Here is a 56254-nt window from a genome sequence, read left to right as displayed (position 1 = left end):
TCCGGCTTCCTTCGTCATCCGGAAAAATAGGATTTTTGGTAAAACTCCCTTCCACGAGTTGATCTTCCGAAATATTGCATTCTCGACGGTGCTTTTTCCAGCAGTAATCCCGGCTCCGTGCTTGATCCCCAAATAATCATGAAACATGCAAAATAGATGAAATAACATAAGTATTGTGTCCCAATATGAAATATATCAATGAATAACAGCAAATTATGATATAAAATAGTGATGCAAATTGGACGTATCAACGCGCATCACTGTCTTGCAGTGAACTAGTCCAGGAGGTCAGGACGCCGGAGGTAGCTGAAGCGTTGGCTCTCCGCCACGCAGTTTCCCTAGCCGGAGATGAAGGTTTTGATAATGTGGTAATCGCTTCTGATTGCCTGTCTTTGGTGCAGCGTATCAACTCCTCTACTGTTGATCGCAGTCAGGTTGGCGTACTGGTGCAGGATATCAAGGCAAGGAGCTCTTCCTTCGCGGCGGTTTCCTTTATTCATGTGTATCGTAATTGTAATGAGGCAGCTCATACTTTAGCTCGCTCTGCGGAGCGCTTTGTTTCTGTTATTTTTCGTAATTGCACCCCGAAATGTATCCGGCAGACAATCTGTAATGGTTTTTCGTGATCAATAAAGAGCTGTGTTCCCTCAAAAAAAACTGAAAGAGAGAAGTAACCGACTGCAATCAAGTTTCCTTTTTCTGCCGGAAACAAGTTAAGCCATTAGAAAAATCTATGAGGTAGCGCATATGGCATTCTAGAATGCAAAATATATGTAACAAGCCAAAAAAAAGGGGCATGAGATCGCGCCAATTCAATCCAGTAAAATCTTGGCAACAAAAATGCCTAAATTTTGTCTAGGTCAAATTGGCTTTGATATATCTGATGTAGGAGCAATTACCTCCTTTTGAGTAATTGAGCAAATAAAAAATTAATATAAAACTCACATGTGGACATTTACCGATGGGGAGATAAAATACAGGTTTTTTATTTTCACATCAAATGGAACAAATTTACAATAACATAGTCAGGGGTGATAATAAAACTCAAAAACTTATCATTTTTTATATAAAGTTATTAATTTAGCGAGGCTAACAAAACAACTTACCATCTACTCATTATACTAATTCATGCAGTTGAATCCCTACAGAATTGCTCGCGTGTCAACAAAGTTTATGTCTTGTTTTGCAACAACAACAAAATGTCTTGTTCAAAAAAAAAAGCTTATGTTATGCACCTCGAAAAGAAAAACTTATTTTATTGGCTGTTTTTCGTGTTTTATTTGGACGATTTAGAGCCTAAATCGGCCCACTAAGTGGAAAGCGCTGCTCCCATAGCTGCAAGCCTGTAACAATCAAGAGGCCCATCAAGCGATAGATTCGGACCTAGCTCGCGCTCCCTCTCTCGCTCCGGCCACCGGGAACTTGCTGCTGATTAGGCGGGGACTCGATCAAGAGCGAGCTCCGTCGAGCGCGGGCAAGGCATTCCGGTCCGTTTCGTGTACGCTCTCCCGCCTCGCTCTCCCTCGTGCCCACCCGCGGCAGGCAAGATGCCGGTGGCGCCGGCGTACGCCGTGCCCGCCGCCGCCTTCAGGACCAAAAACTGCATCTCCAGTACGCTTCGTGTCCATACCTTCTTCTTCCTATTTCAGCCAGCTCCACTCGTTGCTAAGTAGGCATTGCTCGAGCCGCCGTGCGCAGTTCCGAGGTGGTTGGGCGTTCATGCTTCGCGCCCACCAACTGTACGACAGAATGCGTTCGAGGTTCTCCCTCAGGCATCGTCATCTCCACGCTTCCACCTAAGTCTATGTGTACAGTGTACTCATATCACTACTCCGCAGCAGACGATTCCCGGGACGTCCGCACCAACAAAGTTCATGCGATGCAGACGCTGACATCGGGAAAGATCTCCGCTGGTTTGCTGGTGAGATGGATGAGGATGTCGTTCTCAAAGTCCTCCAGAAGCAGAGGTCCAACTGGCAGGTGGCGCTGTCATTCTTCAACTGGGCGGCGGGCCTGCCTACGTATGCCCACGGCCCGAGGACCTACACTGTGATGCTCGAGATGAGGCAGCTCTTCGACGAGAGGATGAAGAAGGTCAGGCTGACCCATACTTGGGAGGATGAACAAAGTCAGGCTGATGAGGCATCTCTTCGACGAGATCCCTGAAAAGCACCGCGGGTCGGTCGTGACGAACAGGATGTTTGCTGTCCTATTGAACCGTTATGCAGGGGCGCAGCAGGCGATCGAGATGTTCTACAGGAGGAAGGAGCATGGGTTTGAGGTCGACTAGGTGGGATTCCAGATACTCCTGATGTCGTTGTGTCGGTACAAGCATGTCGAGGAGGCCGAGGCCCTCTTTCTGCAGAAGAAAGATGAGTTCCCTCTCCTGCCATAAAGAGCTGGAACATCAATCTCAATGGTTGGTGCGTCAAGGGAAGCCTCGCAGATGCTAAAAGGGTTTGGAACTAGATCATTGCTTCTAAGCTCAAGCTGGACCTGTTCACGTACGGTACATTAATAAATTCACTGACCAAAGCTGGCAAACTTAGCACGGCGGTGTAACTGTTTACGTACGGTACATTAATAAATCTATCCTAATAATTATCCGACTATTTTAGCTGGTAATTATTCCGATTAGTCATCTTTAGTAGCTGTTAAAATCTAGAATCACGTCCCATCATACATAATTTTCGCTGCATAATTCACAATGTCAAGTCCAACCGTCCATTACGCCATGACGTCAAAACTGAACCAAACCACCATTAGCGGCGTTTGTCGTGAGGAGAGGAGAAGAGATGACGTTCGTGAACTCCTTTTCTTCCATGGGCAGATGGACCCGCTACATACACACTAACAGACACGCGTGTGTCACGTGTTAAAAGGCAGATCAGTCAGAGCGGGGTAGTCCCACGAAGGGGAAGTGAGGTTTGCTACTGAACACGTGTTTCAACTCGGTTGGGTACCGAAAACGCATTTTACCTCAGCCGCCACAAATTATCCCCCTTTGCTTCCCCAATCTGTTCCTCCTCCACAAGATGACACTTATTTATACTATACTTTTATATTTTTTTAACTAGATTCGGTTCCAACAACAAGCTGAATTATTCTGTTACATCTTAATATAGATAAACATTAAGTATGGTATGTTTTGTTATAGAAGTTATGAGTTATATTATTACACAGTACATTGTTTTAAGGATAAGTTATGTACAATAGTTTTTTTTTTCAAAATAAGTATTACGTTTCGTTTCTCATTTTGGACACACAGGTTACTATCATATCATTAAGCCGAGCCATGTAATTTTTGACACCTCCGTAAACTTTTTGTCCACATATATCTGTGTTTCCATGTTCTCATACATACAAGTATCCTTAAGAATCATCATAGATTGTATCTGAAAATACCGGTCTAGAAAGTATCGCTCTAAAGGCATGTACAACGGATGATATCAGCTTTCTTTTAGAGCCGACACATAGGAGTTTTGCTCAGTTTGAGGAGTGAGAATAGAAAGAGAAATGGTTGTTCTTTTCTGAGCCAAGAGATGATCCCTTAGAAAATAATAAGTTTCATTATTGTATCAAATGTCTTCAATTAACAACATGATTTTCTACCAAAATTTAAACTATTATCATTAATTTTAAGGGATGACAACAAGAAATAATGCAATGTATATGTTATGATTATTGCCTTCTCTAAATGATGTGGAGGGCTTAGAAAAGACGTACCTTCTCTACCATTGTACATGCACTGACCTAGCTGTTTGATTAGTGTCGAAAAGGCTACTATGAATTTGTTCTATCATCAGCAGTAGACACTGAGGCGGAAATCTAATCCGGCTTCAAGGTGTATATGAACTTATTTTTCTTTAACATATGTTAAAATATTAGTAGAAAAATAGAAAAATTATGTATGTACATCCGAACATAGCGAACATTCTATGTTCTCCAACAAGTTTTTAGGAGAAAATAACATTTTATGTATCACGTGTAAAAAAAGATAAATTTTGATGCTTAAACATGGCCATTCACGGGACATTTTTCTTTTGCCTTTTTACACACAACACATAAAATGTTCTTTTTTCTGAAAACTTATGTGCTAACATAAAATGTCCAGATGTACACACAAACTCTTTTCAGAAATATTTGATATTTTATTTTTATGCATATTTCATAATAGATGCATATGCACCTGGGATCCAAAACACCACGTCCTGACACGCCAAGGGGTCTTGCACAGCTATTTATACGCTCTTTATGCTTGGGCAAAGCCTGGTGGAGTACTATTCAGTGTTAGAAAAACTTACCAGTGACTTTTAGGCAATCTTGGAAGCATATCAACGCCTCGACAATGTGATTGTTTAGCTGCTCCAATGATCACTGATTATTCTATCACCGGAGCTAAAAGAAAACTTTGATATCCCAATTGATACTTGAATAGCAAACGCACCACGAGCGATGCAAGATAGAACTAGATAGCGAGAAATGTGTATTTTCCACCATTCAAAGATGTCAAAATCTATTTTTGAGGGCAAACTCTTCACTCAACCTTTCAATTTCAGCTGTAGCCATTTTTTAGGAAAACATTTCTTCAGTCAAATCTATTTTTGAGGGGAACACGAGCATGCATGTGAGGATACCGATTAATTCACATCATAAGCTAAGCTGTTGTCATGCATGAACTCACCCTAAGGTACGCATTCATCTTGTTCTAGTTAGCAATCAGATTCAGTATGCAAAGCACATCCGCTTGTGCGATCCGTGTGAGTCGTATATGTGTATTGTCCGAGGTCATCTAGTAGCCATTTAATTCTTGCTGTACAGACTAGTTTTTCTTTTTCAAGGAAAGCTTTTGCTATCTGACGTGCATGTTGTTTGTTTCATAATATTATTGGAGCAAGTAGTAATAATTTGCGTTATTGAGAGACTAACAAAAAAGATGCGTTCAGAATTAATGTCTAGACGGAATAATGCTAAAGATCTATCCTATGGGGTAACTTGTAGAGGTTTCTATCGAATATGATGCACTTTTATCCATCACTTGATTTACTTTTCTTCTATCTACCTACAATTATGGACTCTTGACGATGACTTGATTTATCGATATGTTGACTTCGTGCACTCTCGTGGAGAAATTCTAGCAATTGAGAGTTGGATTTTTTTTCTTGCATTCATAAGCAATCTTTGTGCTCATAAAAACTTTTTTTCCCCCCCCCCCCGCTTCTTTCTTAATTAGGCTTATGCAATCACTTCTTTCCAATAATTTCATCTTCCGGGCATAAAAAAATAGACAACTCGATGAGGCATTGTATAATTTTTTTTTGGAATAGTCATCCACTATTTAACACCCCTGAAAAAAGAGTTAAGTGCCCATATCTGGTCTAAAAGTATTGTTACCTCGTCAATTTAGTCGTATTTCTTTCAATTTGCACATTTTAGTTCCAAAAGTACCATAAGCGAGTCATATCTCGTCCCACGTCAATGCCATAGAAGTTTATTTTTAAATTTTTGTCATTTTATAAGCTTTTTGTTTTGAAATGGGAAAAAATAGACTTAACAAATAGTGTAGCTAAGGGTTGCAATGACCCTGCCCTAAGGCGGGAGTACACAAGATAGAAATACGTTGTTAGAGCAAAGATGTATTGCAACCGAGGTTTTCCATGCACAGCGGAGAGTCAAGGTTGATGATGTAAACTAAAACTGCGCCAACCTAGTTAAACTCTCTGATTATAACTAACACTCAAAATGATTTGTCAAATATGGAATAAAGAGTTTGTCTATTGGGACGGTGCAGGTTCCCAAGTTCTTAGCCGGCCTTAAAGTCTTCAGTGCTGTTTGTGCCTTAGTGTTGACTGGAGTTTCTCGTAGTGGTTTATCTGATAAAACTCGGTTCTGTTTTGGTTGTGCTGTGTAAGATGTGTGCGTGGGCGTAAAACTGATGATCCTTTTGAACAATGTATGTGCCTGTGGCTGGCTTCAATATAATTGGAGCTGGGGCGATGCCCTGTTTCTCTAAAAAAAAGAGTTTGTCTATTGAATTAATATCATGACCTACAACTGAAAGAGAGAAGTAATCGATGAGCGGTTATCAAAAAAATCTATGAGCTAGCGCATATGACATTCTAGAATGCAAATTATATGTAACAAGCCAAAAAAACATGAGATTGCGCTAATCCAATCTAGTAAAATCTTGGCAACAAAAATGCCTAAATTCTGTCTAGGTCGAATCGGCTTTGATATATCTGAGGTAGGAGCATCTACCTCCTTTTGCTCGCCACTTTTGAGTAATTGAGCAGATAAAAACTTAATATAACTCAAATGTGGACATTTTACCAATGGGGATATAAAAGAAGGGTTTTGATTTTTTACATCAAATGGAACAAATTTACAATAACATAGTCAAGGGTGGTAATAAAACTCAAAAACTCGTCTTGGACATCGCCTTTTACATAAAATCATTAATTTAGCGAGGATAACAAAACAAGTTACCATCTACTCATTATACTCATTCATGCTTGTGTATCAACAAAGTTTATGCCTTCTTTTCGCAACAAAAAAATGTCTTGTTAAACAAAAGTTTATGCAATGCACCCCGAAAAGAAAAACTTATTTTATGGTATGTTTTTTGTGTTCTATTCGAAAGATTTAGAGCCTCTAAGTTTTTTTTTTGAGGGAATTTAGAGCCTCTAAGTTGGCCCACTAAACGGAAACCGCTGCTCCCATAGCTGTAAGCCTGTAACAATCAAGAGGCCCATCAAGCGATAGATTCGGACCTAGCTCGCGCTCCCTCTCCCGGCGATTCATATACATCGCACTGGTCGGTGCCGACCGGACGCCGCACACCCTTATTTGGGCCAGGCCCATTAATGCGTATTTGGTTTTCGCTTTTTCTGTGCGTTTTTTCTGTCTAGATTTTCTATCCGGTTTTCGTTTTTTGACCGGTTTTCTTCTTTTATTCTTCAAAATATATTTATATTTTCGGAAAATTTTCAAATTTCGCAAATTGTTCATATTTTTAATAAGAAAATTTCAAAAATTGTTCAGATTCGAAAATTGGTCAAATTTCGAAAATTGTTCGGATTTTGAAAATTGTTCATATTCGAAAATTATTCAAAAAATTAAGATTAAATTTTTTTGAAATTCAAAAAAATTTAGATTCGAAATTTGTTCATATTTTAAAAATGGTTCAGATTCGAAAAATGGTCAAATTTCAAAAATTGTTCAGATTCGAAAAATGTTCAAATTTCAAAAATGTTTAGATTCAAAAACTGTTCAAATTTTGAAAATTGTTCAGATTCAAAAATTGTTCAAATTTCAAAAATTGTTCAAAAAATTAAGATTAAAAAATTCTGAATTCGAAAAATATAAGATTTGAAATTTATTCAAAAAGAAAAAATTGTTCATATTCAAAAATTGTTCAGTCTACCAGCGAAACAGAAGTTGACTTAAACGTGTGAACGTTACGAGCGGGGGAACGAATCCGCGTTAATGGGTCAAGCCCACATGCTACAGGGGTGTACGGGACGTGTTTGGCACCGACCAGGTCAGCATATAGCATCACCCCCCTCTCCCGCTCCGGCCACGGGAACTCGCTGCTGATCAGGCGGTGACTCGAAGCACGTTTTGCGGCCCTCCAACTCCAAGAGCGGGCTCCGTCGAGCACGCGCAAGTCATTCCGGTCCGTTTGTCTACGCTCTCCCGCCTCGCTCTCCCTCGTGCCCACCCGCGGCAGGCAAGATGCCGCCGGCGCCGGCGTTCGCCGTTCCCGCCGCCGCCTGCATTACCAAAAACTGCATCTCCAGTACGCTTTGTGTACAGACCTTCTTCTTCCTATTCAGTCAGCTCTACTCGTTGCTAATGTAGGCATTGCTCGAGCCGCCGTGCGCAGTTCCGAGGTGGTTGGGCATTCATGCTTCGCGCCCACCAACTGTACGACAGAATGCGTTCGAGGTGCTTCCTCAGGCAGCCTCGCCTCGACGCTTCCACCTAAGTCTATGTGTACTCAGATCACTAAGAATTTGCCACACCACCTCAGCAGAGGATTCCCGTGAGCCCGTGGGGCCAATAGCTCCTATGCGACGTCGTTGAGTGAAATTCTCCACGGTGCGACGTAGTTGGCTAAAATAGCTCCCATGCGTTGTTTTTTCTGGTTGAAATAGCTCGCGTGCGACGAGCGAGTGACGCGGGTTAAGACGAGTTAGTTAGGATGCGATTAGGTTAGGACGAGTGAGGGTTATGACAAGTGGGGTCCACCATAGTCCAGGTCATGTAGAGTCAACCGTTCACGGCCGAGGGTCCCGCACGACTCAACGGTCAGCTCGACTCGCGCGTGGTGAGCTGGGAGCGGCGGCGAGCGGCGGTGCCTCGGGCTTCTTCTCCGACGGCGGCGGGCCTAGTTTTTCGGCGGCGGAGCGTCTATCTCGGCGGCGGTGGAGCCATTGCAAGTGAGTAATTGCGAAATCCTAGTCTCATACCCCGGATCTTGTCTTGATGTTCCGTTTCGTTGCCGATTTAGAATCGGCGTATCTGGGCGGATCGAGAGGAGCGCGGGCTGAATCAGATGGAGGGAGGAGTCGGTGCTTCAAATCGGTAATGCGCCCCTTCTTTTGATGTTATCGTTATCGATTTGGGGGCCGATTTGGGGGTCAATTGCTTGCTTACGCCGCCGCTGCCCACCATTGACAGGGGAGATGCTGCGCCCGATTCTGCCACCACGTTCGCAATTACAGTCGAATTATTTCCCTGTAAAGCAAAGCTGAGTGATGGAAGCGTCCAAGACATTGCAAATAACACCGTGAGGTTGGCTCTTGATCTTGAAGATGTTGATCCGCAGGAATTGGAGGGAAAGGAGGAGGAGGCCGTGCGCAATTTGGTGGAGAAGATAGGGGAGAAGATTGTTTGGGGTCCAGAACAAGAGGTGTCGGTGCTACGGTTTGACAACTATAAGGGTGAATATGTGAGAATTGAAGATGGAGAATCCATGGTTGCTGAAATTGATCGTCAAGAAGGGTGGGAAAGCAATCAAGTAAGTTTCCATGCAGAGCTTATTGATCTACAAACAAATTTCAGAGTAGGTTATGTGCAATCAAAGATGGCTGCTCAGATGCAAGATGATGAGTGGGCTTCACAAAGGAGGGGCGAGATGTTGTCATTGTTCACTGAACCGACGGTACTAGCTGAAGATACAGGGGCTGATGCGGATGCGGAGGAGGGAAACCATGGTGCTCAAAAGATTGTTGTTGATCGGAATGTAGTAGAGTTGAATGAAAAAACAGATTTAGTCATTGCACCAATATCCGACATTGAAATGGCCAAAATGTTTGGCATTCCGAGTTGATGACGAGAGATGAAGGCCATGCAACCGAGGATGACGAGTTCTTTGCCCGCACATGGTAACACAAATGCGGACCGTGGAAATGAGGATGAAGAAGAGCCGATGAGACAGTCGCGAGATGATGTGGATGATGCAAATGACAATGAGCTGGTCTGTTTGTATGACAAAGAGAACCTAGTTGTTGAGGTTGGAAAGTTGTGGCCAAATATGAATGAGTTTAGGATGTCTTTTAGGACCTATGCAGTGAAAAAAGAGTTTGATGCCAAGACTATGTGGATCGATAGGAAGAAATTTTATGCTAGGTGCAAAGGCTATGATGGTGGTGGAAATCCATGCAAATGGTACATATACGCGGACTACAACCTGATGGCGAGTACGATCGGGGTAAATCAAATACCAAACCAGCATACATGTATGACCACTTCACAGAGAGTTTCAAATATGACAAACCAGCTTTGGATTACGAGAGAAGATTACTCCTATTTTAGCAAAAACTCCAAACACTACTGCAAAAAGGCTTAAAGTGGACTTGGAGAAGTCTGTACCCCATCAAACTGAAATATACCACGGTTTGGAAGGCAAAACAAAGGGCAATGAAATCATTGTATGGTGACTGGGCAAATACATTTAGGATGTTGTATAGCTTTAAAGCTGAGGTGGAGAAGAGGTCACCTGGAAGTGTGGTGGAGATAGATACGAGAGGTTACGAGAGGATGGCGGTGTTTACTTCGAGCAAGTTTTTTATGTGTTTGAAGCCTTGCATAGATGGATTCAAAGCAGGATGTCGTCCATATTTGAGCATAGACTCTTCTTTTTTGACTGGCAAGTGGAATGGTCAGTTGGGTGCATGCAATGTTTTGGATGGACACAACTGGATGTTCCCAATTGCAATTGGACTGTTTCAATCAGAGACAGAGGCAAGCTGGACATGGTTCATGATGCAAGCGAAAAGGTGCATAGGGCCGGTTTCACCTTTGGCCATCCACACGGATGCATGTAAAGGGCTGGAAAATGCTGTAAAAAATGTTTTCCCCCATGCTGAGCGAGAGAGAGTGCTTTGGACATATGTGGATGAATCTCATAAAAAAATTCGGAGGAGATGAATTTGGGCGCATGTGGCCAGCAGCAAGAGCTTACGAGCACGAGACACATTCCTACCACCTTGGTAAGATCATGGCAGCTTGTGCCGACAATGAATTTGCTTCTGGTTGAACACATACCATTCTCTGTTGTGGTACAAATCAGGTTTTAATACTGCAATAAAATGTGATCACATCAATAACAACTTGGCAGAAAGTTTCAACAATAAAGTGAAAGATTTAAAAGATTTGCCTGTGCATGACATGGTGGATCAAATAAGGATCATGATCATGCGTTTGTGGGACTTGAGAGGAAGACTTGGTGATATGTTGGAAGGGGACAAGCTTCCAAGCAGTGGTACAACAATGTGGTCAACAAGAGTAGAAACCTTTCACATCTATCCGTTGAGAAATCCTCCTTATTTGATGCTGAAGTTAAAGATGCAAGGAGTGTAAAGAGGCATGTGGTAAACATTGAGTTGCGGGAGTGCACTTGCCTAGAGTGGCAACACACTCTGGAAAACCATGTGAGCATGCCATAATTTTTTTGGCATCTAAACCCGGAGTTAAATATGCACCCATATTTGCATGAGTATTACTCGAGTACAAAAGTTTAAGGCTGCATATGCAACTCCAATTCCAGCCACTGATCGACCAATCTCAGTGGCCTGAGGTGGATATAGAATTTACACTGTGTCCCCCTATGAGTAAAAGAAAGGCTGGGAGGCCCAAACAGAGCAGATACAAAGCTTGGTTTGAGAAGGGGGGTTGTAGTAAGAAGGGGAAAAAGGAAAAACCGAGAAAAGCCTAAAAGGGCTCAAAAAGGTAACAAAAACAGGTGCAAGTTGTGTGAGGAACTTGGGCATAGAATTGGTTCCCCAAAATGCCGTTACACTCTGTACAACCAAAGTATGTTAATGTTAATTCTCCAATTTATGTACCTTGTTTCATCTGCTTATTTCGGTATCTAATTTATATATTTGTTCCAATTTATATGCTTTTTAAGGAGGAAGCGTGGAGAAAAAGGCCCACCTCTTGTTGTTGAACAGTGCTGGCCAATGAAAAAGCCAAGACTCAATGGCTATAGAAAGAAAAGAAGCAGTTTGGTCAATTGTGGTGACCCTGCATACCACTGCATGTTGTAGTATGTGATACGTCCAAAACGTATCTACTTTCCCGAACACTTTTGCTATTGTTTTGCCTCTAATTTGTGTATTTTGGATGCGACTAACACGGACTAACGCTGTTTTCAGCAGAACTGTTCTGGTGTCTCGTTTTTGTGCAGAAATTCAACTTTCAGGAAAAACCTCGGGATTTTGACGAAAGGCCCTATTTTCCCAGAATAATGATGGAGCCAGAAGGATAAATCAGGTGGAGGCCCGAGGGCCCCACACCATAAGGCGGCGCGGCCTAGGAGGGGCCCGCGCGGCCCTATGGTGTGGCCCCCTCGGCTGGCCTCCGACGCCCCCCTTCGGACTACTTATTCGCCTCGACCTAAAAACGCACGGGGAGAAGTCGAAGTCGCCAGAAACCCTCCAGAACGCCGCCTCATCGCGAAACTCCGTCTCGGGAGCCGAAGTCTCCGTTCGGCACTCCGTCGGGACGGGGAATTGGAGGAGATCATCGCCGCCATCACCGCCAACGCCTCTCCATCAACCAGCCATGCTTCCCCCATCCATGTGTGAGTAATTCCCCCGTTGTAGGCCGAAGGGGATGGTAGGGATTGGATGAGATTGGTCATGTAATAGCATAAGATTGTTAGGGCATAGTGCCTAGTGTCCGTAATTGGTACTTTGATGATATTGTTGCAACTTGTTATGCTTAATGCTTGTCACTAGGGCCCGAGTGCCATGATCTCAGATCTGAACATGTTATTGATTCATGAAGATATTCATTGTTTATGGTCTTACTGCAAGTTGTATACACATGTCGCTGTCCGGAACCAATGGCCCCGAAGTGACAGAAATCGGGACAACCGGAGGGAATGGTAGCGATGTGAGGATCACATGTGTTCACGGAGTGTTAATGCTTTGCTCCGGTACTCTATTAAAAGGAGTACCTTAATATCCAGTAGTTTCCCTTGAGGCCCGGCTGCTACCGGCTGGTAGGACAAAAGATGTTGTGCAAGTTTCTCATTGCGAGCACGTACGACTATATATGGAACACATGCCTATTGATTGATTAGTACTTGGATACCGTTTTATTATTATCTGCAAATGCCCTGCTATGATTGTTACATGAGTTTCTCTCATCCATGCAATGCCCGTCATCCGTCCCCGTGCCTACGATATTTTAATCCTGCTTGTTTACTAAAATCACTACTGTCTGTTTCCGTTACTCTGTCTGTTGTTATTTCACTACGCTACTTGCTATAAAGCTGTTACTACTTGATAAACTCTTGCGAGCAAGTCTGTTTCCAGTGCAGCTGAATTGACAACTCCGCTGTTAAGGCTTTCAAGTATTCTTTGTCTCCCCTTGTGTCGAATCAATAAATTGGGTTTTACTTCCCTCGAAGACTCATTGCGATCCCCTATACTTGTGGGTCATCAAGACTATTTTCACGGCGCCGTTGCCGGGGAGCATAGCTTTATTTGGAAGTTCACTTGGTTGATATTGTTCGCTGCAAATTCTCCATAATGGGTAAACCTCGCGATACTAAGGTCGCCATATTACCATCCACTACAAGAAAAGGTACAACTCTGAGTACCTCTGCTGCTCTTGATTCACCATCTGTGATTGATAAACTTATTTCACCACCACAAGCTTCAAATGCTGGTATTTCTGCTGAATCTGAAAACTCTTATAATATTGATGATGCTTCTGCTGTGTTTGATGATAGTGGTTCATTGGGAACTTTTCTAGATGCTACAATTGCTAGGTCTAGACAAATAGAAAATACTGAAACTCCTGATGTTACTACACCTGTTAATTCACCTGAACTTGAATACTCTAGTGATGATCTTGATGAAGATTATGTGGAACTTGATGATGATTTTATTGAAAAATGCAATGCTACTACTGATGCAAGAAAAATTAAAAAGTTGCTTGCACAACATACTGTTAGATATAAGCTGTCTCCTGATCCTAAATTTGCCACATCTCCTATAAACATTAAGGATAAAGATTATGATTTTTCTCTTGATCTATCTCATATAGCTATTGTTGAGAAAACACCCTTTTGTGGTACTGAAAAAGAAAGTCTTGTTGAACACATGACTGAGTTATCTACTACGAGTAGCTTGTTTTCTGATGATGTTAAGATGCGTACTTACTTTGTTGCTAAAATTTTTCCATTCTCATTAAAGGATGACGCTAAAACTTGGTATAATAATTTGCCACCTAGTTCTATTAAAAGTCCAAAAGAATTGCTTGATGTTTTCTTCCGGAAATACTTTCCTGCTAGTGCTCAACATGTTGTTTTGCAGAGAGTTTATAATTTTGATCAGGAAGATGGAGAGAAATTGCTCGAGGCTTGGGCGAGATTTTGCTCTCTTATTAGAGCTCTGCACGACCATGATTTGGAAAAGCATGACTTACTTGATATATTTTATAGTGGACTAACCATTGAGTCTAGGGCATACCTGGATAGTTGTGCTTGGTTGTGTTTTCGGGAAAAGAACTCCGGACGAAGCTGAAGAATTATTGGCTAAAATAGGCCGGAATCATGATGATTGGACTACGCCTGAACCAACTCCAACGCCAATATTGAAGAGGAGGGGTATGATTAAATTGAATGATGAAGATATGAGGGAAGCCAAGAAGTCTCTCAAGGAGAAAGGTATTAAATCTGAAGATGTGAAGAATCTACCTCCCATAGAAGATATATGTGAGATAATTCCCCCTTCATCCATGATTGAGGTAAACTCCCTTCAACGCTTTACTAGAGAAGATATTCCGTATTCAAAACCTCCTGCGCAATGCTTAGATGAGTTTGATAATTATATTGTTAAGCAAGAAATTTTTAATATGAGAGTAGAGAATCATTTAATGGAAAATTCTCGAGCTATTAGTGAATTGCATGATATTGTGGAGAGAACCTCCAATGATGTTAAGATGCTTGTTAAACATTTTCATATGGTTCAAACTCAAATTGATCAACTCACTAAAGTGCAAAATGACTTGTTGGGAAATAATTCTAAAGAAAAACATGCTTATGAAGTAACAACTAGAGGTGGTGTCTCTACCCAGGATCCTCTATATCCTGAAGGGCATCCCAAAAGAATTGAACAAGATTCTCAACGCATTGAACCTAGAGCTCCTTCTAAGAAAAAGAAGAAGAAACATAAAAATGTTGTAGAATCCTCTGAACCTGTTAATGATCCTAATAGTATTTCTATTTCGATGCTTGAAACTGAAAGTGGTAATGAACATGATAAAGATAATGATAAGAATGATACTCCGATAAAGAAGAGGTTGAAGAAGAACACTGAAAAGCATGCTAAAAATAAAAAGTATACTAAAGAAGATTTTATTGCTTGAGAAACATGGTAATGAAAGAGAACCTTGGGTTCAAAAGCAAATGCCTTTTTCTGCTAAGAAACTAAAATCAAAGGAAGAAGAACACTATAATAAATTTTGTGATTGGATGAAACCTTTATTCTTGCAAATCCCTTTGACTGATGCTATTAAATTGCCTCCTTATTCAAAGTATATGAAAGATATTGTTACTAACAAAAGGAAAATCCCCAATGAGGAAATTTCCACTATGCTTGCTAATTACTCTTTCAATGGCAAAGTTCCAAAGAAGTTGGGCGACCCAGGTATACCTACTATTCCTTGTTCTATTAAGAATAATTATGTTAAAACTGCTCTATGTGACTTGGGAGCCGGTGTTAGTGTTATGCCTTTTTCTCTTTATAAGAGACTTTACTTAGATAAGTTGATACCTACTGATATATCTTTGCAAATGGCTGATAAATCCACTGCTATTCCTGTTGGTATATGTGAGGATGTTCCTGTTCAAGTTACAAATAACTGCTTGATATTAACTGATTTTGTTGTGTTGGAAATGCTCGAAGATGATAATATGTCTATTATTCTTGGGAGACCTTTTCTTAACACCGCAGGGGCTGTTATTGATTGCAATAAAGGAAAGGTTACTTTCAATGTTGATGATAAGGAGCACACCGTCTATTTCCCCAAGAGGATCGAAAAAGCGTGTGGAGTCAATACTATTTCTAATATAAGAACTATCAAAATTGGAACTATTGATTGTCCTATATATGAGCCTAAAGAAGAATATCAAACTCTTGTGATTGGATCCATATCAATACAATTCAAGGTAACATGATTGATTTGAGATTTATTTCTTCATATGCTATGTAAAATTTATTTGGTGGCAAGACTTGATCAACCTTGTTAACAAATACCTTTTATATGCATAGAAGAGGTAAACAACATCTCTTTCTTCCTCCACTTGCTCTAGTTGCTGTAGCATTTTTAATTTGCAAAGTTCCTTAGTTAATTGGAGATTTCAAAAAATTTCCTGGCCAGTAATAATAAATTTAATACCCTGCATTTTTCAAAGTTTTCAAAAATTCGCGAAAATTACACCGTTGGTCCTATTTTTCGACGAGGCACCCGGGAGCACTAGAGGATGACCTGTGGGGCACCACAGGGTGCCACACCACAGGCCGGCGCGGCCAAGGAGGGGGGCGCGCCACCCTGTGGTGTGGGCTCCTCCTTGCCCCACTTATTCATCTCTTCCTCCCAGCATCTTCTCTCTCCCGAAAAAACTCGAGCCAACTTTCTCTCACTCGCGTTTTTGCTCAAGAGCTCAGGATTTTTCGATCTCTTTGCTCAGCCCAGATTTCTGTTTGAAATTTGGCATATTTGCTCTCCGGTATGTGACTCCTCCGCCTATCCAAGTAGAATTTTGTTTGGTTGAGTATATCTTGAATATTTTGCTGCTGTAGGTAACATGTTTAGTGAGCTTGCATGCTTGTTCTAAGTGGTAGAAACTAGTTTTGATGCATGATTAGTACTCTAGCAAGTTCCTATGGTAGTTTCCCTCAATTATATGTCACCAAATCAAGTTTTATATTGTTTGTTGAAAAATTTCAGAAAATGGAAGGGAGCATGCACCAACTTAACCAACAAGAATTAGAAGTCCAACAGGTCATGAGAGTTCACCGGGAAGAAGGAGTATACCCCGCTTATTACCCATGTGTGGATTTTATGAGAAGTGCGGGGATTTTACAAGATGTTCAAAGACTAATCTCTCGTGCAGGATTGGATGATTTTGTTGATGGGGAACCATGCCAATATGTAAAACTGACTATGTCAGTAGTGCAGGATTTTAAATTCAATCGGTCACAATCTAATCCCATGGTTCAGTACAAAATTTATAATAAAACTTGTCAACTTGCCATTCGGTGATTTTTGTGCGGCAATCGAGTGCCGCAATGGGGATCATGCGAGAAGATAAAGGGATCGCCGCAAGAGCTCTTGGACCTCTTCAAGATGATTTGTCATGGAAGAAGTTTCTCAGAGGATGATGGTAAAATCAGTAGCATTCACTTCCCAGCTATTCGTTACTTCGCTTATTTCATTACCAAGTGCGTTCTAGCGAGAAAGAATGGAGGTAAGGTAACTATCCCGGATCTAGCCTTTCTAGCTGCTGCATTACAAGGTAATAGGACTTATAACTTGGGAGCTTTGATAGCCAACAGACTTGCCACTAACCGTGAGAGGGGAGGAATTTGTGGAGGTCTCATCGCCTCTCGCTTATTAGCTATGCATAATGTAGAACCTCACCATCTTGATATTCGGCTCCCCATAGAGAAACTTGACATAGCCTCCATGATTAAGCATGAATTTGTTTCTGATTCATCTAATTTGAGAAACCTGTCTTATAGAATAACATTTTACAAGAAATCTTGGACAAGGACTAAGAAAGTTGAAAAATTAGTAGGATTGCCTGCACCTTCTCTGTTTAACCTTGATTCCAGGGAGGATTGGTCAGTCACGGAAAGTGCAGTTAATGCATACATAGAGGGAGGAAGCCATCGTGCAAGAGGAAACACGGAGGAGGTTGAGGAACACCTCGACTCGTCGTCAGATGCAGCAAGCTCTTCGCATCAATACATTGGGCATGAGGAGCCTCCACATTTTTCTTCTGCATCGGTACCTTATTACGACTACTCCATGTATGGTCCACCGGCGTGGAACCCAGACCCTCGATGGGGTTGAACTCCACTTAGGCCAAAAGCCTAAGCTTGGGGGGAGGTATACCGGCATCACTCATTCTTTACATATTATGATTGCTGGATACTTGCACATACTTGTTTAGTTTGTTTGAGTGGTTTTCTAATGAGAGGAAGATTATATTTGGGGAAGTGCTGCCTGAAAACAGATTCTGGGCTGTTACCGTAAAAATTCGTGCGCACAGCCAGAACGTTATTTTGAGTTGACAATTTTTGTGCAGGTTCCCCAGGTTGTTATCTAACTTTCATTAGTTGAACACTTTTCGAACTGAGCAACGTAAGATTTTTGTAAAAATCGATTTCTGTACTGCTGTCAGGTTTTGGCAGATTTCTGCCATTTCGCTTTCTGTGTTTCTTTTAGTTTGCTATTTCTTGTTCTTGCTTTGTTTCTTTCCCAAAACACAAAAAGACCAAAAATATTTCTGTTGTTTCTCTTCATCATTTGTTTATCTTGGTTTCTTGCATTTGTTGCGCTTTATTTGCTATTGCTAGTTTGCTATAAGAAAACCCAAAAGATTTTGCTTTGTTTGTTTGTTTCCTTTTGTTCTCGTTCTCAAATTCGAAAACACCAAAAATATTTGCTGTTCTTCTTTGGTTTGTAAAGTTCATCATGAGTTCAATGGTCTTCGGTGGCTGGAGCGTGGTTTTCATTTCATATTATCCAAGCTACACAAGTGAAAAGGGCAATAATGACGATCTACGACAATGCGATTGTGGTGAGAGGCTGGTATGAACTCTATTTGTTTTCATTTCTGTACATATACTCATCCATGTGAGCATGCTTAGTTGGTTCATGTGAGGTATATGTTATTTAAGAAAGTCTAGTAGTTCATGATCTCTCATGATTAGCTCCAATTTATTAATATGAGTAGCATGTCATGAATGTTTGCTTGCATTGTTTTATTCATAAGTAAGTATGGCATTGTGGTATCCTCCTCTGAATAATTCATTTATATCGACTTGGCACATGCTCACGCATGCATATGACTGAACAAGAGTCAATTAAGCCTCAATGATTTACATTGCTTCGAGTTCTTGTATCACTTTTATGCCTCAGTTAATTTATTTTGCCGCAAGCATGATTATGACAGTTATTGCTCTCTTGATTTGTCGCTCCCTAGTCTTTTGCTAGCCTTCACTTGTACTGAGCGGGAACGCTGCGCGTGCTTCCAAACACATGAAAACCAAGTTACTCCAGAGTGTCCACCATAAATACCTATGCATGGCATTTCAAACCATTCCAAGTAAATTCTCATGCGCTACCTTTAAAATCTTCAAAATGCTTCTTAATTTGTGTTAATGTTTCATAGCTCATGAGGAAGTATGTGGTGTTTAGCTTTCAACCTTGTCATTTACTTTTGACGGATTCTCATATGGACTAGTGGCACATCCGCTTATCCAATAATTTTGCAAAAAGAGCTGGCAATGGGATTCTCATATGGACTAGTGGCACATCCGCTTATCCAATAACTTAAATAGATACTCCTCCATGGTTTGTGATTGTTGGACGGCACCCGAGGATTCGGTTAGCCATGGCTTGTGTAAGCAAAGGTTGGGGGGAGTGTCCTCATCATAATAAAACTAAATTAAAAAGGCACTCCTTCATGGTATGAGATTGTTGGCAGGCACCCGAGGATTCGGTTAGCCATGGTTTGTGTAAGAAAGGTTGGAAGGAGTGCCACATAAAAATGCAAATAATTCATGGGAGCCGCTCTTGAAAGTCCGGTTGGCGAGGTAGTTGGTGTACCCATTACCATTCATTGACAACAACAAACACCTCTCAAAATAATTTTACTCCTGCTTTACAAATGAAAAGCTCTAGCGCATGTTAATCCCTGCTTCCCTCTGCGAAGGGTCAATCTTTTACTTTTGTGTTGTGTCTCCATCCTTTCTTTGAGAACTTTCTTGAGAGCACAACTGTCATTCTTAGTATAATATGCTTGTCTCAAAATATGATTGATTGTGGTATAACTTTGATGCTTTTGTCTTTGACAATCACTACTTCTAGTCTTTGTATGAACTCCGAGAGGTGCCCGAGCATTTATGTTTTGCCGATCAAATACGAGGCAAGCGAGATACCACTTTATCATACTCTCTTATGAACATTGCAATCCTGCTTATATACATGATTCATGATGCTTATTATTAATTGTTGGTACCTCTTCATGATTGACATAGTTGTTAGATGATCTTATTTGCATGTATCTTATTATGAACTGCTTAAGTATCAGCCATATCATGAGAATATATACATCATATGAGCAAATGTGTTCGTGAAAGTTCTTTTATCGCTCGGTTGTTAAGCTGAATTGCTTGAGGACAAGCAATAAGCTAAGCTTGGGGGAGTTGATACGTCCAAAACGTATCTACTTTCCCGAACACTTTTGCTATTGTTTTGCCTCTAATTTGTGTATTTTGGATGCGACTAACACGGACTAACGCTGTTTTCGACGAAGCTGTTACAGTGTCTCGTTTTTGTGCGAAATCCAACTTTCAGGAAAAACCTCGGGATTTTGACGAAAGGCCCTATTTTCCCAGAATAATGACGGAGCCAGAAGGACAAATCAGGTGGAGGCCCGAGGGCCCCACACCATAAGGCGGCGCGGCCTAGGGGGGGCCCGCACGGCCCTATGGTGTGGCCCCCTCGGCTGGCCTCCGACGCCCCCCTTCGGACTACTTATTCGCCTCGACCTAAAAACGCATGGGGAGAAGTCGAAGTCGCCAGAAACCCTCCAGAACGCCGCCTCATCGCGAAACTCCGTCTCGGGAGCCAGAAGTCTCCGTTCTGGCACTCCGCCGGGACGGGGAATTGGAGGAGATCATCACCGCCATCACCGCCAACGCCTCTCCATCAACCAGCCATGCTTCCCCCATCCATGTGTGAGTAATTCCCCCGCTGTAGGCCGAAGGGGATGGTAGGGATTGGATGAGATTGGTCATGTAATAGCATAAGATTGTTAGGGCATAGTGCCTAGTGTCCGTAATTGGTACTTTGATGATATTGTTGCAACTTGTTATGCTTAATGCTTGTCACTAGGGCCCGAGTGCCATGATCTCAGATCTGAACATGTTATTGATTCATGAAGATATTCATTGTTTATGGTCTTACCTGCAAGTTGTATACACATGTCGCTGTCCGGAACCAATGGCCCCGAAGTGACGAAATCGGGACAACCGGAGGGAATGGTAGCGATGTGAGGATCACATGTGTTCACGGAGTGTTAATGCTTTGCTCCGGTACTCTATTAAAAGGAGTACCTTAATATCCGATAGTTTCCCTTGAGGCCCGGCTGCCACCGGCTGGTAGGACAAAAGATGTTGTGCAAGTTTCTCATTGCGAGCACGTACGACTATATATGGAACACATGCCTATTGATTGATTAGTACTTGGATACCGTTTTATTATTATCCGCAAATGCCCTGCTATGATTGTTACATGAGTTTCTCTCATCCATGCAACGCCGTCATCCGATCCCCGTGCCTACGGTATTTTAATCCTGCTTGTTTACTAAAATCACTACTGCTTGTTTCCGTTACTCTGCTGCTTGTTATTTCACTACTTGCTACTATTATAAAGCTGATCACTACGATAAACTCTTGCGAGCAAGTCTGTTTCCGAGTGCGGCTGAATTGACAACTCCGCTGTTAAGGCTTTCAAGTATTCTTTGTCTCCCCTTGTGTCGAATCAATAAATTGGGTTTTACTTCCCTCGAAGACTGTTGCGATCCCCTATACTTGTGGGTCATCAGTATGCCAGTCATTGATATAACATTCACGAAGTACCATTCCGCAAATATTACATCCCTCAGAGTAGTACAACAGAACATAGCAGGGTCCATAACTCATTCACTTATTATTACAAGCATCAAACATATATTGTCTTGGAGCTCCTCTTGGGTCCTAAGAGGGATACTCCTGGGTTCGAGGTGAACCCAACTTAGCTTACAATATAAGAGTCTCATTAAACTATACATTTATTGCCTCGAGCAGCTAAATACTAAGAGTTCGGGCTGCTCGGTTACTACTACTCTTGGATGTCTCTAGGCTTGATCTCCTCCGGAAGCCTCCCGGATCCGTAGACGATGAGGTAGTCTACGCCTTCTATACCTCCGGAGAGGTGCTGGTTCTTCATAGCCGATGATCTCGGCTCCTTCATTGTTGTCGTAGTCCTCCTCCGGACGATTCGGACAATCTAAGCATGGGATTTAAGAGTGGTATGAGTACGAGCGTACTCAACAAGTTCATTATAGATAAGAGGTGTTTAATGCACTAGCTACGATATTAGACCAGAAAGTCTAATACCAATGCAAGTTTTGATAAACATTTCTTCAAGAGATTGCTTTTATTTCAAAGAGCTATGTCCGTCGGCCTTCACCGGTTTACTAGAACTTCATGGAGCTCCTTTCCGGCCGCGTTCGCAGTTCCTTATCCGGAACGAGGGAGTGACGGGTCACGGTTCTTTACACTCTGCGAGAGGTGTGTTGCTTTACCCATAAGAGATCTTAACCTTGGTGCCAACCGGGCAGCTTTCCCGTCCACACTTCCTTCGGTGTGAGGCCCGGTATAAGGTCATAGTCAATCATATTCCTCCGCTACCTCGCACACCCACCCTTTGTTGCAAACCCCGACCACGGGTCCTCGCCGGTCCCATTATTCCCGTAATTTCAGGGTGGACCCCGACCACGACAACGATGCTGGGATTGAACCAAACTCCTTCGCCGGTAGCTGCAACCCATCATAGACCACATTACCGTGGGGAATTAGAAGGGATCCCCACCCACCAATTGTTCCTGCAAGCGACAACCGTCTACGGTAAGCAACAGCTATACCGTGGGGAATTAGAAGGGCTCCCCACCTCACCAATTGCTCCGCAAGATACAAGCGTCTACGGTAAGCGAATCCGTTGATGTACAAGAGGTGGAAATACGGTTGACTATTCCGTCCCACTCCAGATCTTATGGTTAACACGGGTATTACGGCACAAGAATCACTGGCGACATTTGTTGTTTAATCCTAGATGGATACAAACCCTTGCAATGGAACCTCCACCATATCAACACAATCCATGGTTCCATTGCCCACCACATAGTCATATTCATAGTTATGAAAATAGTGGTTTTGGTTTTTATGCAATAGTGATAATCATAGTACTTTGCAAGTAATTTGATAAAAATACTCAAATGACATGAGCAAGCGATGAACTTGCTTGAACACTGCAAAGTTTTGCAGTTGGATGGTGGGACTGACCCTTGTCCTCTGGTTCTGAAAAATAGCATCATTGTCCGATAAGGGCAATGGTTAAAGAAGCAATTATGCATGATTCCATTTTTAGGGTTTGTTCCCCCCTTCCGATGTCGTTATTATTTCATGTAAGAGGTTAATACTAAGAATAATTTGGGGATACTTGATTTAAAGTAAAATACAACCTTGAAATGTTGTCAAGGTGTTTTTAAAGTCCAAATACATTAATGGACTTATTTTTATTATTGAAAATTATATGTGTGATTTAAATGATTATTTAAATCATCAAATGAAGACTTATTCTTATTTGTCTTCAAAAATTCTCTTTGATATTTTATTTAGATAGAGAATTTTATGCTGATTAATTTTCATATTTTTACTTATTTTTTAGAGTTGTATCTTATTTTATAAAATTCTTGGAAATTCTCATTTAAATGGGTGTTTTGGAAATGTCCAAAATACCCCTCGGGCCCACCTGTCAGGCGGCCGAGCTGGTTAGGTTGGACCAGCCCGGTGGGCTCGGTCCAACCGACCCGGTCGCTTCGTCGTCCTCCCTCACTCTCGAACCCTAATCCCCTACTCGCTGCGGCGACGCGCGCGTCGCCGCCCCCTTTGCCGAATTGTTCCGGCCGACTCCGGCCATCGCCGCCGGCGAGATGCGGCGCATCTGATCCGCCGTTCAACGGCGCTTCAGATCCACCGCGCCGATCTGTGTTTCGCCGCTTCTCGACGCGTCCCCATCGCCTCCGCTCGCCTGCCGTGGTGTGCTGCGGCGAGTTCGTCGCCGCCGACGCTCCTGGTGCCGAGGCCGTGTGCCTCGCCGTGCCTGCGCTGGAGCCTCCGTGCTTCGGCGACCGCCTGGCTTGGCCATGGCTTGGCGCTGCCGTGGCCGGGCTGTGCCGCCGTACCGCCATGGTGACGCCGTAGTGCTCCGCTCCGGGTATGTGCGCCGCCATCCTTTTCCTTCTTCCTTCTCTACTTGCTAGTTCATCCTCCTCTCCTGTTCTCTTCTCCCTTGCGTACGGCTCGACTACTGGCCTCATTCCCCATGTGGAGATGTTGGCCGTGCCGATGCGGCTGCTGCGGCTTGCTAGCTTGTGCGCCTGCTTTGCTATCTTTGTGTGACTTGTCTTCTTGTTGTGCATCTGCCATGGTTCTAGCTTGCTGTGTCTTTGTCCTGTTCTTGCTCAATTGCTTACTGTTGCAACTCATGAACTATTGCTTATGAGCATGCTGTGGTGCTCTGTGTAATTTTAGTGACTCCTGCTGATTCTCTGTATAATATTCCTTTCCTGTATATGCCATGGATTGCCCTTGGCTTGATCATTCTGTGATGATCCTTGCCTTTGGCAAGTGCCAGTGCTCCAGATGTGCTATTATATGTGCTCTAATTCCTGGACATGCTCAATTGAGCCTAACTGTTTCATTAACAACTCCATCACTTGATGGAGTGCTTACAGATACAATTATAAAGCTCTATTCACTTATACGTGATGCAATTGTTCAATTATATGGTTAATTTAATTATCTGGGCCTTGTGATGATACTATGCTTGGCTATAGTGATCCGTAGCAAAAGTAAGTGATGCTTTGATGATCAATTGATCATTACTTGCTTGTGAGCAAGTGTGTGCTCCTCTCTGTGACTCACTTGGTGTTCACCGGTCTTTGTTTGTGCTTCATACGGGCTTAACTCTGGTGTGTCTTGTTGTTGGCTTAAGCAAGCTGCTGTTGCTTGCGGTGATCCATTGGATCAGCTGCAAAGCCCTGGTGCTTTGATTTGTTTGTTTAGTTCACTTATCCGTATTTGCTCGAATTATACTTGAAGTGGATAAGTGATGTGAGCTGCTTTGCGGTTGTGATCATCCAATTAATTGTGACGGGGCTAGATGGATGCCAACACTCGGTTGTGTACCCTAGCCCTCTACTGAATCCAAATGGATAATGATGTGTGGGTTCTTGTCTTGGTTGTAGGTTGAGGTAGCCACGGCAGTACTTGTGATCTTGTCAAGGGTAGCTCCCTTCTTACGTGGCTTGCTCTAGTTGGTAATTGCTTGCTGGATTTGAACAAGCTGCTCACTGGCTTGATCCAATACTTGGACTTCCGAGTGGCTTTTGATGTTGAGAAATTATATAGACAAAGATTTGTCTATAGTCGATGGCCTAGCTAGCTGTAGGTGCTTAGTGTGTGGGTTAGGCTAACTATGAATTCATTCTTGGCTGGATTCCTTTAGTTATGCACCGATTTGCATAGCGATGTTCCCATAGGATGATTACCTAGTGGTCTTACCCATATTTGCTTGCACCAAGCGGCTTTGTAGCCGGATGATGACACAAACGGGGTATTCTACCCTTACGTGCTCTGTGATGCATTGTATGCTTATTTATGAGCAAAACTTGGTTTTGCTCGGGTTGATTTGGTTTATACCTCACTCCAGCTCCTAGATTGTTTGTTGGTGTAGAGGATTTCTTCAGTGTTGAGCTTGTGCTTGCCCTGCTCCTCCTGGCAATCTTGTGGTGCTTGATTCAGTGCTGTGGTGAGTTAGGCAGATTGAACAGCAGTGGTTGTTCTTGTGTTCTTGTGTTCTTGTGTTCTTGGTGACTTACCCAGTGAAGCCTGTCGATGGATATGGCTTAGGGTTTGCTTCGAAAAGCTTATATTTGGTGCTCCCTTGCTCTCCACTGGTCGACAGCTTGGTCTGGCACACTTTGTGACTCACTGCTGATGTGTGTGTGTGTTGTGCTACATGCACACTCAGTGGCTTGGTGTTGAGCATGCACACATGCAGTGTGAGCTGCCTGTGTGTGTGTGTGTGCACCTGATCCTTTGAACTTGACTTGGAGAGGATCAGCTCGGCAGAGCTGTGAGCATATCCTCTCTGTTGCCATTATATTTCTAACCTGCCAAGTGGCTATGCCACTTGGCATAACTTCTTTTGTTGTGATTATGTGCGGGGAATCAAGATGATGATCAAATGAATATGGAGGTCATCAAATCCAAGATCAAGTGAAGATGATCTTGTAGTATTTAGGATAGGATCCATCCTTGTACTTTTCTTTTTATTTTCTTTTATTTTTCAATTTCTCCAATTCTTGTAATATGTTGTAAAATTCATTTATTTCCATTATGAATATTGTAAAGACAATGTATCTTGTGTGTTAATCAATAAAGCTCAAGGTTTTCTCTAATGAGCTTGTCTTATTGTTTAAATTTATTCATAATGTGTGTTATGTATTATTTACTTAATGAATTTCCTCACCATTCAAATATTTAGGGTAATTATTTAATGTTTGAATTTGAATTTCAAATTCAACTTTGGTTTGAATTCAACCATGCCACTTAATTTAGAATTCAATCATGCAACTTAAGTTTGATGCAAACTCTCCCCTCTCTTCTCAAAACCCTAAACTAGTTAAGTGAGATGCAAGTTTGTCGCACTCTCGAAACCCTAACCCTGTAAGGTGTCGAGAGAGAAACTTGTTCCCCTTCGATGCAGTTTTTGTTAAAAAGCGCGAAATTTCCCCAGAATTTACCATGCAATGCACATCCCTTTCTAAAATCTACCCCTCGATCGTCTCTAAACCTGGGACATTACAGTCTTTCCCCCTTAAAGAAAACTTCGTCCCGAAGTTGTGGTTGTAATACCTGAAGAGTTCGGGGTATGTTTTCCTCAGGTCTTCCTCTTTTTCCCAGGTGGCTTCCCTCTCGGGGTGATGCTTCCATTGTATTTTGCAATACTTGATAGCTTTATTTCGGAGTTGTTTCCAGCTCTCCTCGAGAATCTTGGCTGGCTTCTCGATGTATGTCAAGTCTGGTTGTAACTCGAGCTCATCTGTGATACTTGGTTCATCTGGGGTCTTTAAGCATTTCCGGAGTTGTGACACATGGAATACATTGTGAACTTGAGCTAGTCTTCCCGGTAGATCCAATTCAAAGGCTAAACCTCGGTTCTGACTCAGTATCTTGAAAGGTCCTATATATCTAGGGCTGAGTTTTCCTTTTACTCCAAACCTCTGGAGTCCTTTCATCGGGCTTACCTTAAGATATACCATGTCTCCAACTCGTGGCTCCCATGTCCTCCTCTTCTGATCGGCATAACTCTTTTGCCGACTTTGGGCTATCTTGAGTCTGTCTCTGATAATGTCAATGATTTGTTGCTTTTCCTTGACATAATCAGGGTTGAACTCTTTGCTTGCTCCGGCTTCATACCAACATATCGGTGATCTACACTTCCTTCCATACAGAGCTTCAAATGGTGCCATCTTGATGCTGCTTTGATAGCTATTATTGTATGAGAACTCTGCTAATGGTAAGTGTTCTTCCCATGATCCTCCGAAGTCTAGGGCACAAGCCCTAAGCATATCCTCTAGGATCTGGTTAGTTCTCTCCGTTTGTCCACCTGTCTGAGGATGATAGGCGGTACTATAGTCCAACTTGGATCCTAAAGCTTCGTGTAGTTGCTTCCAGAAGGCTGATGTGAACACGGATCCTCGATCCGACACTATCTTCTTAGGCACTCCATGCTTACTCACGATCTCTTTGATGTAAAGATCGATGAGTTTCTCTCCTTTGTCCTGCTGATTTACTGCTAGGAAATGTGCACTTTTCGTCAACCGGTCCACGATTACCCAAATCATGTCCTTCTTTTTATTGGTCATGGGTAGTCCGGTGATGAAATCCATTCCTATCTCCTCCCATTTCCATTCTGGAATAGGTAAAGGTTGTAATTTCCCTGCCGGACTCTGATGTTCAGCCTTCACTCTTTGGCAGGTATGGCATTCCGCCACATATTGTGCTATCTCTCTCTTCATATTGTTCCACCAGAATAGCTCCTTTAGATCCATGTACATCTTCGTACTCCCCGGATGTATGGAATATGGTGTTTGATGAGCTTCCCGGAGTATTACTTCCTTAATTTCAGCAATATCCGGAACGCAAATTCTCTTCTGGAACCATAATGATCCAGATTCTCCGCGATGAAATTCTGATGGTCTTCCTTCATCTATTCTTCTCATCTCCTCAACGATGAATGGATCGTCCAGCTGACCCATCATTATCTCATTCTTCAGGTTAACATTCAACTCATCGGCTACTTGCAACGCCGATAATCCTTCATGGGCTTCCTTCTCCCAAAGTTGTATTTGGGCTTGACTTATTTCCTTCCTCAACTCCGGTGAGATTTCTTGTTCCACTCCGCCGGTACTCTTCCTGCTCAAAGCATCTGCTACAACATTGGCCTTCCCTGGAGTGTAATTGATTGTCAGATCATAATCCTTGATTAGCTCAAGCCATCTTTTCTGCCTCATGTTGAGTTCCTTCTGAGTGAAGAAATATTTGAGGCTTTTATGATCTGTATAGAGCTCACACTTAGCTCCATAGAGAAAATGTCTCCATGTTTTGAGTGCAAATACAACTGCTGCTAATTCCAAATCATGTGTTGGATAATTCACTTCATGAGGTCTGAGTTGCCTCGATCCATAAGATATTACCTTCCGATCTTGCATGAGTACACAACCCAATCCATGTTTGGATGCGTCACAATACACGGTGTAATCCTTGCCAACTTCCGGAACTGCTAACACCGGTGCTGTGGTGAGTTTCTCTTTCAGAGTTTGAAAACTCTTCTCACACTCCTCTGACCACACGAATGGTGTGTTCTTCCTTAACAGTTTTGTCATTGGTCCTGCTATCTTAGAGAATCCTTCAATGAATCTCCGATAATATCCTGCCATTCCTAGGAATCCTCGGATCTCCTTGACAGTCTTGGGTGCTTCCCATTCTAGAACTGCTGCTACCTTACTCGGGTTAACAGCTATTCCATCTTTACTAATAACATGACCAAGAAATTCCACTTGATCTAGCCAAAATTCACACTTACTAAGTTTGGCATAGAGTTGATGTTCCCTTAGTGTTTGCAACACTATCTTCAGATGTTCGGCATGTTCAGCTTTATCTTTGGAATAGATCAAGATATCATCGATAAATACGATGACGAACTTGTCTAGACATGGCATGAAAATCTTATTCATGAGATTCATGAAAATTGCTGGGGCATTGGTTAATCCAAAAGGCACTACAAGGTATTCATGATGTCCATACCTTGAGACAAAGGCAGTTTTCGGAACGTCTTCCTTCTTGATCTTTATCTGGTGATAACCGGATCTTAGATCAATCTTGGAAAAGACTCCCGCGCCTCTAACTTGATCAAATAGATCTTGTATTCTTGGAAGTGGATACTTGTTCTTGATTGTGACGTTGTTCAGATTCCTGTAGTCTCCGCACATCCTTCTTCCTCCATCTCTTTTATCCACGAAGATCACAGGTGATCCCCATGGTGAAACACTTTCTTGAATGAATCCCTTCTGTTCCAAGTCATCCAGTTGCTCCTTAAGTTCTTTCAACTCCTTGGGCCCCATCTTATATGGTGCTTTAGCAATCGGAGCTGTTCCTGGAATTAGGTCGATAGTGAATTCTATCTCCCTATCTGGTGGCATACCAGGTAATTCCGCAGGAAATACATCCTGGAATTCATTCACTACAGGTATATTCTCCAATTTCACTTCCTTCATGCTGTTCAGCTGTAGCTCCACTTCAATCTGTGTATGTTTGTCGCCTTGGTAGATCATTCTACTTCCATCGGGGCTTTTCAAAGACACCGTCTTGCTCACACAGTCGATCAATGCTCCATTAGCTTCTAACCAGTTCATACCAAGAATGACATCAATGTCCTTCATCGGTAAAATGAACAGGTCCGCGTCAAACGCGCACTTATTGATCATGATGACTTGTTTTTGTTTGGTATGGGTTACTACTATCGTTCCCCCCGCAGAAAGTATGGTTATGGGTGTATCTAACTTAGTGCAACTAATCCCATGTTTGATGATGAATTGTTGAGAAATGAATGATGTAGTTGCACCGGTATCAAAAAGTACTTTGCCGGGATGAGTGAGTATACTGGAGCGTACCTATCACCGCCTGATCGGAGTTGACCACCTCCTCCAGACTGGTGCAGTTCAGCTTGCCGAAGGGCTTCTTATTCTTCCAGTTCCCTCCGGTGTTTCCTCCTCGACTTCCTCCTCCTCCAGATTGACCTCCTCCAGTGTTTCTCTTGGGGCAGTCCTTCAGCATGTGCCCCTCCTGGCGACAACCAAAGCATATTATCTTGGGTTTCCGGCAATCTTGTGAAAGATGCCCTCTAAACCCACAAATGCGGCAAACAATCTGGTTTGCGGCTTGGTTTCCTTGGTTCCTCCTATTATTGTAGTTGTTGTTGTTGTTGTTGTTGTTGTTGTACCTTGGTTTGAAACTCAAGCCAGTATTAGGCTTGTTACTGACATATCTCTTAGGCTCAAACTTGGCCTTTTTCCTCTTCTCCTCCTGCAGTTGTTTGAAATCATCTTCCAGAGTGATGGCAGCATCCACCAACTCTTGAAACTCCGTTGCTCTCATCATACGGAGCTGTACCTTGAACTGGGGACTTAACCCCCTCAGAAACCTCTTCTTCTTCTTGTCCTCGGTGTTGACTTCTTCAACCGCATACCGGGACAGTTTAGAGAATTCCCTGACATATGTCAGGATTGCCTTGTCCTTCTGCTCGAGACTTTCAAATTCTCGACGCTTCGGCTCCACAATACTTTCGGGGACATTGGATTCCCTGAACTTCCTTGCGAACTCCTCCCATGTGAATACCTTTCCAGCCGGATAAACGGCTACAATGTTATCCCACCATGATGCGGCGGGTCCACACAACAGATGTGTAGCATAACGAACCTTCTCTTGGTCGTTACATCCAACAGTATTGAGCTTCCGCTCAGTATCCATAAGCCAATCTTCCGCGTCCATTGGCTCGGGCGCGTATGCGAAAGATATGGGCTTGGTGTTCTGGAAGTCTGCTAAGGTGACTCCCTGATTCTCGGGTCTCTCTACCCGGTTCTGTTGCAGCAGCTCCTGGAAGAATTTATTCTGCTGCTCCAACGTGACACGTTGTCTCTCTTCCACCATCTGCATGTACTGAATGAAATTCTGTTGCGTCATGGGTGGTGGTGGTGGTGGAAACTGATTCCTGGCTGCTTCGTCAGCCTCTTCCTTTTGTTTGGCTTCGCGCTCCATGCGCTGCGCTTCGGTCTCCTCTCCTAACGCTCCCGACATAACCCCCTAGTTCTGCAACACAAGATGATACTCATAATTACTCCATGCGCAAGTTTTCTGAGCTCAACATTGTGCACAGAACTAGTCACGCAATGGAAATCAAGAAGCAAATCCAAATCATACAAAACATATACCATAAATTTACATACTTAAGTGGTCTTATTACAATACTCAAGTCGATGTGAGTATGCAAACTCACTTATTAAAGTATATATACAAATTTCTACAAAATATTACACTCTACAATACACGTGGTACTTGTGTATTGTAGCTTTGCTTCCCTTGGTAGTCTCTAGACGATCTTCACTCCCGATACATTCCAGGCTTCCATCCGGTCGAACGTGTCGTTCTCCTGACAAAACCTGGAACATAAGGTCTCCCCGTTGGCTGGTAGTCGGAATCCGATGATGATCCTAGGGAGAAATCAGTGTTCACGAACTGATCATTCAGTGCATCATAATCCACCCATCGGGTGTACTCCCCTGTACCTACACCATAGGTATTTCCTACATTCGTATCCGACTCAACCTGTGTCGGATACCCTCCAACTTCCTCCTCATTCCACGGATAACTCTGGTGCTGGGTCGTGGCATCTTCATTCATCTCCCCATCATAATACGTTGTGGTACTATGAGTTCCCGTATCAGACCCCCAACGCCAACCCGTGGAGTTTTCTATCGGAGTCACGGAACGCTGATTGTTCCCGGATTCCTCTCCACCCTCATATCCCCCATAGGAACTTCCCAGATAGTTCCCAGGTGTAACAGGTGTAGCTTCACGCTCAAAAGGATCTATACTGATATAGTCACCAGCTGAGTAGGCTGGTGTGTGCACCTCATTCTCCATAGGTTCCTTCCCCTTAGTCTCCTCCTTGGGTTCAGTAAACTCCTCTAGCATTGTATCAATTGCTCCCGTCAAATGACGGTTCAACTGAAAGAGTAATGATATGAAGTTGCGGCTATTGTCCATGTATTTTGCTGCTTCGGCTGGTTTGCTTTTGGCATATTTGAAATGGTTCAGCATGGGATCATCGTCCTCCTCCATATGAGGAATGTGTGTGAATTCGGAACCCATAAGCTCTTTCGTCTTATGCTCCCGAATATCGGTTATGGCTCTCATAACGGCTATATGGTAGGCTGTGTTCATAGTTCGGGCTTCCCCTGCTGGCATTACTACGCTCATTCCCAAAGATTCGGGAAGTCGTAGCCCTACCCTACACTTGGCCAATACAGTACCATCATAGTACATGTATTTCTTTACTTGAATATGGGGATCACACCCAAATTCAAGTAACATGGCTCGTAGAATATCTGCAAGTCCTCCTTCGTATTCACTCGGTATGGAATCCATCACCTTCACGTTTCGTCCGGGACGTGAACTTGCCATGTTGGCTGTAGAAATAGAAAGATTATGAGATTAGTAATAATGCATCATAATAGAGATAATAAAGAATTATCGCACTAAAAGATATGATTGTTGTATTCTCAATTGAATATACACCATATTTTTAGAGAATTCTTTACTAGTCCTATTTGACTCCTAACGTTCGGTCCCATTTACTAGGTTCCAACCTAAGGTCAAAGCTTTTGCTCGATACCAAGCTGTGGTGACCCTGCATACCACTTGCATGTTGTAGTATGCCGGTCGTTGATATAACATTCACGAAGTACCATTCCGCAAATATTACATCCCTAGAGTAGTACAACAGAACATAGCAGGGTCCATAACTCATTCACTTATTATTACAAGCATCAAACATATATTGTCTTGGAGCTCCTCTTGGGTCCTAAGAGGGATACTCCTGGGTTCGAGGCGAACCCAACTTAGCTTACAATATAAGAGTCTCATTAAATTATACATTTATTGCCTCGAGCAGCTAAATACTAAGAGTTCGGGCTGCTCGGCTACTACTACTACTACCGGATGTCTCTAGGCTTGATCTCCTCCGGAAGCCTCCCCGGATCCGTAGACGATGAGGTAGTCTACGCCTTCTATACCTCCGGAGAGGTACTGGTTCTTCATAGCCGATGATCTCGGCTCCTTCATTGTTGTCGTAGTCCTCCTCCGGACGATTCGGACAATCTAAGCATGGGATTTAAGAGTGGTATGAGTACGAGCGTACTCAACAAGTTCATTATAGATAAGAGGTGTTTAATGCACTAGCTACGATATTAGACCAGAAAGTCTAATACCAATGCAAGTTTTGGTAAACATTTCTTCAAGAGATTGCTTTTATTTCAAAGAGCTATGTCCGTCAGCCTTCACCGGTTTACTAGAACTTCATGGAGCTCCTTTCCGGCCGCGTTCGCAGTTCCTTATCCCGGAACGGGGAGTGACAGGTCACGGTTCTTTACACTCGCGAGAGGTGTGTTGCTTTACCCATAAGAGATCTTAACCTTGGTGCCAACCGGGCAGCTTTCCCGTCCACACTTCCTTCGGTGTGAGGCCCGGTATAAGGTCATAGTCAATCATATTCCTCCGCTACCTCGCACACCCACCCTTTGTTGCAAACCCCGACCCTGGGTCCTCGCCGGTCCCATTATTCCCGTAATTTCAGGGTGGACCCCGACCACGACAACAGTCTGGGATTGAACCAAACTCCTTCGCCGGTAGCTGCAACCCATCATAGACCACATTACCGTGGGGAATTAGAAGGGGATCCCCACCCACCAATTGTTCCGCAAGCGACAACCGTCTACGGTAAGCAACGACTATACCGTGGGGAATTAGAAGGGCTCCCCACCCACCAATTGCTCCGCAAGATACAACCGTCTACGGTAAGCGAATCCGTTGATGTACAAGAGGTGGAAATACGGTTGACTATTCCGTCCCACTCCGGATCTTATGGTTAACACGGGTATTACGGCACAAGAATCACTCGGCGACATTTGTTGTTTAATCCTAGATGGATACAAACCCTTGCAATGGAACCTCCACCATATCAACACAATCCATGGTTCCATTGCCCACCACATAGTCATATTCATAGTTATGAAAATAGTGGTTTTGGTTTTTATGCAATAGTGATAATCATAGTACTTTGCAAGTAATTTGATAAAAATACTCAAATGACATGAGCAAGCGATGAACTTGCTCGAACACCGCAAAGTTTTGCGGTTGGATGGTGTGGACTGACCCTTGTCCTCCGGTTCTGAAAAATAGCATCATTGTCCGATAAGGGCAATGGTTAAAGAAGCAATTATGCATGATTCCATTTTTAGGGTTTGTTCCCCCCTTCCGATGTCGTTATTATTTCATGTAAGAGGTTAATACTAAGAATAATTTGGGGATACTTGATTTAAAGTAAAATACAACCTTGAAATGTTGTCAAGGTGTTTTTAAAGTCCAAATACATTAATGGACTTATTTTTATTATTGAAAATTATATGTGTGATTTAAATGATTATTTAAATCATCAAATGAAGACTTATTCTTATTTGTCTTCAAAAATTCTCTTTGATATTTTATTTAGATAGAGAATTTTATGCTGATTAATTTTCATATTTTTACTTATTTTTTTAGAGTTGTATCTTATTTTATAAAATTCTTGGAAATTCTCATTTAAATGGGTGTTTTGGAAATGTCCAAAATACCCCTCGGGCCCACCTGTCAGGCGGCCGAGCTGGTTAGGTTGGACCAGCCCCGTGGGCTCGGTCCAACCGACCCAGTCGCTTCGTCGTCCTCCCTCACTCTCGAACCCTAATCCCCTACTCGCTCTGGCGACGCGCGCGTCGCCGCCCCCTTTGCCGAATTGTTCCGGCCGACTCCGGCCATCGCCGCCGGCGAGATGCGGCGCATCTGATCCGCCGTTCGACGGCGCTTCAGATCCACCGCGCCGATCTGTGTTTCGCCGCTTCCTCGACGCGTCCCCATCGCCTCTGCTCGCCTGCCGTGGTGTGCTGCGGCGAGTTCGTCGCCGCCGACGCTCCTGGTGCCGAGGCCGTGTGCCTCGCCGTGCCTGCGCTGGAGCCTCCGTGCTTCGGCGACCGCTTGGCTTGGCCATGGCTTGGCGCTGCCGTGGCCAGGCTGTGCCGCCGTACCGCCATGGTGACGCCGTAGTGCTCCGCTCCAGGTATGTGCGCCGCCATCCTTTTCCTTCTTCCTTCTCTACTGCTAGTTCATCCTCCTCTCCTGTTCTCTTCTCCCTTGCGTCTGGCTCGACTACTGGCCTCATTCCCCATGTGGAGATGTTGGCCGTGCCGATGCGCTGCTGCGGCTTGCTAGCTTGTGCGCCTGCTGCTATGCTGTGTGACTGTGCTGCTGCTGTGCATCTGCCATGGTTCTAGCTTGCTGTGCTGTGTTGTTCTTGCTCAATTGCTTACTGTTGCAACTCATGAACTATTGCTTATGAGCATGTTGTGGTGCTCTGTGTAATTTTTGTGACTCCTGCTGATTCTCTGTATAATATTCCTTTCCTGTATATGCCATGGATTGCCCTTGGCTTGATCATTCTGTGATGATCCTTGCCTTTGGCAAGTGCCAGTGCTCCAGATGTGCTATTATATGTGCTCTAATTCCTGGACATGCTCAATTGAGCCTAACTGTTGCATTAACAACTCCATCACTTGATGGAGTGCTTCTGGATACAATTATAAAGCTCTATTCACTTATATGTGATGCAATTGTTCAATTATATGGTTAATTTAATTATCTGGGCCTTGTGATGATACTATGCTTGGCTATAGTGATCTGTAGCAAAAGTAAGTGATGCTTTGATGATCAATTGATCATTACTTGCTTGTGAGCAAGTGTGTGCTCCTCTCTGTGACTCACTGGTGTTCACCAGTGCTGTTTGTGCTTCATACAGGCTTAACCTGGTGTGTACTGTTGTTGGCTTAAGCAACTGCTGTTGCTTGCAGTGATCCATTGGATCACTGCAAAGCCCTGGTGCTTTGATTTGTTTGTTTAGTTCACTTATCTGTATTTGCCTGAATTATACTGAAGTGGATAAGTGATGTGAGCTGCTTTGCAGTTGTGATCATCCAATTAATTGTGACAGGGCTAGATGGATGCCAACACTCAGTTGTGTACCCTAGCCCTCTACTGAATCCAAATGGATAATGATGTGTGGGTTCTTGTGCTGGCTGTGGGTTGAGGTAGCCCTGGCAGCACTGTGATGTTGTCAAGGGTAGCTCCCTTCTTCTGTGGCTTGCTCTAGTTGGTAATTGCTTGCTGGATTTGAACAACTGCTCACTGGCTTGATCCAATACTGGACTTCCAGTGGCTTTTGATGTTGAGAAATTATATAGACAAAGATTTGTCTATAGTCTGATGGCCTAGCTAGCTGTAGGTGCTTAGTGTGTGGGTTAGGCTAACTATGAATTCATTCTTGGCTGGATTCCTTTAGTTATGCACTGATTTGCATAACTGATGTTCCCATAGGATGATTACCTAGTGGTCTTACCCATATTTGCTTGCACCAACTGGCTTTGTAGCCAGATGATGACACAAACAGGGTATTCTACCCTTCTGTGCTCCTGTGATGCATTGTATGCTTATTTATGAGCAAAACTTGGTTTTGCTCGGGTTGATTTGGTTTATACCTCACTCCAGCTCCTAGATTGTTTGTTGGTGTAGAGGATTTCTTCAGTGTTGAGCTTGTGCTTGCCCTGCTCCTCCTGGCAATCTTGTGGTGCTTGATTCAGTGCTGTGGTGAGTTAGGCAGATTGAACAGCAGTGGTTGTTCTTGTGTTCTTGTGTTCTTGTGTTCTTGGTGACTTACCCAGTGAAGCCTGTCGATGGATATGGCTTAGGGTTTGCTTCTGAAAAGCTTATATTTGGTGCTCCCTTGCTCTCCCTGGTCGACAGCTTGGTCTGGCACACTTTGTGACTCACTGCTGATGTGTGTGTGTGTTGTGCTACATGCACACTCAGTGGCTTGGTGTTGAGCATGCACACATGCAGTGTGAGCTGCCTGTGTGTGTGTGTGTGCACCCGATCCTTTGAACTTGACTTGGAGAGGATCAGCTCGGCAGAGCTGTGAGCATATCCTCTCTGTTGCCATTATATTTCTAACCTGCCAAGTGGCTATGCCACTTGGCATAACTTCTTTTTGTTGTGATTATGTGCAGGGAATCAAGATGATGATCAAATGAATATGGAGGTCATCAAATCCAAGATCAAGTGAAGATGATCTTGTAGTATTTAGGATAGGATCCATCCTTGTACTTTTCTTTTTATTTTCTTTTATTTTTCAATTTCTCCAATTCTTGTAATATGTTGTAAAATTCATTTATTTCCATTATGAATATTGTAAAGACAATGTATCTTGTGTGTTAATCAATAAAGCTCAAGGTTTTCTCTAATGAGCTTGTCTTATTGTTTAAATTTATTCATAATGTGTGTTATGTATTATTTACTTAATGAATTTCCTCACCATTCAAATATTTAGGGTAATTATTTAATGTTTGAATTTGAATTTCAAATTCAACTTTGGTTTGAATTCAACCATGCCACTTAATTTAGAATTCAATCATGCAACTTAAGTTTGATGCAAACTCTCCCCTCTCTTCTCAAAACCCTAAACTAGTTAAGTGAGATGCAAGTTTGTCGCACTCTCGAAACCCTAACCCTGTAAGGTGTCGAGAGAGAAACTTGTTCCCCTTCGATGCAGTTTTTGTTTAAAAGCGCGAAATTTCCCCGTAAATTACCATGCAATGCACATCCCTTTCTAAAATCTACCCCTCGATCGTCTCTAAACCTGGGACATTACATCAATGCACCAGTGCCAGATGAACCTGTTTCAGAGCTACTTCTGTTGCCTCAACCAGATTTGACTATTGAGTTGCCAGATGAACCTGTTCTGGAGGTTATGATGAATTCTGAACCTGTTCTAGAGGTTGTGCTGAATTCCGAACCTGTTCGGAGGTTGTGCTGAATTCCGAAGCTCGGGAGGTTATGCCTATTCCGGATGTGCTCGTGGCTGATGTGCTTTTGCTCGTGCCTCGCTGATGTGCTTGTGCCCGTGGCTGATGTGCCGGATGTGCCTGTGCCGGATGTGCAAAAGATGAGGGGGCCTAGTGGTTGCGGCAAAAAGTTCGGGAGTATGAACAAACTATGCTATGGTACCGCAATGAGAAGTGGTAGGAAGAAGCAGAAGAAATAGTTTGATGTAATGGTTTTAAACTTATGTGCTATGATGTGGAAACTTATCATTTGTAATTTGAATAAATTTCAAATTTGAACCAATTTCAAATTTGAACCAAATTTGAAAGTTGACATCATTTTTTGATGTTGCAATGCTATTTGAATGTTCTGCACTAGTTTGTTATAACTTGTTAATCAATTGGAACAATTTTGTGAAGTAAACTCATTTTCATCAATTTAATGAAAGATGTGTTCAAAAACGGCCTCCGGGTGAGGGTAAATGACCCCATTTCTAAGCAACTTTTTTTTCAACCTTGTTTAAATCATCTTATGTTACTTGAGTTGTTGCTACATGACATAAGAAGACAATGTGAGCAGGTTTCATATTTTTTTGAATTTTTTTGAATTTTTTATCCTCATTTCAAATCTGGTCAAAGCTACGGTTTGACTAGCATTTGAACAAGTTCAAAACACAAATTTGAGAAATGAAGCATGGATCCTTCATACTTACACCAAAATGAACCTATTTCCAAGTTTTGGTTCCATTCCATGATTCAAAGTTCAAACCCTTCTCTGAAATCCTCGACTTCGTACGGCAGAGTTCAAGATATCACATTGTACACATGATTTTTTCGTTACAATGTATCTAGACCATGTTTATCAACTTGAGTTGTTGCTACATGACATAAGAAGACAATGTGAGCAGGTTTCATATTTTTTTGAATTTTTTTGAATTTTTTATCCTCATTTCAAATGCTGGTCAAAGCTACGGTTTGACTAGCATTTGAACAAGTTCAAAACACAAATTTGAGAAATGAAGCATGGATCCTTCTTACTTACACCAAAATGAACCTATTTCCAAGTTTTGGTTCCATTCCATGATTCAAAGTTCAAACCCTTCTCTCAAATCCTCGACTTCGTACGGCAGAGTTCAAGATATCACATTGTACACATGATTTTTTCGTTATAATGTATCTAGACCATGTTTATCAACTTGAGTTGTTGCTACATGACATAAGAAGACAATGTGAGCAGGTTTCATATTTTTTTAAATTTTTTTTGAATTTTTTATCCTCATTTCAAATCTGGTCAAAGCTACGGTTTGACTAGCATTTGAACAAGTTCAAAACACAAATTTGAGAAATGAAGCATGGATCCTTCTTACTTACACCAAAATGAACCTATTTCCAAGTTTTGGTTCCATTCCATGATTCAAAGTTCAAACCCTTCTCTCAAATCCTCGACTTCGTACGGCAGAGTTCAAGATATCACATTGTACACATGATTTTTTCGTTACAATGTATCTAGACCATGTTTATCAACTTTAGTTGTTGCTACATGACATAAGAAGACAATGTGAGCAGGTTTCATATTTTTTTGAATTTTTTTGAATTTTTTATCCTCATTTCAAATTTGCTGGCTAGCTAACCCTAACGGCAAATCTGGACCGTCGCCTAACCACGAGGACCAACCGCATTCGTCCGATCTGTGCTTCTAGAAGGATTCCGCGGGCTGGCGAGCGTGATCCGTGGGAGGACTAGTTCTCGAATCCGATTGGCCGCCATCTTGTCTCCCTTTGGGCTGAGCTCACATCCTTTTGTCCGCCGGGCCGAAACGTGTCGCCTCCTGGAGAGCCTGCGCGCCCGACCCGAGCCATCGAGCGAGAACGCCCACGTCGGCATGCATGCCCCATGCAGCGTCGCAGCAGAGCTATTGTGTTGTAGAGTGCAGCGTCCTCGTCTCAGCCTTGCCACTCCTTTTAAAGCTACACATAAAATACGGGGCCCTAAAAAATGAGGCCGGGCAGTGTGTGTCGTCTGTCATTGGCATCTAGAGGAGCAACGGTAAAACCAACGGTAACAAAACTTCTTTATTTTATTCAACAAAACTGATTTTGTTTTATCCAACTCTTTTTCATGTGTCTTTCTGAAAATACAAGCATAACATACTTAGTTTCTTGATAAACATATCATGCTTGTGTGTCATAGCCAAATCCAAACATAACATACTCATTTTGATTTATCCTACTCATTTTCGTGTGTCTTTGCCAAATACAAGAATAACATACTTAGTTTTTGAAAATCAAAATCATGCTTGTGTGTCATTGCCAAATCCAAACATAACATACTCATTTTGATTTATTCAACTCATTTTCGTGTGTCTTTGCCAAATACAAGAATAACATACTTAGTTTCTTCAAAATCAAATCATGCTTGTGTGTCATTGCCAAATCCAAACATAGCAAAACTCATTTTGATTTTTTCAACTCATTTTCGTGTGTCTTTCTCAAATACAAGAATAACATACTTAGTTTCTTCAAAATCAAATCATGCTTGTGTGTCATTGCCAAATCCAAACATAGCAAAACTCATTTTGATTTTTTCAACTCATTTTCATGTGTCTTTCTCAAATCCAAGAATAACATACTTAGTTTCTTCAAAATCAAATCATGCTTGTGTGTCATTGCCAAATCCAAACATAGCAAAACTCATTTTGATTTTTTCAACACATTTTCATGTGTCTTTCTCAAATCCAAGCATAACAAAACTCATTTTCTTTTATTCAACTCATTTTTCGTGTGTGTTTGCCAAATACAAGCATAACATAGTTTCTTTAAATCAACTCATTTTCGTGTCTATTTTACAAACTCATTTTATTTTAGTCGATTCATTTTCTTAATACTCTACTTTAAGTTCAAACGGTCATGTACAAACATACACAAGCAAATCAGAAGGGCCTCTTTTTTCAGCCCTGCCGCGTAGTACCGGAGCTATTTATTGCGTCTCAGGCCCGTGTCGCAGTGCGGGGGGCGGCATGCTCTCTTTTCAGCCATGGAGCAGCACACATTGGCGGGCGGGCAGTGCAGACGTGCCATCGTTTCAGGAAACACGGGCATGCAAACGAACACGGGTCATGCTCATCCATTTAAGGGCCCTGCCCCCTTTTTAATTTTCTCACACGCCCCCTCCCCTTCTCCTTCTCTTTCACACGATACCCCCGTCCACTCCCATTCTTCCTCTGACTATTTAAGGGCACCCATCCCCTTCCTCTTCACCACTCACCACTACTCTCCTTCTCTCAAGCCGCAACCGTCCCATCTGTGCCCTAGCCACCATCACCAAGCCCATGGCGTTCACCCACCCAACCTACCGTATCCCTGCGACCGTCCCAGAGCGCGAGTACCCGGCGGGAGTGATTGTGGAGAACCAACTCCGTGTGTGGACCATTTCTAGGTGGAGGACTGGTAGGGAACTTGCGGAGGTCTTCCTCTCGCAAGGCTACCACCACCTCAACCGCCCTCGCGGCGCGCCGCCCATGTTCCACCTCGACGCGTACTTCGACGGGGGAACGGTGAACTCCGGATCGGCCTCACCGTCCGCTTCGTCAACCCCCACGACGCTTTCTTCCTTCTTGGGAAGGTGTTTTGGTGTGGATGCGAGTTCATCGCATTCACAACCTACAACATCTTCACCAACTTCCGTGCGATCTTCCCCTCTCTCGGAAACATGCACTCCCTTCCCTACAACTTCCACTACCCGCCCACCATCGCCATCGAGGAGGAGGAGGAGTGACCACCGGAGGAGCCAAGCCAAGGAGGACCAAGCCAAGGAGGAGCCAAGGATGACGAGGTCGCGTCATCTTTTATTGTTTTCTAGTTTTTATTATCTATTGTCGTTCTGTGTGTTTTTTATCGTGTGAGTTTGTATCGTGTGAGTTTGTATCGTGTGCTTGCTTGGGCATATATGCCCCACTTTATGTATTCTATTTAATTTCCATGTTTTATGAGTATTTCTATTTAATTTCCATGTGGTCAAACATTTATGCATTTGGTAAAACGAAGTGCATCACATTGCTCAATCCTAACCCTTAAACATATGAAACTGAGAAAAGAGTGATATGAAATGAAAAACCCAGGTCATGCTTTACATTTAACTTAACAGGCCGGGCCACAGGGCTAGGTCTCAATCCTAACCCTTTTTTTTCGTTTACAGACGCAGCCCGCTTTACATTTAGCTTAACAGGCCGGGCCAGGCCCAGGCCGCTTCTCTTTTCCTCCACTTCTTTTCATCTATTTCTTTTTTACTTTTTTCTTTTGCTTCTCATTTTCTGTCCTCAAATTTGAATGTTACTCATTTTATTTACAAAACTTTATACTACAATTTGCTCATTGCCTTATATTGAAGGCTACATGACAATGCACTTTGTTCTTCTATCACAAAAACAGTGCACGTTGAACGGTAATTAACATTGCACAAAAACTAAATTGCAATTCATTCTTGACGGTCATCTAGATGGAAATCAAACAAGACCATGTGCCATGTCATTCATATCTAACTGCATCGTCTATCGACTAATGATCAGCACATAAGCAATCCCAAGAGCAATTACACAAAGATAAAAGAATGCAGCCATCATATTATCCTGCTTCTTCAGAACCACGAGTTTCTTTATCTGCTTGTGCATCCGCTTCAGCTCATTCAACTCAGCTGCCTTGAATTCTTCCCCATTCCCAACAGTTGAAGCAAGCCCGCCGGTGGTGGGAGCTACGGATTTGTCCAACATCAGCCCTGGGGATGCGCCTTGACCTTGAATCCTATCGATGTACTCGTCCAACCACTCAAAATGCTTGCAACTGCGTAGATCCCGAAACCAATTCCCAAATCGAACGATGAACCCTAATTCCCAAATCGGAAATATGAACCCTAATTCCCAAATCGGCTCAAAAAGCAGAAATTGGACACACCAAAATGAAATTGGGAGAGGTATAACCAAGATCTGACCTTCCCCAGCTCTGGCTTGCTGTCGCACTTGACATACTCGCGCCCAAGATTGCCGTGCGTGTCGGACATGGTGACACGCCGCTTCAGGGGTGCGGTACGGGGGCAATCCGGGCACCTCGTCATCGGCACTGGACCATACTGCGGCCAGCGGGATTGGGAGGATGAAGCGCTCGACATCTGCCGCCGCGATTTGTCGCCGGAGCCCGAGAAGAAGAGGGGAGAGGGGTGGAAGGTGCGGGCAACGGTCGGAATGGTGGCGTTGGATGGCTCCGGGGAGTGGCGGCTCTGTTTTCAGTTGTTAGTTGTGGGTCCCACGTCGTGACGTGGACAACTGGTGGATCCCGCGCTTGAGGCCCCTCGGCTGATGTGTATAAGTTGTGGGACCCGCGAGGATCACATAATACTACCACTAACCTGTGTCTGGGCCGACTGTCGCACATAGGCTATTTGGGCCATCTCAGCTGTCGCATGAGAGCTATATCCACCAACAACGTCGCATTCTGGACGCGTTTCTTCAACGACGTCGCATAGGAGCTATTTGCCCGAGCCCGTGACGTCCGCACCGGCGAATTTCTGAGAATCCTCAGGTCCTGCGATGCCGACGCTGACCTCGGCAAATATCTCCGGCACTTTGCCAGTGAGATGGACGAGGATGTAGTTCTCAAAGTCCTCCAGAAGCAGATGTCCAACTGGCAGGTGGCGTTGCCGTTCTTCACCTGGGCGGCTGGGTTGCCCCTGTACGCCCACGGCCCGAGGACCTACGCCGAGATGCTCGACATCCTTGGGCGGATGAAGAAGGTCAGGCTAATGAGGCAGCTGTTCGACGAGACCCCTGAAGAGCGCCGCAGGTCTGTCGTGACGAACGGGATGTTTGCTGTCCTGTTGAACCGGTATGCGGTGGCGCACAAGGTGCAGGAGGCGATCAAGAATTCAAGATGTTCTACAGGGGAAAGGAGTATGGGTTTGAGGTCGACTCGGTGGGATTCCAGATACTCCTAATGTCACTGTGTCGGTATAAACACACCGAGGAGGCCGAGGCCCTCTTTCTGCAGAACCAAGATGAGTTCCTTCCTGTCATAAAGAGCTGGAACATCATTCTCAACGGCTGGTGTGTCAAGGGAAGCCTCCCAGATGCTAAAAGGGTTTGGAACCAGATCATTGCGTCTAAGCTCAAGCCGGACCTGTTCACCTATGGTACATTTATAAATTCACTGACCAAAGCTGGCAGACTTAGCACGGCGGTGAAACTGTTTATGAGCATGTGGGAGAAAGAAATCACTCCCGACGTGGCGATCTGCAACTGTATCATTGATCAGTTGTGCTTCAAGAAAAACATTCCAGAAGCAATCGAGATTTTTCGCGAGATGAATGACCGTGGTTGTCAAGCAGATGTGGCTACCAACAACACTTTGGTAAAACACTTCTCTAAGCTAAGGCGCACAGAAAAAGTTTATGAGCTTTTGGATGATATGGAGAAGAAAGGGATGCTCTCCAAACAATATGACATACACCTACATTCTGAAGACAACTGAGAGGCCGTGAGATGTTATTAATTTGGTTCAGAGGATGGAGGATTCAGTCTGTAAGTTGGATTCTGACATATATAACTTAATATTGAACCTTTATGTCAGTATGAAATATGAGAATGGGGTACAACAAATATGGGAGGAGATGGAGATGAATGGATCAGGTCCAGATCAGCGATCATTTACTATTATGGTCTATGGACTTCATTCCCAGGGCAAGCTGGACCAGACATTGCAATATTATACGACAATGAAGTCGGGAGGTATTGGTGAAAGCAATACATATGAAGAAAGATGGGCCCGACAAAGAAGATCGATCTCCAAGTGGGATTAGGAAGAATCTAAAACCGTATCGGGACTATTCCATGTTTATAAATATTTCACCGGCATTTCTGATTCGGCAGTCCTAGCAGAAGGTGCTGGGAACTTGGGTTTACAATTCAACCTGATGAATCTTCCTCTCAACATCTTGATGTAAGTTAACACCTTCATCCCTTGTATGGTACTTGTTTGTCTTACATGTACATAAATTGCGTTAAGGTTAAGTTTCAGTTCGGGTAGCTGTATATCTCTGAAAGTCTATTGTTGCACTGGTCATTTCTCGAAATTTTGACTTAAAGGACCACTTGCCCCAATAAATTGTCAAAAAAACCACTTACGAATGAAATTGCCAAAAAAGACCACCGTATAGTGGCGGCAGGGCTTGCCAGGCAACACATGGCACTTGCCGCCGTAGCCTATGGCGGCAGGTCCTGCCACCGTACCATGTGGCGGCACGTTAGAGCATCTCCAGTCGCGTCCCCCAAAGCAATTTGGGGTGCGCCGGACCAAAAAACGGTTCCAGCCGCGTCCTCCAAAGCCCAATTTTGTCCGGCGCGCCCCGATACGGTGTCCGGCGCCCCGAGCCCGTCCCCGTCCCACAGGGGACGCACCGGGGACGATGGACACACCGAAAAGCGAGGCGGGGAGTGGCGGGGCTGACCCGTCAGCGGCACAATAAATTTTAACCTAACCGTCGCCTACCTCGCGACGGAAGTTATTGGCGCGCAGCGACGGTGCAGTTCCCGCAGCGACGGTGCAGTTCCCGCAGAGGCGCAGCGACGTGTCTCGTCGTGCCTAGCTCTGCGTGCCGGCGTTAATAAGCGCCACCGCTCCCCCGCCTCCCTCCGGCCTATAAAAAGGGCCGCCTCTTATCGTCCCTCTCACACACAAACCCTAGCGCCTCTCTCCCCAACCCTAGCCGCCACCATCTCAACAAGAGTCGACGCCATGTCTGGTAGAGGCGGAGGCCGAGCTCGCGGCCGTGGTCGTGGCCGCGGCAGAGCTGCACGCTCGCCGTCGCCTGCCACGCCGTCGTCTTCATCGTCGGAGATGGACGTGGAGCCGGGCGTGCTGTTCGAGTTCGTCCTCGTCCTCAAGGACGACCCACGCGGCATCCAGAGGCTGCCGGGCTGTCAGTGTACATGTATGCAGAACGGTTGTTGTTATTGTATGTACGTAGCACCGACTAGTACTGCAAGAAAGTTTGTCGACGTACTTTTTTATGGGAAAGTTTGTTGATCTGAGTTACTCCTGAGTTAGTCATGTAGCAGAGCCTGCCATCCTTCCATGTCACCCTGCCGCCGGCAGCTAAGGCGGCATGGCGCACATCTTCCATAGCTGCGTAACGGCGATGCTGCTTAGACTAACGTGCCGCCACATGCTGCGGTGGTAGGACATGCTGCCACGGACTCCGGCGGCCACGTGTCGCTGCCGTCACTATGAGGTGGTATTTTTTAGCAATTTCGTTCGTAGGTGGTCTTTTTTGACAATTCGTTGGGGCAGGTGGTTCTTTACGTCAAAATTCCGCATTTCTCTAGATCAAGCTGTCCAAAATCCTTCTGTTCTGCGGAAACAATGCTGGTGCCATATTCTGTCTGTTCCCACTGTCTGAAGACTAGGTCGAGATGCAGTTTGCTGCCAATCATTTCATATTGTCTTAAAATACTACTAGACCATAAAAGCGCGCGTTGCTGCGACCGTCCATCTTGAGAAAATTATGATAAAGATATTTAGAAAAGTTTAGATGATGCAAATATTAAGAGAAAACAATATTTGAGTTATAATTTCTCATATAGGCGTGACATATCATTCATAAAGTACATTTGTAAACCAAAGTTATTCATACATGCCACTCTAGAAAACAAACCTCCAAACTAACTTCTAACATAACTGTTTTTGTTATGATGCATATACAACACATTATTGTCTACAGAGAATGAACCCCAACATAACTGTTCAAAGAAACACCACAATAATCATAATGAAACATTGTAAGTATACATGAGAAAGTACATTCGTAGGGTGAAAAGTTCAAAACTACTTGAGGCTGTCCATTTAGTTTTCTATCATCCGCCTTGAAGAACGAAGCCTCATCACTCCAACATAGCCTTTATTATTTGCGAACATATTCAGTTAGGGCATGGGGATAATTTCATGTATAAAAAGAATTGTACTGCTGGGCTAGCTTCAATTCTTGGTACTGCAAAAGCACAGAGTATCATGAAGTTACTATTCTAACACCTAACTTTACTAACATCATCCGGAATGCACACTTTCGTGTCTTAACAGCAAACCTGAAGGATAAAATTAGTAAGAAAACATCAAGAATCTTGACAGTGGCAGCAGTTAGTCGGCGACTTGTAGTAGCGGGCACACTTTTTAAAAGAAGTAGAAAATAAGCACTGAACTGAACGCCTAGTTTTCCTATGGCATTCAACTAATCATTCCCTTCTGAAATCCTAATACTGCACTTTATATGATTTGATCAGAACATTTGCCTATTTTGAGCTAATAGTTTTTGTATGACATGTAGTTAGATTTTGCTGCTCCTGCTGCAACATTCCTACAACATCAGAGCAAATAAAATTTGTCCGTTCATATTCATAGTGATTCTGACCCAATGTCTTTATGATGGGGCAGCATTTGCTGTTGAGTGCAACTCTGTTCCATCAGCCATCAGTCAGAGGTACTAATAGATTCACAATATGTCATGGCGTACAAAGAAATCAACTACACAAAGCTACTTACTGATGAGTGCATTCAATGAAATAATGATCAGCCGAACTACTTATTATGTGTGCATTCAACTAATAATTGGTTAGTAAAAACTACTTACCCTTTACCTTTCCAGTAGTTTCCTCGACAATCAAAAACAATATAATACAGCAAGTGAGGGTAGAAACTTCCATGGAAAACTGGGCGCATAATTATGAGTGCGCCACTATACAGTAAATGACTTCTACCGAGGAAAACTCAGTCTTTTTTATTGTTCTGCCAAACAGCAGTATTTACGAACAAAAAATAAATGAGAGAAGAGAAAATCCACCTGAGCATCTAGTTCCCCACCACCACCACCACCACCACCGCACACACACACCATCTATTTTTATGTTGAAGATAGCATGATCCATATTTTCCGATAGCATGAAGTGGGAAATATTAGAAACGAAGGAAATATATACCTTTCCGATGTTTGTTCACACTTCACAGTTGTCATCAAGAAGGCCCTAAAGTTTTTATCATCATATACTTGAATACTTCCAAGATGGTTAGACAAAAATACATACATGATGGCCAAATTCTCTCCTTGGACAAATGGACATCTTGAACAGTTCCCGTAAACCCCAGAAGTTAATATTCCTATTCTCTGGGTTCAGAACCTTCTATGGTGATGGTTTTCCCTGTTTTGCACTTTTGCTTGCCTATTTCGCAAAGATGCATATACAATTATAACAGGCGATCACCTACCGCACGACTGGCAGATTTTTTCAAATTACAGACTTGGAAGGAAACAATTGGAACATAAACAAATAGATCCAACATTCTACAAAAATATATTATATCTTAAACAAATTCTGAAAATAAAGATATGTGCATTTAGCTCAATTGAATTATTACTCAAAATAAATTCATGACAATATGCTCGATTTCATGTTAGGAAACCATGAATATGAGATATAATTTAGGGTAGGCCAAGCAGAGTAGAAGGATAGTACCTTGGTCAGCAGCCATTCAAAAAACATGAACAAATCTATGTATCTTCCTATTGGAAAGCAATTTCAGTGATGAATACTGGTAAACTAACTTCTTGCATATGTTAGCTATAACTTATTTCTGTGAAGCCAAAGAAATAGATTTGTATTTTAGAAAAAAAAACCACAGGTCATTTTAAACTGATTTTCCTGAGAAGCAAAGTTATGAAATTCATATATATATCCAGAAACTAAATATGCAAAACAAGCAAATCTTAAGAAAAATAAACATGGGAAGTTTACTGTAGTTTTGTTCTAGTTAGTAATGTGAGTTTACTCACAAAGTTGACATCCTTGGACATAAAACCTTCTCTGTTTAACTTGTACTATTTGCATGGTTATTTGCTGCAGCAAGTTTCACTGGACCAGAATATGTACCATTTAGACTGATCCAGTTTTGCTATATGGAGCTTTAGAATTTCCTATTCATAGATAAGTCACAGGTTCAGTCGGGTCTAACACTATCAGCCCACCAAATCTCGGAGGGGAACATACACTGAAAACAGAAAAAACATAAATGATCGACTGAAGTGCAATGTGAAGTTGAGAACTGCCACTGTTTTGCTTCAAATTGCACTTGAAATTTGCTATTCCCATGTTTAGTCGCATAGCTTCAAAGACAATGACATCACATGTTTATTTCTATGTTCAGTCTCATGTTATCTCTACTATATTAAATGGCTAGAGTATAGTATTACGACCTGATGTAGAAGTAGCAGCAGGTGGTCAATTCTCCCGGGAGTGTGCACCTGTTTGATGGACTGAAGATGAGAGTGCAGAGCAGTGTCGTTTGTACAATGGGCTCATCAGGCAAATAATTAATTAAAGTTTAGACTTACGTTAATATTAATTAATAGCTATTGGAATTAAGAAACAGTAATATATATCCAAATCACAACTTTCTCTCCATCAATTTTAGGCTTAGCAATAATGATCATGTTCTGATAATCTGAGAACCCAAATCATCTAGGCTATCATGACACACCGGAAATTCGACCATATAGTACATGGTTTTAATCTTCAAATCATGGATAACTGGAACAACAGGTTTGAGCGGTACTGTCTGCTGGTTACTTCTGTACACATTCTATAGCGTCCTATATATTAATTGCTCGAGCAGAAATGAGACAAAAAAAAAAACTCGAGCACAACTGAGACAAAAAAAAATCAAGATCGTCTAATTTTTTCGTACAAAGAAAAAATAATACAAGTAATAGATGAAGCAGATCCAGTCAATATAGCATGGAGGGTATTGTAATATGACGTGCTCACCTAGTCACCATCTAAACAGAGCAGAGCAGAACTATAGCCCCCATCTCCTTGCTTAGCTCGGTAGTACCATCTTGCCGACGCTGACGTACTGGCGAGCACACAAAATGAGAGGGCATCCCACTGCATTCCCATCCATGAGGCGTCGCTAAACGCAAAACCGCTTGCCTGCGCTTGCTTGTCGGATTGACCTCAACGGTAGCTCTGAGGCACTTTGAGGTCGGCACCTAAATAGCACCCTGATGTTTTCCCTTAGCCTGATGACCCCATTGTACAAACGACACTGCTCTGCACTCTCATCTTCAATCCATCAAACAGGTACACACTCCTTGAAAGAATTGACCACCTGCTGCTACTTCTACATCAGGTCTTAATACTATATTAGAGAAAAGATTTTATATCCATGCTTCAGAAAGATTTATATGATTGTGGGTGTACCTAGGAATTGGAAGGCAGCACGCAAGTCGCGGTTGTGAGCCCCTTCAGCCAAGGGAATTGATGAGGTAATCGTCATCTTGACCACTGAATCATTGATTGAACAAGGAATCTTTAAATCATTACCAATAGATAGGAAAACTCAAGAGATACGTGTGCATGAATCTAAAAAAACACCTCCAAGAAGTTGCAGAGAGTCTTGCCTTCTCCTCCTGCAATTGCAACATATTTCTCCTTCACCGTCTATTCTTTACCACTTGCTCATTGGTTAGCACTGATTCCTTACCTGACACTGAGACAAATTCATAACAACAAATCCTGCCACTCTCGGTTAATTGCTACAGACTAATCGTACCTTTCAGATGCTGACGCATTCGCGTCGCCATTGTTTTGACGAAGTAGCAACTTGAGCTTGAGTGGTCGGCGACTCGGCGGACTCCACATCAACTTCCGAAGGATGCTCTTGCTGTTCTGAGATAGTAGACGGCGGACGTGTCGAAGAAGATGATGCCACGGCAGAAGATCTGCGTGATGAAGAAGACGCCGAGTGTCCATGCCGGTCGGGTGTTGGAAAATTCGATTCATCACGAGCTGCCGGTTTATGATATGACGGGGGAAGTGCTCGAGGCGGCGCCGCCGTGCTGGAAAAGGGAAGAGTCAGATGCACATCCACGACGGGCGGCGGAGCGCCCGCGCGTAGGCGGATGCAAGGAGCATCAGAGGACAGGCCGTCAATGGAGGCGGCAAGCGGAGCCTGGAGGGCAGCGCATCGATCGTGGTAGCAAGGGAACGTCAGAGGGCAGCGAGCTTTGAGGGAATCGAAGCCAGCGTGGGCGGGCGAGGCCGGCGGCAGCGCACCTCCGCCCTAAAGTCGCTGGAGGAGAGAGATCGGGAGGGTAGTTGCGTCCTCTCAGGGACGAGCAGAGACAGACGAAAGGTCGGAAGGGCCTGAGGTTCGAAACCCAAAACACATGGCCCGTTAAACCATTTTGGGGCCCAAGTATTGTGGTGCGGCCTAGCACAATTTTGGGAGTAGCAGCCCTAGAACGAAAACAGGCCTACATAACGAAAAAGCCTTTTTGACGGGTTCAGGAATGCTAAGTTGCTAATTAGTTTTTGGACCATTAGATTGTCCGATCCAATGGCTTAGAACGTCCGAACGCTATGGTGAGGTCCTGCTGGTTCCATCTTACTGTTATATATAGATAATATCAATGTTAGATATCCTGAAACTAACATTTTTCACTCCTTATGCTCAATCAGGTCACTTTCTACTACCAACCTGCTCCATTGTAATATGAAAGCCATCGATACATCTACAGGTATTGATAGTCGCATTGTGAACTTGTCCTCAGTCGCTCACCTCCATACATATCCAAAGGGGTTCAGTTTGATGAACTCAATGACAAGAAAGTGTTTGCCTGTTATGTAGGGGTCAACCCTCAGCTGAAGGAAGTGATGGGCAAATCAAATGCTTTGCCAACTGCAACGGGGAGAAGACGAGCAAACTGGCAAAGAGTGACGCCTTGGAAAAGCAGCTATGTGAACTCAGCGAAGAGCTCATCAAGAGCTGGAAGCAGGCCCGGGAAAGGGCGTCTGTTTCGGAATATTGTTGAGCTTGTCATACAGATGATTGGTTTGGTTGTATGTAGCAGCAACAAGTATGATGACGATGGTGAAAACCAATATCAGTTGTTCACGAATAAATGTTTGTGCTTTGTTTGGGTCGTGTTAAAGATCAGCCAGCGTCCTTGTTAGTATGATCCTTTAAATTGGTCTATCATCTTAATTTCAGAGCTATTTTGCCTGAATCTTTTTTCAGTGCCACATACATTCAGAAATATCTGTCTCTGCTCTATTGACGGTGAAAACATTCAAAAACTGGAAAGTACTTATGGAGTTATCTGCCATAGCCTACACCTGTCCTACTTGGCCATCGCTGACCTCCTCCTCATCGTCCTCCCAGACGCCGACTGCGGTAGTGAACCCGACGGCGCTGGCGACGACCACAACGGCGAACACGAGCGGGACGACCACATCAGGGACGGTACGGCCAAACATGCTGGCCGGCACGCACACGCCATCCCACGGCGGCCCGTCTAGCGGCAGCCCGATGCTCCCGCCGTTGAAGCCGCTGCCAGTGCAGGCCCTGCTGAGCGGCGTCCCCGGCGCGACTGCCCAAACGTAGGCGAGCTCCGGCGCGAGCGCCGTCACGGCCACAGACATGGCAGCGACCGCGGTCCACGTGGCCGCGTAGAGCAGCAGCGGGCGGCGGGCCAGGAGGCCGTCGAGCGAGGGGAAGGTGGAGGCCATTGTTGGTACTTGGTCGCCGCATGAGGGTGATGTATATATGCTGTGCACTGAGTGCCGTGCAGGGTGTAGTTGTTGGAGAGCAGAGCAGGTGACCCTCGCCATTGTCAAGCTTGAACTACAGCTACTCCGCTCAAGCTCAGCTGCTCCTCTACTCTTAGGCTAAGCATCCACATAGTAAGTATATAACTGAAAGTACAAAGACGAAAGAGGAAAGCTACTCCGTAAATACATTTATTTGATCGGTAGTTATACAACAGGAGGATCTAGCTAAACTCTTGCTAGCTGGCGATCAAAGGGCTAGTGAATCTAAGTTCCATGATCATTAAGGAACCAGTACAAACATCGTAACAAATCCACGGACACTAACATTACACTAGGTCTAGTACAAGGCAAAAGCAAAAGCAGGACACACCCTAGCGTTTCCTCTTGTGTGACTGACACTACAAAAGGGAAATGGAAGAAGACTAAGAGTGATCTGCATTTCATACATCATTTGCGTTTTTTTCTCTCGAGCTGGAGTGGAATATATGTAGCACCACTGCAGTCGAATTGAGATGACCAAAACCAATCAGCCAGAAAAAGTATGTACTATGAGGAACCAAAACAGGATCGGGTTGGTGCAATTTTATGTCTTTTTTTCTTGGCTCGTTACCCTTTTGCCTTCTTGAGTGCCATGCCTTCGTAGTCTTTTTGACCTGCCCTTTTTATTTGTTTTTTTTTCATTTCCAAAAGGGAAGAAGACACAGCCTCAGCATCGAAGAGATGCATGCTCTTTATTAAATTATTGAAAAAGTCTGGTAATTAGCATATATAAAAAATCCGAAACCACGCAACATCTACAAACCGAGACAATAGGTGAAGATCATGCCGACAAGGCGTTATGTCCTGAAAACACAAAACCACCCCACCAACTAGGAATCTGGAATATTGCATACCCCGAGACACCCTCTAGACGAAACAATAGCACTCATCAGATGTTGCAGACTCTTAGAGAGCACCCTGCACACGCTACAGAAGTTGTCACCACCATCAAAACCGCCAAGCAATTTTTAGGGCAAATATCGGCATAGTCTTCACCAGTTCTGTCGTTGACGCGTCCACGATGCCAGTCAGCGCCCCGCCCCTATGTGATTCCATCATGATACGTCTGTCACTAGGTACTCACTTTTCGCCACGTCGTTAGATCCATTGTTGTCGAAGTGGTAATTGCAACAGTGCTCCACCTCTTGCTTCCTCCATCCAACACCTACTCCAAAAATGACGCCCATGAGAGGGAGAGCGACACTGAAGGTGTCGTCATCATTCGATACAGGAGACCAAGATCTAGGGTTTCCCTCGGAGCAGCCCAAGCGAGTCGACGATGACTGCAACAACAATGCCTTCAACAAGGCAACGACACATAGATGTTGCGATCGACCGTTATAGCTCATTTTCACCAGAAGCCACGCTCAGTCTACTCGCCCAGATCGAGCCCGCGGTCTTGCCGCTGCACATAATATGGGTGTTGCTCCCGAGACGATGAATGCAACAACCCTTTCCATCCACCACCCTTGCCACCCAAAGAACGGAGGCCACAACCGCCGCAGCCTAGAGTGCATACCACCGTTGCCCCTATGTGCCTCTGCCCGCTGGAGACCCAGCGGTTGCACCATGCCGGTGAGCCACCACGTCGTGGCACCAAACAGACGCGGCACAATGAAGCACGGAGGCCTCATCTCGGACCGATCCCTCGCACTAGGGGACGAGGACACCCCGCCGCCACTGGTGATGACCAGGCTTTGCCCGGTCGCGCCCTCTGGCGACAACGAGGGAGGGGGAGGGGTGCGTATGAGGGGTACCGTGGCACGACTAGGGTTTCCCTCCCGCCGCCACTCGGGAGGACGGCGAGAGAGACAAGAGCCTATGTTTCTCAATCTGGCGGGAACAGAGCTACGTCGTATCCCTATTTTTTAGGAAGCAAAAGCCAGCGCACGGCGTGCAGGATTTAATGCCGTTCGATGGTTCCATATGGCCTGGTCGCACCGATAGTCGCATGAGACGGGCACATGCAAGAAGTACAACCGATCTTTCTCGATCCGACGGTAAAAAAACGTCTGCCATGTTTGTTAATTTTCAGGACGCCCTGAAAAAAAATTTGTCAAAAAACTTAACCCCAAATTTCGTGCACCTCCCTTTCCCGGCGCTGCCATCTTGACCGCTTTCGGCTGAAAGCTCTTTGGCCGCCTCGAGTCGGCCGCACTGGCGCTACATATACACACGCACACTGGCCTACTCACCAAACCAAAATTGCTTTGTAGTAGAAAAGAGCATCACAAGGAGATCAAAGGCAGATTATTATACCACCGGGACCCAAACAGTGGCGACCAAAAATATGTGCACCTACAGGTCCTGTGTTCTCACATGCACCTCGAGAATAAATAAAGTGATTGCTTCCCAAAAGGACATACGAAAGGTTGGTGATGGGAAAACGGAAGCTGAATAAATCGGAGCAGGCCAGTGCTAATCGGTACTTTGTTGACTAATCATGCCTCCGTGGATCCATCGCTCGATAACAACCGAGAAAAGATTATCGACAAATTATTTTCTGATTTGTGTACGTGTGGTTGTAGTTGAATGCACCGTTTGTTGGGATGCATGTATCAACAAAATCAAACTAATATTACTGTACCTCCCATTCCAAGAGTTAATATGGAACCCGGCTACCCACCCATTGCCCGACCATGAGACTATCCAAGGAATGGGAGCAACACTTGCTGAAATTTACACAAGCAAATTAATAAACATAAACTTCTTCAAGTTTGTTCATCACACAATCTTGGGGTTTGTGGATTAAGAATTAGGGTATGGGCTTGTGTATAAGGTTTAGGGTCACTTCCACACAAGCGACACGACTATACGAGTATCTAATTGTGTACCCATACTCAACCAGTCACACAACCGATACCAAGATTCATGGATAAAATTGACATCCTCACGGTCTGAATTACTACTTCTTTTTGTAGATTCTACATAATATGAGGATCTTTATCGAAAAAAACATAATATGAGGATAGTGGACCCTAGAGGTTCAAACGTTGTAGCGGCTTAACTGTCATCCTTTTTTATTTTACAATGATACACTTGTTAGGTGTATCCTTGAAAAAATATCAAAGGGACCAAAGAGTCAATTAGCCCTCTTCTTCTAAGAAAAACCTCACACAGTCCTCTATAGTTCCTTTTACTTGCTGCACTGATAAAGATAGGTATTCGTCCAACACTTCACATGCATATATGCATGGCCTCCATGGCCGGATAGTTAAGCATGGGGAGAATGGCACGATGGGAGAAGCCATTTCGAGCGTGACACGATGAAGGATTCGTTTCACCCACCATATATGTCACATCTTCTTCTTCCTATATGGACAAACGCATTGTTGAGACGTCTCAACATGGTACTAGTACCGAGAATAGCCTAGGTCAATCGGTTTCATTTTCTTTTCTAGAGTAGGTCAATCAACTTGTGTGACACTATTCAACATGCCACTTATAAAGGGCACAATAATGCATGAGATCATCTCTATCAGCGTGGGGAATGGCCGAATGGACACTCTCGTGACCAAGTCGTTTGATCAATGTCCGAAGGGCTAGCATGCATTTGTTTTACCATGCATTTGAAATCAGACTTTTCTTTAAGGGTGAAAACTCAACATCTTTGATCGGACAACGATAATATTTACGTAAAGTTTTTTGGCTCGTTATTTTTGGAGAAGGGTGTTGTCGTTGCCTAT

General features: G+C 43.6%; 1 protein-coding gene and 1 pseudogene across 1 annotated transcript; one reads left to right on the top strand and one right to left on the bottom strand.

The window, feature by feature from the left end:
* Positions 1–7734: 7734 nt before the first annotated feature.
* Positions 7735–51790, top strand: LOC124646788 (annotated as a pseudogene).
* A 298-nt stretch (positions 51791–52088) lies between these two features.
* LOC124646787 lies at positions 52089–52589 on the bottom strand. Its single transcript, XM_047186847.1, has one exon. It carries the CDS (start codon positions 52587–52589, stop codon positions 52089–52091), a length of 501 nt encoding a protein of 166 aa, XP_047042803.1.
* Between the last annotated feature and the right edge of the window lie 3665 nt (positions 52590–56254).

The sequence above is a fragment of the Lolium rigidum genome, chromosome 4 (assembly GCF_022539505.1).
Source record: "Lolium rigidum isolate FL_2022 chromosome 4, APGP_CSIRO_Lrig_0.1, whole genome shotgun sequence".
Taxonomy (NCBI): domain Eukaryota; kingdom Viridiplantae; phylum Streptophyta; class Magnoliopsida; order Poales; family Poaceae; genus Lolium; species Lolium rigidum.
The sequence above is the reverse complement of the archived record's forward strand: the minus strand, read 5'-3'. Positions and strand labels throughout refer to the sequence as shown.

Excerpts from the sequence above, each read along its gene's own strand:
- LOC124646787 (XM_047186847.1), bottom strand. The coding sequence starts at position 52,589 with ATGGCGAGGGTCACCTGCTCTGCTCTCCAACAACTACACCCTGCACGG.